This window comes from Euphorbia lathyris, chromosome 3 (genome assembly GCF_963576675.1).
Source record: "Euphorbia lathyris chromosome 3, ddEupLath1.1, whole genome shotgun sequence".
NCBI classification, from domain to species: Eukaryota; Viridiplantae; Streptophyta; class Magnoliopsida; order Malpighiales; family Euphorbiaceae; genus Euphorbia; species Euphorbia lathyris.
Window position 1 is genome coordinate 64,826,579 of NC_088912.1, and position 72,089 is coordinate 64,898,667.

General features: G+C 36.7%; 4 protein-coding genes across 7 annotated transcripts; all 4 read right to left on the minus strand.

The window, feature by feature from the left end:
* Window positions 1-546: 546 nt before the first annotated feature.
* On the minus strand, window positions 547-11,334 carry LOC136223134 (sister chromatid cohesion protein PDS5 homolog D-like). Of its 2 annotated transcripts, none has more exons than XM_066010965.1 (13): window positions 10,934-11,334; window positions 9,321-9,524; window positions 8,992-9,173; window positions 6,789-6,915; window positions 6,496-6,693; window positions 4,898-5,776; window positions 4,703-4,792; window positions 3,466-3,539; window positions 2,133-2,184; window positions 1,628-1,714; window positions 1,500-1,531; window positions 1,214-1,279; window positions 547-1,132 (listed from the first exon to the last, which is right to left on the minus strand). In XM_066010965.1, exons 1-13 carry the CDS (start codon window positions 11,033-11,035, stop codon window positions 850-852), a joined length of 2,376 nt encoding a protein of 791 aa, XP_065867037.1. In that variant the 5' UTR covers window positions 11,036-11,334; the 3' UTR covers window positions 547-849. The 2 variants fall into 2 exon arrangements, with proteins under 2 accessions (XP_065867037.1, XP_065867038.1); XM_066010966.1 differs by lacking the exon at window positions 10,934-11,334 and adding an exon at window positions 10,227-10,245.
* Window positions 11,335-12,568: 1,234 nt separating this feature from the next.
* Window positions 12,569-16,908, minus strand: LOC136224019 (U-box domain-containing protein 43-like). Of its 3 annotated transcripts, none has more exons than XM_066012229.1 (4): window positions 16,731-16,908; window positions 14,997-16,251; window positions 14,374-14,692; window positions 12,569-14,276 (listed from the first exon to the last, which is right to left on the minus strand). In XM_066012229.1, the coding sequence occupies exons 2-4, from the start codon at window positions 16,227-16,229 to the stop codon at window positions 12,784-12,786; spliced, it is 3,045 nt and encodes a 1,014-aa protein (XP_065868301.1). In that variant the 5' UTR covers window positions 16,230-16,251; window positions 16,731-16,908; the 3' UTR covers window positions 12,569-12,783. The 3 variants fall into 3 exon arrangements, with proteins under 3 accessions (XP_065868301.1, XP_065868299.1, XP_065868300.1); XM_066012227.1 differs by having other exon boundaries at window positions 16,726-16,907; XM_066012228.1 differs by lacking the exon at window positions 16,731-16,908 and adding an exon at window positions 16,622-16,726.
* Window positions 16,909-25,499: 8,591 nt separating this feature from the next.
* LOC136224842 (small ribosomal subunit protein eS12-like) lies at window positions 25,500-27,516 on the minus strand. The gene is made up of 4 exons (XM_066013269.1): window positions 27,357-27,516; window positions 26,970-27,270; window positions 25,863-25,928; window positions 25,500-25,772 (listed from the first exon to the last, which is right to left on the minus strand). The coding sequence occupies exons 1-4, from the start codon at window positions 27,362-27,364 to the stop codon at window positions 25,713-25,715; spliced, it is 435 nt and encodes a 144-aa protein (XP_065869341.1). The 5' UTR covers window positions 27,365-27,516; the 3' UTR covers window positions 25,500-25,712.
* A 9,074-nt stretch (window positions 27,517-36,590) lies between these two features.
* Window positions 36,591-38,395, minus strand: LOC136222759 (probable CCR4-associated factor 1 homolog 7). Its single transcript, XM_066010489.1, has 2 exons — window positions 37,882-38,395; window positions 36,591-37,687 (listed from the first exon to the last, which is right to left on the minus strand). Exon 2 carries the CDS (start codon window positions 37,556-37,558, stop codon window positions 36,734-36,736), a length of 825 nt encoding a protein of 274 aa, XP_065866561.1. The 5' UTR covers window positions 37,559-37,687; window positions 37,882-38,395; the 3' UTR covers window positions 36,591-36,733.
* Window positions 38,396-72,089: the final 33,694 nt, after the last annotated feature.

The following is a 72,089-nucleotide window of genomic DNA, read 5'->3' on the forward strand; positions in this document are numbered from 1 at the left end:
TACTGTAAATTCATTAATTTAATATTATATTATTATATTTCTTAATTTGTGTGAAACACACTTATACAATGAAATGGATTGAGTAAAAGGTATTCTATTTATATTGAACATTCTATTTTTGACAGATGTCTTCATTGAGAGAAATAAAACTTGATTATTTTTTATTTTATTTTTCTTCTTGTAGGCACATCAGACGAATGAAAATCTACAGCAAAACTCTAAAAACACCAAATCACAGACACAAAATGGATCAGCCACTTTCCATTGAATTTGATGATCATCCGTCTAGTCAATAGCTTAATGTGTGTAATTATTGATAGACCAGTTACTCAATATTACAATTAAAAATATCATAAGTTTGATGTATGAAAGCAGGCTTCATTATGCTCTTTATTCCCAATTCAAATCGCTTGAAGCATCATTTCCAACGATTAAGAATTCAGACTTAAAGACATAATTCAACATGTTATCCAAGTTAATAATGTCAAGTGAAAGGACATAGGCAAGCAGGAATTTCTACCTTAAAACAGAGACAAAAAAAAAAAATGAAACCCAAAAAAGACGATCATACATTTTTCTTTCTTTTTTAATTACAGCATCTTAATTACAGAATAGTTAAGAGAACCATTTCAAAATAGGCTCAGACTTCATCTATTTCAAAAAGGGCAAGCCAGCCTTCCTTCAAGGATAGGATATACACAAAAAATAATTATAAAAGGTTCAATGTTATCTCCAGTTAAAACCAACACTTACTACTACCCCTGGCCCTGTACCAAAACAAAACAAAACTTCCAAAACCTTTTGTTGCCTCTCTCAGCCCTTTGCTTCTCTCTGTACAATATTTAGCTCCTAAAATCTTACTTCCTTCTCTTCCTCACTTCTACTAGGTTTCACTACGTCACAACATTCATTACTGCCTTTCGAATTTGCCTCATCAGAACAACTTGAATTCTCTGGTGTTATCTGCTCTGTAATCACTCCACTTTTTATCTTCAATTTACTGCCACCTTCTAAATTGGTGCCAGGCTTGGCCCAATCGTTTCTAGTTTTGTCAACAACACCAGTACTGCTGCCACTATATTTACTATCAGATTTTCTAGCTTTTCTCTTGGAAATGCTTGTAGATCCACTCCTAAAACCATTACCATTGTCCAGTCAGTTTTCCAGACTAAGATAAGTCAGTGTTAGTGTTGGTGATAGTATGCAAACCAACCTTTTCGCATCGACCTTCAGTTGTTGGGCCAATACCGATTTAACTGTTCCCTTTGCCTTTTTTGGTCTGATTATTCATTTCAAAAGACATCAAAAGAATCAACATAATTGAAGAGGCAAGAAAGCTGAAAACCCAAATTCATATTTTGAAGATCAAAAAAAGGTAATGGAACAAAATTATATGTTTTGAGATAATAAAACTGAAAAAACTTCATGCCTACAATAGGGTAATCAATAAATAGACAAATTCAATTGAAGTATCAATATAATCAAAATATGACACTTACTTATCAGATGAAGAATCAGCTTTAACCTCCTCCTAATATTATGGCCAGCACAAGATGAGGAGTTAATTTGCAGAAAAAACAAAGTAATTACTTAAGAAAATTAGTTCAAACAAAGGGAAAATACCCACTTTGTCACACAAAATATCATCTCCAATTAGTTCCCACCGTTCTTTCTTGAGATTTAATATCTCTTCGTCTCCATCAGCATACAGCACCTAAAATAATAAATAACAAAAAAAATGTTAAGAGCTATAATAAGGACAATTTGCAGTGAATATATATTTGTTAGAATGACCAAGTTGCATAAAATGGTACTAAAGCAATCGCCGACGAAACCACTCCATGATGATAAAAGGGCAGCCCGGTGCACTACGCGTCCCCGCTGAGCGAGGCTCCGGGGAGGGGTCCCACCACAAGGATGAGTATAAGAAATATACATGATTGATAACTCATGATCAAATACGCCCTCGTGAAGGGCCAAGACGCTATATGGAATAAGAAAAAGAAAGCTAACTTCAAATGTAAAAATAGCATCTAATAAGTTGTCATATGAAATCTTGATGCCGCTCTAAAGAAACCAGAGAATGAATAAAACGAAGAAAAATGAAGTGTTTTTAGCTAGGATTATCTTACCCTGTGCTTTTTCTTGATATGGTCATAGGACTCGACGACTGCTTTATAAAACCTGCATTATGACCGGACAGATTTTACAACACAAGCATCACAAGTGTATTTTCAGAAAAAGTGAACACGATACTTGTGAGATGTTGTTAAGATAAAGATCTCCAGATAGTCCACAAATTTCAGTCAAAGATTTCAAGTACATTTAAAATATATGATTCACCTTCACAGCAATAATAAACAAAAGCGCTTCATGCACTTTTTTTTTCCTGTTATTTATTGTGGCATATCATCAATGATATCTTTATGCTAGCTTTAGGGATGGATTCTGCTCTCTCACAACACAAGCAGTAGCTTTAAACAGTGAAGACAAATTTCAGCTAGTTTCCTTTTATTTACTAGCCCAGTGCAATTCATTCAAATGCTCAGAACTGCAGTACAATAGAATCTACCCAACGAAACAGATTAATGAACCTGATGCAGTTACTAGTTAGTAAATTGTGGTAGTTCATTTGAAGGCAGTTAATTTAAATTCTACATTTACAAATCAATTTAAAATAATATTCAAATTTTTATTGACCTGGATTTATCCAGGTTGGCGAAAGAAATTATTAAACAACTCCAGGTTTGCTTGCTACATCACCAAGGCCCTTGCCCAAAAAGAAACAGAACCAGGGCCATTACCCGTACTTGTTCCTAACAAGTGCAAAGCAAACCTGAATTGATAATTTTAGAGAAGCTTCCAAGATGAGAACATAAAACTTGGATTTAGACTTCTTTTGATAAATTTCCCTAATAAATTTCAGAAGTTAGCAACCAAGGGTGAACTATTGCTGCATGCCAGCATTAAGTCTACAACATGTACTACAATCCTAAATACATCAGCAAATGCCCCAACTCATACCCAATCCGCAAGAAGCCACCCATTGACTTCCATCTTAAAATCAAGCAAATCATGTGTGCTGTGATCTTACCCTTTCCCCTAGTTCCCGATATAATTTCTTCCCAAAAATCTCGCATAAAGGGCATATAGTACCCATTATTTTACAAACGTTTTGAAGATAACCCTATATGACATGCACAAAAGAGGCATTTTAGCATTCCGAAGCCAAAAGGCAATCAAACAAGTGTGAAATAGTTTTCTAATGTGCACATTGATAGAAAGTCAAAGACAATCAAATAGATATATGTTACGAAAACTATCAAATCCAGTAGGCATTGTATATTGAACAAGATAATAGCAAAATAGCTTCATATTTATGAACAGAAGAAATACGTTATCTCTCCAACATAGCACAGGACAATAAACTACAATACAACTAGGAAGTCTCAAAAGGTATCTTACGTGCTGTCCAACGGCCACCATATTCTAACTCTGCTACCAACCAATTCAGGACCAATATCACGAGCTGGAGGCAGCTGAATTTTACAAAAACAGAAAACATAAGAGAATGTGTGCAATATAGCAATAGCTTGATGAAAAAGAGGGATGAAACAATTCAATAATTGCTATCCACCAGAAGTGTCTACAGTAATACAAAAAGTATACTGTCACATTTGCCTTAACACAGCAAAGGAACGTTTTTAAGTTAATGATCAAAGAGCAACAAACACAAGTCCCAAACAACCACAAGTCCCAACCCAAAGAAAGCTCAGTCAAGAGATGACATGTATTTCCTTTCTGAATGTGATTCAGGAGGTTACGTACTGTTATTGTCTCAACCATCTGTCTGGTTTACACAATATATTAGAATAAGGTTTTCAGTCAAAAGCTGTAATAGAGCTGCCAAAGGAAACCTCCGTATTCTAGGCACATAAACTGGGGCAACTACTGAGTTATTATGTTATTTTTCTTCTTTTTATTTCTCTTTTAGAGTATAGCAACCAATTCTCTAGCAACCAACTGAAACTTGACTAATTGTCCAATATTTTCATTATCACAGCCATAAAGAGAAAACAGCATAATATCTTTGACCAGTGAATTTATAATTGTTCAATATCATTGAGGCGACATGTAATAAAAATGTGAAGAAATCCAGATTCCTTCAATGTCATGATGATGTGCGAGACTTGCATTTCAATGTCATTTTCGAGGTGAACCTAGGGGACATTTAATGCATCAGTGTCTGAAATTGTGCCTTCAAGCAACTTTATTCCTTTATTTCCTTTCTACAGACAAAGATATTCATATATTCAACCACTAAGTTAAGAATACAAACATTCAAAACCATAGAACTGCTTGATGTTTCCATAGTTCAATTCAATTCATATTAAAAATCTGCCATTTTAAAATTAACAGGACTAAGCATATTAAATTGAAATGCCGACTTTGATAAACTAAGAGTGCCAACTTGAACTTCTTATTCTTAAATGCAGCACTTCATCAGTAAACAAATCCAAATCCAAAAGCAATAAGCAATATTTATGGAAATCAATGTCTCTAATACTAGAAGAATTATACCAATGCCATATCAATTAACAATGCATAATTTACATTATTAGAAAACGAAAGAAAAATCTACCTGCAACACATCACAGTACCATTGACCAAGTAAACATTACAAGGAATAAACAGTTCATACCACTTCCTTCCTTGGTGTACGCTTCTTTTTGAGATTTGTTTTAGAGATTTCTTTCTTGGAACTCCCATCTCTATCAAATGATTTGATTTTCTATACAGTGATAATACAGAGAGATAAAGTTAAAGCTCTTTCTGTAACAACATGCACACTAATAGAATCATAAGAAAAGAGCAGGATCCATATCATTTTTCATACCCTGACACTAGATGCTTCAGTAACATCAACATCTGAAATACCCCTTGCCACCTTTGTTTTCCTAATATCTGTTTGGGCCAGTGAGACATCAGTGTTGATGTTCGTTAATCCTCTCTTGGCTGATTTAAGCAGTGGTTTTCCCTCCAATCCACGAAGGAATTGAGCTTTCCCATCCGAAAGATATTCAGAAGGAAGAGATATCTCCTCAGAAGTCTTTGCAGCACATTGTATCTTTCTTGAGCGCTTGTCTTGCTTTATTTCTTCATTACTTCTTCCTTCAGACAGTTTTCTCAAATTAACTTCATCTTCAGATGGAGTTTTCTCATGTTCAGTATTCAGTGCTTCTTCCTCATCTAATCTTAAGGAACTAGTATCCGTAGAAGTTCTCTTTGGCTGGCCTTTAGGCTGACTTTCACCTGACACACCATCAGTTTTTGGCATTAATTCAACAAGTTCTGTTACATGTGCTAATGATAGACTTTCTTTCTTAGTAACTATATTTTCTGACTGCACATCGATTCCCTTGTTACGAGACTTTCTCCCAGAAGATAGTTTTGCCGTTTTCCTTCCTTTAGAAATCCAAGAATGATCATAGCCTTCTTCTGGATTCATCAAGGAATTAGGTTTCCTCCCCCTTTTCTGTGGAATAGTTCCTGGCTCTCTTTCCAAGTTGATTGCAGGATCAGCAGTACCAATCGCATCTGTATTTTCACTCTTCTGGATAACAGAACAATGTTCCAGTATCTTTGAGGAGTTATTTTGTATGTTATTGGCAACATCTCTAGTTGAGCCACTTGTATTACTTAATGAGTTGGAAATACCGTCGACAGCTTGGAAGACTTCTCCAGGAGAAGCAGCACTTGATAGCCTCTCTGTTACCTGAACCAGAGAAATACAATTTTACAGCAATTATTTACTCGTAAAATATGTATAATAATCACGATTTAAGCATATGATAAAGAAATATGCCAAAATTACACACCAAGGAAAATGCACCTCAACCAGTTCTATATACCTATACTTCAATAAAGTAAAATAGAAGTACCCGTCCTAAAGTAAGAAGTCTGCCAAGTATGTAAGGACAAAGAATACAGTTCCCTTGCAGAAAACACACACCATCTTATATGTATTAGAACACATTTTTCATATATAGAGATAAGATTTTCTATAGATCCTAAAAGACTGAAATTGTTTTCTCATAGGAATTTTATTTTCTTTACAGTTCAAATATAGTTTGATTTGCTAGCTTCAACTAATAGGCAAAGCAATATCATGTCCTGCTAGCAACCTTCTCCAAGTTTTTCTGAATATATATATATATGTTCTGCCAAAGAAATATGATACTTGTCAGATTTAAAATTGTTGCGGGCACTATACATCTACCATCACTTCTGAATCTTCCATGAGCCCAGAGAAATCAGGGGATCTGATTTGTCTTAGGAAGTTCAACATGGAAACAAAAAGATAGGATTCACATTCAGCAGTCAAAGAAATTCTGCATCAACTCTACAAAAGCAATACTTAAATTCTAAATAATTATAACCAAAGTAAATTTCTATTGCATTTTAGACTTAAAGAGAAAAAAGAAATGAACATACCAAATGGTCCCCAGAACCATTGCTACGATCATGCTCAAAATTATGAGACTTGTCCCCATATAAAGATGCAACTACCGAAGCATAATCATCTTTGGCTATGTTTTCAGATTGCAATACTTCCTTGAGATAGGGTTTGATTTTAGCAGCACAATTAGTGATAACTTTTTCTCCGAGCTTCCATGCAATAGGAGAAACACTCTGGAACAATCAAAGAAGATTTATCAAAGAAATCCCACTAAACCAATTAAAGATTATAGACAAAGGAAGGGGACTAGCAAAAGAAAATTGTATACCTGATTATCTTTTCTAACACTGGCCAAAAGAGAAGTGAGGAGACCCATTGATATATTATCACTTTCATCTATGATAAGGGTCATTATTGTTTCCATAGCCAAAAATACTGTATGTGAATGGTTGGACCTTGAATCAAACAACATGAAAAGCTATTAGTTGAGGGAAAATATGGAAGATAATTTGCCATTTAAATGGCCACAAGAATGAAAAGAGAAAAACAACCATGAAGTTCCATGATGCTGGTTCATCAAAATCACAAACAAGAAGTGCAGTTATAAATATTCCTAACCACCTTCAGCAATTGGGCATAGCTCAATTGATATAGTTGCAGAAATTTCACATGTTGGGTTAACTATCCTGCTGCTTCAAAAACTTTCATATCCCCCCCTCCCCCCAACAATAATTCAGTTGTAATGGAATCACCTAGACCATAATTTCTTAAATCTCCACAAAACTCTACAATGACTCATCCAGCATGGGGCTTTGTTTCCATGAACATGTCACCATTTGAACCAAGGAAAAGGTAGTAACATGAAATAAAATGTAAAATGTCTCTAAACTCATTCTCCAAAAAGGTTGAAGTCAACCGTGCTAGGGACTGGTGCTTTGAATTGTAGGGCCCACGAGTTCACCAACAGCTCCACCATTAGTATGATATTGTCCGCTTTGGGCCAAGCCCGCACGGATTTGTTTTTGGGCTCCTTCCAAAAGGCCTCATACTAATGTAGTTGGTGAACTTCTTTATAAACTATGCAACTCCCTTGTATCTTTCCAATGTGGGACTTGGGATGTATACCCAACAATCCTCCCCTCAGACCATAAGTCTCCCCTCCAGCGATAATCTATCTAATCATCTTGTACCGCCGCCAACCCGCGAAACACGCCGCCTGACCACCACAAGGCACCAAGCACAGATTTCCCATCGCGAGGTCACACTGAGAGCCTCCCACATCTCCTTAGATCTCATGCACGTTCTCCAAGCCGAACCATCGGCTCTGATACCATTTGTAGGGCCCACGAGTTCACCAACAGCTCCACCATTAGTATGATATTGTCTGCTTTGGGCCAAGCCCGCACGGATTTGTTTTTGGGCTCCTTCCAAAAGGCCTCATACTAATGTAGTTGGTGAACTTCTTTATAAACTATGCAACTCCCTTGTATCTTTCCAATGTGGGACTTGGGATGTATACCCAACATGAATTACCACAGCAGCACAGAAACGATTGCACAAAGCTTCTAACATTTTCAGAACCGCAACTTGAGAAGGGGAGAAAAAACAATCCATTAGATAGCTTCACGCTGGAACTTCTGAGGAGACATAAAAGGCAATAATGATTGTCCTTTTGTACCCCTGTCTCCATTCTGGACAGAGTTTATCTAAAAAAGACAGAGAACTCAGAGCCTCTTTCCAGTTCATCTTAAAAAAACCAAATACCTCAACCCCTTCTTACCCAATTCTCTAATCAGTAATGGAACCCACATCCTCTTTTCAAGGGCCTAAGGAACCTTTGGATGCATAGTCACAACTACCATCTAATTTAAGGTGCGTAGAAAGTGGAGATATCAAGGAAGACTAGGATGGTACACCAAAACTCCCAGCAAACAGGTACCATTCCACACACAAGCAGGCCTTGTCTTTCTTCTTAAATTTCATTGTGCAAATTCTTTCCCGGAGTATCTTCAACTCACGAGACCTTTAGAACTATGACTTTCTAATGATTATATCATTAAACCTTTTAACATATTTCTAACAAAATTGAATATGGAAAATATCTGCATCGATATTACTTTGATGCACTACATTATGTCCTTACAAATACAAAAGTCTAAAATTATCTTTATAAAACCTGTAACTTCATCTGTATTCACTTGCCAATGTCAAAAGCCTGCAAGGCCAAGGTTCTAGTTATGCATGTTTAACGCTGTAATGCTCAAAAGGCAGAATTTAACAAGTAAATTCTACACATGGGAGCAGAGAGATAATCCAAACATTGATTCTTCAACATCTTAGCAGATATGAATTTTATCTTTCCAGAAGTTTGCAGATGTTATCAAGCGTTGAGCATATAAACTGATATTTCATAGCCAAGGTCGCCCCAGGAATGATATTATAGTAGGTGAGGCACCATTTAATGGAAATTTATATATAATTTATACTAGGAAATTATATAATTTACTGTGAATGTTACAAAAATCTCTTACCTTATGATCTGCAAGAAGTGTTGGAACATCTTCATAATTAGTTCATCCAACTCCAAGTCCAACATTACCAAGCACAACCGGACCTTTGCAATGGTCTCAAGAATTGAAACAGCCTTTGTGCAAGAGCGACTTGACACATGGGACAACTTTTCCATGGATTCTACAATCAATTGAAAAATTTCCTGCCACCAATAGAAAATCAGACCATGCAATAGCTCACAGAGAAACCATATTTAAAGCAAATACTTTGTACTGTTTCAATGCATTTGAAACCATACAGTAGTTCAATGCCCATTAAATATGAATTAGATCTTAGTTATCAATACCACCTTCATATGGTCATCACTATAAGGAGCATTAGGTGCTGTTATTCTTGTAATCTCACTAAGACAAGATGCAACTGAAACCTTCACGTCTACATCTGAGTTCCTCAAAAGAGCATCGGAGATCAAGGCCTTCATTGGGGGTAGAAGTGCATCTTTCATTGATCTTGATGGTGCTTGATCCACATTGATGAGGAAATGCTCTAGTTTCTAGAGGACAAAATTAAACAAGTCAATCGATCAATCCTCTTAAACAATGTTCTAATCAGAATATATATATATATATATATACACAAGTATAATTCTCAAAAGCCATTAAATCTTCAAAAAAAATGTGACAACAAACATATATACAAAATGTTGTTTATTGGCTAGAGGCTTGAACTACAAGTATCTTCCATCATATGAAAAAAAAATGGAATGGGGGTGCCATATTAAAGTACAAATGGAGCAGCTTCATGTGCATCATCTCACATGTGCAGCACAAAAAGAACTTTTATATGAACATCTTTTAAGGCAGGTACAAGTGAAATTAAAACAAGCTTGCAGCGCATGGTTCCAAACCGTGCAGAATGGAAGAAAATATACAAATAGTTGAGCCCAAAAAAGTAGCAATTGAAGTATGGTTGAGCTGAGATCCATAGTTGCTAGTAATCAGAAATTTTGTAGGATAACTATTTGATTCATGCCACTTAAAGAAGCTTTCACCACCATATTTTTTAGAGGAATTAAAAAGCACCAGAAATTAAGACCCAAAGTATACATCAATTTACACAACAGTACTCCAAATTTCTGCATTTTCACTCCCCCAATTATCCCACACTCTTCCTATCCAATTTTATAATGGAAACCCCACCGAACGTTAAGCAGCATTTTTCAAAAATTTGTGAGAAACAAAAGAATAAATAATACCAAGAGTGGAGTGTTGCTTTCACCACACCCTTCTCACCACAATATACTTCGCAGTTTATGGGTGAGAAATATCATCTTGTCTTAAGTAAAAACTTCAACTATAGTGGTTATTTCAGAGTTGCTTCAAGAGAGAACCTTATGGCATCTGTAGCGACCCAAATCAGAAATTATCAAACTACCACCGCTGGAACTTTCATTGTCACACTCAAAGGCGGCAGTTTTCCATATGATTCTATGTCTAGTAAAAGGATATAAACTTGTGCTAAAATGCATACAATAACAATACTCCAAGGCGATTCCAGGCCAGAATTGATTACAAGTTTGTTTCCTCCAGAATCAGTGAGCACAACCATCAGAAATTAACAAGCATGTGTGACTAAAACGATTCGCCATAAACACAAATCTAATTCTAATTCAAAACTTAAAAACAAATCAAATACACGCGCAATCAGGAAAGCAAAATTACATATCACTAAGAAGCCATTTGGGAGAAATGCAATCCCGCTCAATATTCCTCATTACGGAAACTATGATAATAAACAGGAAACCCTTGTACCCAAAAAAAAAAAAAATTGTAGAAATATACATGCACAAGCATCAAGGGATTACACCAATAAAATAGAAATGTCAAACAGCCAATTAACCGTTCAAGTTATAAACAGATAAATGTGAAAAAGAGAAAAGAAGAAAAGAAGAAGAGGCATTACATCAAGCAAATTAAGAAGGTCATGAACAGATGATGGAGGGTCTAGGAGTCTATTTCCAACCTCCTTAAGCTCCTCCTCAAGCTCAATTTCATTAGGAACCATGTCAACTCTTTCCAGCTAAAAAACAAAAAACAAAAACGAAACTAGACACTATCACTTTCACTCTCTCGCTGTCAATATCTGGGGTTTTGGAGTCGAACGCACATCATAAATAGTCTCATTTATTTATAGCCCTAAAAGCAGAGTTTGCTCTGTCTTACAAATGAAATGGGGCCTTTAGCAAGGTGTAGAGCATGCAAACAGAGAAAACTAAGGAGTCACTTTAATATTGGTCAATTCGAAGTTCGAACCCATTGCGTAGACTACGAATCCTCTGTTTGGGTATTTTGTTTCTCGATTGTTCGCGCTGCATTTTGCTGGCTTTTTCTTTTTTTTTTTTTTATGTTGAAACTGTTAAACACGTGAAAACTTTTTTTCTTTTTAACTTAGTGGTTGGCTTTTAATGTCCAAGCCTGAAAATTCATTTATTTGGTCGTGGATTGAGAGAAGCACCTGAATATTCATTTATGTAGCGTTTGGATTCTATTGGGATATGGATAAGGATAAAGGTTGGGATAGGACAATGATAAATAGTTGGGATAAGGATAAAAATATGATAGTCGAGAATTATTATTCAATGTTTAGTACGTGAGATAGGGATATAAATAAAATAATACATTTTACTATTTTAACCTTATTTAAACTACATAATATTAATTTGAGGGATAAGATGGACTTTTCCATTCTATTAAAATTGGAAGAGGTTATCTCACCTCTTTATATCACATGTCTCTTAGGTATAGGATTTGAGGGATAAGAAGTTTATCCCTCATCTGTCTCACTGAATAACTTATCTCGTGTTTTTTATCTCTATCCCACCTCATATATCACTCCTAACAAACACCCGGCATCCTTCATAATTTGAAAAACAAAAAATGAAAGTTGAGTTTAGCTAGGAAAAGACGAATCAAAGCGATAAATTCATAAATGAAGTGGCCTACCAAATTTATTGTGTCCCAACGAATAACAGAATCCCAACGGAAGAGTTTGTGAAATTCGTCATCCAACTTAGAACTTAGAGCGTACGGACAGATGGTTGAGGAGCTAAATTTATTAGTGATAGTTGTTAATTTATTAGTCTGTACTACCTTAAAAGACATTCTTTTTATGCATACTTAGAAGGGAAAACTCTCTGATAATATTTCAAACAGAAATATTAAATGTACAAAATTGCCCTTTCATTTCATATTTCAGTATAGTTAAATTGTTGGTTTATATGGTAAAACTTCATTACGTTTTTAAGTTTCATATGGAATCAACATGGTTTGGTCTGTGCAAGGGATAACATTTGGTTTTAGTGTTAATTAGAAATGTTACCATTAATTTGTATTTACTGAATATGTAAATTAATTCGAAATCAGAAGGATCTTATATACAGATGAAATGTGTCATTTATCACAAAAGAAAAAGGTGTGATTGTTTAAGAATAGAATAAGTTGATATCACGAATGGATTAGTTATATAACAAACCGAATAAGTATATAGAGATTTATAGAAATAATTAGCCCCATACAACCAATTTGATACAATTATATAGAATATACAATACAATCATATGCAAATATATAAATAGTATAACATGACTACGATATAAGACAATCCGAATTAAAACTGTGACAGAGAGTAATATAAAGAAAGTGGAAGTAAAGGACGAGACTATCAAAGTCATTAGTTTGATGTCTTCATTTACAAAGGATTGATGAAATCGTAGTGAACAGATTGATCAAGTTTTGGTCTGTCTATGGATGTTTTCAGGTAAAAAGTGCAGGCAAAAGAGATGTAGATGATCTTGAATAGCGTTCCGTAAGTAATAAAACTCGAGCAGCCTTCCTGCCTATCCGGCTATCCTCATGAGCACTTCTGCCTGTTAGACTTACCAGAAGCAGCCTAGCTGATGATTTATACTTCTCCGCAATTTCTTTCGCCGTAAACACCTTCTCTAAGAATCCTAAGGCTTCTTCTTTCAGAGAATCTGTTCCCCATGTTAGAATCTCTACCACAGGCCTAATGGCATCAGCTTCATCCAACACACTTGCCCCTCTGTTCGGAGCCCCTTGCTGAACCAGTGTGGACAGTGTCTGAATTGCTTCAAGAGCAGTTGCATGAGTCTTTTCCTGCAATAGTTGTACCAAGCAAGGCAAAGCATTTGCGTCCAACAAACAAAATGTACTTCTCACACTGCATATGCCCCCATGTGCCGGGCATAAATGAGCACCTTTCGGTCCAAAACACCAACAGCCAGATGTGTTGGCTGCATCAACAAGCATAGGACTGCTCATAGAGAGATCACCGATAAGTGCTGCTGCTCGCGCCTTTGCTGTTACTGAACCATTTCTAAGAAGGTTTACTAGCAAAGGGTAAGCTCCTTGTTCGACTAAAGTCTGCTGCGAGTCGAGATTTGTAGGATCCGTGAACCTGAAGAGTGCACTCAGAGCATTTTCTGTTGCTTCCATGGCCCCGTTTTTTATGATGTTCACGAGTGCATTCAGCCCATTCAGTTCAATTAGCTTCACAGTCAGAGTAACCTCAGATTTCGGAAGATTGGCTAGTAAACCAGCAGCAGCCTTCTGTACATAACTCTTCTCATTGTTCTCGAGAAATGCTACCAAAGCCTCGAGTCTTTTTGGCTTAAGCAGGAATTCCACTACTCCCTGTGGTTCATGATGGGAGAAAAGGAAGAGAAGACTAATGGCAATTTCACGAATTTCGGAGTCAGTGTCATCCAAAAGAGGAAGGACCATAGATACACCATTAGCAGTAAGAACTGCAGTCTTAACCAAGCCTGCCTCAGACTTGGATATCCCGAGAAGTGCACGTAATGCAGGCCTCCGAACATTATAGGACAAGCTAGCCTGCTGTAGATCTAACAAATGGGTGATAATTGGTATCAACTCGAGCTGATTCCCGTTTTCATCAACAAAATATTTAATACCATCATCATCAGAAGAAAGTTTCTCAAAGATTTCAGCGCATTTAACTATAAGAAATGTTCGTTGCGGTGACATCATTAGTTTTAAAACAAGAGAGAGCCCACCAACAGAAGCGATAATCTCTTTATTGGCATGGCAATCAGATAGCTTGACCAAGGCAGATAAAGACAATTCTCTTGATTCAAAATTGCCAGATCGAGCCATGTCAAGCAAAGGAGGTATTATCCCTTCTTCACCAAGTAACCTTAAATTTGAATCAACCAATTCCATATTAACTATAGCTTTCACCATTGATAACCTTGAAGACTCTGGCCCTGAAATTTTTCAGAATGATCAATGTCAAGTATGAAATATGAATGTAGTATCAAACCATGATATTTCAGAAAGTATACATTGAAAGAGCTTTCTGACCTTGTACAATCCGATCGACAAGTGGTTTATACCATCCTGATTTTGCAGCATGAGAAATATTTTCCTCATCAATTTCGAAGAGTTTAGTTAAGATTTTTTCAGCATAATCAGCTGATTCCCTAACTGGACTATTCAAGAGGGTGACAAGGAAAAGAATAGCACTGCATTGTTGAGAAAGTTTCCTGCAGACAAACACATTCCAACCAGATCTCTCCTGCAACAGCTCATATAGCAACTCAAGTGCAACCTTGGAGATGCTTGAGTCACACACTAAGCACGGAGTAATGTGATCCCATCCCTCATAATTCACCAATTTTTCCTACAACATTTATTCAATCATTGAATTTGATAAACTCAAGTGTTAATTTTTGTATAACGAAAATTCTCATGGAAAATAAGTAGGATCTCCCAGACTTTATTGCCAAATAGATGATACAAAACTACATCAAATGACTACAAATGATGTAGACAATATTATAGAGAGAATATATATAACCAATTTCTTCACCTAAAACTGTAGCATGTTCCTACAATCCTAAATGAAGGGATGTCAAGAACAAAGTTTTTTATTAGAATGGGTATACGCTCCAGCTTTATGTAGGTGCAGTGTCAAAATTTCTTACCTTATTCCTTGTGTGACCTTCAACAATATCCTTTAAAGTAACTAAAATATTCCTCTTTATATCTTTATTGTGAGAACTTCCTAGAATAGATATGACAATATCTGTAAGGCCTCCAATAGAGACCCAGTCCTTGTTTATAGAATTTTCTCTCATGAGATCCTGCATTTGGCTAAGAGCATCTTCAATGGTGGAGCCTATATCTGTTAACAACTTCGCCCTACAAGCTCTAATTCTAAGGCAATAATTAAGTTCTTTCCATTCCTCTATTGAATGTCTAAGAGGAAGGTTAGACCTCCAAGATGTATCTTCAAGTATCTCACCAGTTTCAGGGTCAGTTCTCTCTCCACTATCGAACCAAGCTTCAATGGCAGATCTCTCACATGTCGTTCCAGTACAAAGGCTAACCGGATCATTCATCACAGTCCTATTTATTCGACAAAGGAAAGGGGTAAGAGGAGCTATATGTTCTTCCCTCTCATCATATCTCTCTATAACCTGAACCCTTTGAAAATACTGCATCTTGACTTGTTCATAATCTCTTGCAGCATCAGCTCGAGAAAGCAACTGAATAACCTGCTCTAAGAAGAAAGCCTCAGCCCTTTCCTTCCTGTTGGCTGCTTCTTCCTTTTCCTTACTAAAGCTGGCTAGCTCTTTGATTATCTCTGAAGGTTCTACTGGTACCCCAACAGCCCGAGCTATTTCCTCAAGCATGTCATTTGCAAAACCCTGATCAAGTTTCTGATTGCGAAGACCCTGGTTTAGCTTGTCAACTATTTGAAGCTGAGAATGTGATGCTTCGAGTTCTACCCTTTGCATTTCATTCTGTAGCCTATTCACCTGGTCAGATATCCCTGCAAGGACTTCGGTATTTGCAAGGGATAATGCAGCCAAACACCTTCCAATATCCCTTGTAACTTCTTGTACCTCATTGACAATAAGTCGGCACTTTACCAGTAAATAGAAACGGGACCGGTTTTTGTACTTGTCAACCAGGTTATTTGCCTTGTTGACATCTGCTTCAAGTGTTTGAAGAGCAAGCCGAGCAGCTTGAGAATCATTCAATTTCTGAAGCTGCAATTCCTTTAACACAGGTTCAATGTCAAATAGATGTTTTGACAGAACCTTGAAACTTCCCTTCTCAATTATGACATCTTTTGCAGCCTGAGCTGTTTTAAGGACCTGGTTTGTTAGCACAGCCAAAATGGTTCCAATAGGAATAAGCTCCAGTGACATTTATGCCAAACCTCCAAGAAAACTGCAGGGAAATTGGATAATGTCATATGCAATTTTGTGAAAAATGAATTACATGGGTCTAGATGTGTCACTTTCGAAGTAGAGAGGTCAAAATGAAAAATTATAACAAGTAATGTACAAAACTAAAGTAGAGAGGCCAAATGGACAAATTATAGCAGTTAAGTGCAAGTGGTGTGCTGGGGTCAAATTTTAACCCTTTTCTCTAAAAACTATAACATCCCCTGACAAAGCTGGAAAAATCATATCACATTCTTAACAAAAAAAAAGGACTTTCATAACCAAGTTGAAAGTCAATAAACTAAATATGGGTAGAAGGTTGTAATCAAATATAATAAACAGCAAGTTGAAGGAAGCAAAGAGCATATACCCACCCAGCTATTAAATTGAACATAAATGCATATACTATTAGTTACAGCAATCTAATCTCCAAAGAAATCCAAGATGGGCAAAACAGAAAGAAAATTGAACAAGTTACCTTGCCTTTCTTTTTGGGTTGAACCCGCAGGAGCTTTTAATAAGGTGAGAATAGGAGGAAGAAAAACAAACTTTCCATTAAACATTTTAATTGACTTGCTCTGTGTTAAGTCAATGTTGAGAGGGAAACTTCTCTTTTCCTTTCGTTTCGTTTCCCAGGAATTTTCTCTATGGAAAGGCCGGTCACACTCTCACTTTACTACTATAACGTCCATTCAAATTTTCTTCTTTCTTTTTTGCCTTAATACATGGCTCCGGATTTTTCAAAATTCCCCGATTACCTCTTCCATTTATATATTGCCTGAAATGTAATTAATTAATCATTAAATTATAAAAAAAGTAAATCAAACGCAGAAAATATATTACATGTGTCTAAAAAAAAAAAAAAGTAAAACAATCAATGTCAGACTTTATTTTAATATATTATGTGGATTATATAATAACATTCTAAGACATGTACAATAAATCTTAGGCATACAACTTACTATTTTGCAATCGAATGATTAATTAATTACATTTTACGCAAGTTTAAGGGCTAACAAAACATTTTATACAAGTTGAGGGGTCTACTGAGACACTTTGAAAGTTCAGAAGTCAATCAACCTTTTTGTACAAATTTAGAGAGCAAATGATATATTAATCGTTTTTTTCCGGAAAAAAATGTGTAAATTACAACCATGACCCTTCAACTTTTTCCTTACTTTTATTATGGCTCCTCAACTTCAAAAACAAACATGGACTATATAAAATATATCCAGTCCATCAATCCAACACAATCCAACCCAACATATTCTATTTTATCAAATTTATTTATTGGGTTGGGTTGGGTTTGGTTGGATTTGATTAAGAAATATTAAATGCGATTTAAATTATTCATCCACTAAACCAGAATTAATCAGTTATGTTAAAATGTAATATAATACTAGAATTATTCTATTCATAATTATAAAATTAAGGGTTAATTTAAAAAGAAACCATGTGGTTTCATGTTTTCATAAATCGGTATCTGTGATTATTTTTTTACCCTAAAACAAACTCTGTGATTTTTGCCATTAGTAGAATCAAAGAAAATAACTCCGCCTGTGAGGGTCACTTGGTGGCCTTTACAGCCGGTCCCAAGCCCGGACAAAGGAGGAGGGTTGCGGTAGGTTTGTGGCGGCCAGCGTAAAACTTAGCCACATCTTATGACATGAACCATAATATAAATATGTGGGGGCGTTCCCTACTCAGCGACGCGCTGCACTTCCTAGACCCGGGTGTAGTGATAAATGTGCAAGGGTTGTTAGGTCGTCGCCCCGAAGCGGCGCGCCACCCCAGGACCCGGGGGTGGTGTCAAATATGCAAGGATTGCGGGTAAATAAGCTAGTCCATGGTAATGGTAGGGGTAAGGGTAGTAGGTTACGCTTTGGGACATGGAACATAGGTTCTTTGACAGGAAGATTAGTCGAAATTGTAGATGTTATGAAGAGGATGAGAATAAATATAATGTGTCTATAAGAAACCAAGTGGGTTGGAGCCAAGGCTAGAGAGATAGCTCCTTGGGGTTATAAGCTTTGGTACTCAGGAAAGGATAAGGGTAGAAATGGAGTAGGTATTCTTATTGATCGGGAGTATATTGATGATGTAGTAGCGGTGTCTAGGAAGAGCGATAGAATTATGAGTGTTAAGGTAGTGATAGGGGATGAGGTTGTGAACGTCATCAGTGCATATGCGCCACAAATAGGATTAGATGTCTCTATAAGACATGCTTTTTGGGAAGACTTAGAGGAAGTGGTGGAACAGGTTCCTAGGGATGAAAAGATGGTACTGGGGGGTGATCTCAATGGACATGTGGGTTCTAGGCGAGATGGGTTTGAGAGTGTTCATGGAGGGTATGGTTTTGGAGATAAGAATGAAGCAGGAAATGATATTTTGGAATTCGCATCAGCCTATGACTTGAGTATCATGAACACATGGTTTATGAAGAGAACATCCCACTTAGTGACTTATAGGAGTAGCGGTAATGCGAGCCAAATTGACTTCTTCTTAGTAAGGAGTGCTTGGAGAACGAGTTATATTGACTGTAAGGTGATCCCTGGTGAGAGTACGACAACCCAACATAGAGTAGTGGTGCTTGATTTTCGAAGTAGGAAATGTATAAGAAAACGAACACCACAAGTGGAGACTAAGATTAAGTGGTGGAAATTGCAAGGGGAGAATCAACAAAAATTTGTGGATGAGATGACCAAAAAAGATATTTGGACTTGTAATATGGATTTAGATATAGATTCGATTTGGACTAAGATGGAGCATAGTATAAGGGAAGTAGCGAAGGAAGTTCTAGGGGAATCTAAAGGTAGCATGCCACCGGGTAAGGACACATCTTGGTGGACAGAAGAAGTACGACAAGCAGTAAAGAGTAAGCGAGAATCCTATAAAATATTAAGGAAATGTAGGAGTGATGAGAACTACGAAAAATACAAAGAGGCTAAAAAGGAAGTAAAGAAGGTCATACGAGATGCTAGAGCAAAGGTGAATCGGGATCTGTATACAAGATTGGATACAAAAGAAGGGGAAAGAGACATATATAGAATAGCTCGGATGAGAGATAGGAAGACGCGAGATCTCGGAAAAGTTAAATGTGTGAAGGATGTGGACCAGAAAGTCCTAGTTGGAGATAAAGATATCAAGGAACGATGGAGGTCCTATTTTGATGACTTATTTAATGGAGATCGCAGACAAGATGTTAGAGATATAAGTATCCCTCACGATATGATAAATCATGAATACCTACGGAGAATTCAAAAGGATGAAGTCAAAATGGAATTAAATAAGATGAGGTTGAAGAAAGTAGTAGGACCTGATGGCATCCCTATTGAGATTTGGAGATGTTTGGGAGAAAGAGGAATCGAATGGTTGACGACGTTCTTCAATAAAATTTGGAGAAACAATAAGATGCCATCAGAATGGAGGAAAAGTATCTTAATCCCTTTGTATAAGAACAAAGGCGATGTCCAAGATTGTGCCAACTATCGAGGAATCAAATTAATGAGTCACACTATGAAACTTTGGGAGCGAGTGATCGAACAAAGGCTAAGAAGGACGGTGAAGATCTCGGAAAACCAGTTTGGCTTTATGCCGGGAAGATCAACTATGGAAGCCATCCATCTAATGAGACAATTAATGGAGCACTATCGAAATAAGAAGAAAGACTTGCATATGGTTTTTATTGACTTGGAGAAAGCGTATGATAAGGTACCAAGGGAAGTACTTTGGTGGGCCTTGATAAGGAAAGGCATTTTGCGGAAATATATTGACATCATAAAGGACATGTATGATGGAGCATGCACGAGTGTACGTACTAGTGTTAGGAAGACTGAAGAGTTCCCTATTACGATTGGAGTGCATCAAGGTTCCGCACTAAGCCCATTTATTTTTGCCATCGTTATGGATGAACTAACAAGTTCACTTCAAGATGGTATACCATGGTGCATGTTGTTTGTATATGATATTGTGTTGGTTGATGAGACGAAAGAAGGATTGGAAAGGAAGTTGGAACTATGGAGACAAATTCTAGAATCTGGAGGCTTTAAGTTGAGCCGAAGTAAGACAGAATATTTAGAGTGTAAGTTTAGCGGCCATAGGAGTAGGGAGGCAGGGACAATCACCTTAGATGGGAGAGTTGTTCAGGCCTCAGATTGCTTCCGGTATTTAGGATCTATTATCCAAACAGATGGAGAAGTAGATGGAGATGTTACTCATAGGATTAAATCTGGTTGGTCGAAGTGGAAGAGTGCTACGGGTTTCCTTTGTGACCCCGGTATGCCTAATAGATTGAAGGGAAAATTCTACCGCACGGTAATCAGACCAGCATTGTTATATGCTACGGAGTGTTGGGCAGTGAAACACTGTCACATCCATAAGATGTCGGTGGTGGAGATGCGTATGTTGAGATGGATGTGTGGTCATACGAGAAAGGATCAGGTGAGTAATGAAATAATTAGGACAAAAGTAGGGGTTACATCTATTGAGAATAAAATGAGAGAAACCCGACTAAGTTGGTTTAGCCATGTGAGACGTAGAGCGTTTGATACGCTGGTTAGGAGGATCGAAGAGTGACAAAGGGATGTAGTGGTGAGGGGTAGGGGAAGACCTAAGCAAACTTGGAAGAGGGTGATCGAGAGTGATATGAGTTTACTAGGAATTGAGAAAAATACGGTAGTGGATAGGACGGAGTGGAGGGTACGAATTTGTGTCGCTGACACGACTTGATTTCACGGTTTTATACGATGGTTCATGTTAGCCGACCCCGAATCATTTCGGGACTAAGGCTTTGATGTTATTGTTGTTGTAGTAGAATTAAAGAAAATGACTTGAAATCGTTAGATTGCTGATGTGGTTGAGGTTATTTTTAGAAAAACAATATTTTGACTTTTAAAGGTAAAAGAACACACTTTGTTCTTATTTTTTTCTTTTTACATTTTCTGGAATTTCAATTTCTTAAATTCCAGATTTCTTAAATTTCAGAATTCTGAAATTTCAGAATTTTTTAGAATTTCAAAAATTTCAGATTCTAGAATTTTCTAGAATTTAAAAAATTCCAAATTCTGGAAACCCATATTTTTAGAATTTCAGAAAATATGAAATTATAGAATTCTAAAAATTTTGGAATTCCAAAAATTCTAACATTCCAAAAATTATGGAATTCCAAAAATTCTAGAATTTCAAAAATTATAGAAATTCTGAAGAAAAAAAATTAGAATTCAAGATTTTCGGAATTCTAGAAATTCTGAAAATTCTGGAATTCCAGAAATCTTGAATTCTAAATTCTTTTCAGAAATTTTGGAATTCCAGAAACTTCTGAAATACTAGAAAATTCTAGAAATCTGGAATTCTAGAAAAATAAAATGGGCCAAAAAGTCACTGAAAAAAATCTCAAAAATACTGCTCTATTTTAAAGGTGTCAAGTTATTTGTTTTGGAACAAAAAAAACTAACATGTACCGATTTATGAAAACGTCAAAGCACATGAGTTTTTTTAGTTAACTCAAAAATGAATGTCATTTACGTTCTATTTGGTACAAATATTTATAAGTTCATTAATTTAGTCCAATGTTTAATAGCTATAAATTTATATTTGAAATTATTTGAATTAATAACTAATCCAACTCAATCTATTCAATTTCAACATTTAATGAGTTGTGTTGGTTTTAACAACCAACCCATTGATTATTTCTTTTAATGGGTTGGGTTGGGTTGGATTGTAATCCAAATACAAAAAAAAAAAAAAAAAATTTAATTCATTGTACGCCCTTCATCATGAGTCCTGAACTTTGTATATTATTCACGTAATGATTTGGTTACCATTGATCAATTGATGGAGATAAAATTCTAAACAACTTTGTTTTTTGAATATTTTGATTTTAAGTTCATTTAGTTGTTGTTTGGTTAGAATAGTAAAATGATTGTTTAGAGAGAGAAAACTTTGAAATTTGTGATTTGAAAAATCGAAAATGATGGTTCTATGAAAAATATGGTTCTAAAAAACTTTAATTCTTAGATCCATTATGAGATCGTCATCGTTCATTTTAACTTAGTCAATAGTAAAAGAATCATTACATTTGTAAAGTGTTAAGTTCAGGGTTCTAATGTCTAATTTTAAAGTCAGACACTATGGTGATAGTGAACGATTGAAAGGCTACAAGTATCATTTATCAAGGAAAAAAATTGCAACTACAAGATTTGGGCGAGTAGATGTTAGTTATTACATGTTAGTTTGTTTGCTGATTATCTTTTTGTTTAACTAATATAATTAGATGTGTGTGTAAACATATTTGGTAAAATTTAACCGATTACTGATACACGTTTATGTAAAATAACAAATAAAGACATTGATCTTTTATGGCTATTATTTTTTTCTTTAATAATTCATATTTAAATGTTTAGTTGCTAATCGACAAATATAACTTTGATCAAATTGATAATTTATCAATAGAATTACAAACAAAAAAAAATTTACAATAAAGTAATATTTAATATGTCATATTTTCCATCAAATCTTAAAAAAGTTATTACATAAAATTCTAGGAAAAAATAACGGTTTAATATAAATACAATTATGTATTCAATTGAATAAAATAATGCTCAAAAAATTAGTAAAATGAATGCTATAAGATATTATTGAATTGATATAAGCTATTCAAATTAAATATCTCGAGAATGTTTGAAACCCTCATTTTTTTTATAGAACTCAATTTGATTGACTTCAATTTGTTCAAAGTTTGAAACATAATAATAATAATAAGAATAATAAATTCTCTCATGTTTAATAAGTATTTAAGTGTAGTAACTAGGGTCGTTAAAAAAAAAAGTGTAGTGACTAGGGACACAAAAATCTTTTAATAAAAATATTTCAATCTTCTAATTGAAAAACTGAGTTTTTCCTAAATTAGCGGTTTGATCTCAATCCGCTATTTCAAGCCGTTTTTTTACCAAACATCTTTATTAGAATTTTTGAATAATCAAACTTCTAAAAGTAGTCTAAGAACCTGTTTGGTTCATCTGTTAGCTAATAGCTGTTGCGGTTGCTGTTAGCTGTTTGCAGTTGCAGTAAGCTGTTAGCTGTTTATTATTAGCGGTTTAATTACTAGTGTTTGGTAAAATTATATTGAACTGTTGATGTTCGGATTTAAAATGTCTAAAATGGACATGTTTTAAATTAATCAACGATGAAATTATAAAAGGAAAAATGTGAAAAAAAAACTCATAAAATTGCTTTTGGCTTCCAATATTAGGGGTATAATTGCACAATTTTAGACGTTAAGGGTAAGATTGCTCCTAGCTACAAATGTAGGAGTATTTTTGCACCTTATCCTATTATAAAATAAAAAATGTGTTACATAAATTAATAAAAATAATCTATATAAAAAATAAAAAAATTTATTGAACGCAATAACACTTTGTTCTTCCGGTAATTATGTTGTAGAAATATAAATAATGTTAAAGAATAAATATATGTTGTGGAAATAAAAAGGATAATTTTGTCAATAACATATAACTACAAACAGCTGTTTATGAAAAGCTCCAAATAGGAGCTTTTCGTGAAACGCTCCAGAACGCTGCAGTTTCCAGAGAAAATGCTAAACGCTGCGGTTATAAAAACCTAACCAAACGATATACTTTCTGCGGTTTGGAGTGAAACGCTAAAAGCTCCTCCGAAAAGCTGAAACAAACACCCTCTAAACCTCTAATTTTACTTCAACCTCTATTTGCCAAATAAGGCCTTGAAGTTTTTCATTGTTTATCGAAATTTAAATATATTAATTTATAAATTTATAAATTAAATTTAAAAATAATCTATTGAAAGAGTATCAAGTTTTTTATTTTATTTTTAAACAATAGGAAGTTTTATTCAACACGCACAGTTGCTAGAAGAAAAGGAGGAGGAACAAAACCCTAATTTCCACAATTAGTCATAGAACCATGCGCCAACTTAGAGTTGGAGCCAAAGATTCAAGTTTTCAATTTTGTATAAAGTTGTACTATATTAACTTATGCATATCACTTTACTTTCATTATTTATTTATTTACCTTATAGCATGTAAACCGCGTATAGAAAATCCATGGACCGTTTAAGCCATTTTAAAAGGCACTTTAAAACTTACTAATTTGTTAATCCAATTAACAAAATCCCTCAATAGTAATTTACATTACCATAGGAGATGTGTGAATAGAAAGAGTTCCCACGGAGAACAATTTAGCAAATCCTTTACCAAGCCATTATCTTAAAAAGTATATATATGAGGGTAATTCAAGTTATTACTTGTTGAAATGTAAAAACAATTGACTTTAATCCAAATAAGAGGTTGTTAGGATTGTGTCCTAACTATAATCTATTTTAGAATATTTTGTTTAATGAAATGTTCATTTACATTTTTTTGATTTAATATATATAGTTATGATTTATTGTTTTATAACAGAACCAAAATATAGATAAAAGAAATCCACAATTTGTATTCATATTATTAGAGTGTTTATACAAGATGAAGTGAAACATACTTTAGAAACAAACCAAAAAGATTATAAACTTAAATGATCCCAACTCAACAATTATCTTAAAGTTTGATATAATGTCGTTGAGATTTGCATCTAACAATATTTCCTATTCTTGAATGAATAGCTCGTCTCAGAAGCTAAAGAGACAAGATATCTAAACACCCACATAGATGTATATGAATGGCCAACATTTCTAATGTCACTATACTAGTAGGTATAAACTAACAATCCTTCAGAGATAATTGCTTAATATAAAATTAAAATTTTTATCTAATTTTTCTTTTATTTATATTCTTGTATATGAAAAAAAAAAGTAATGAAACTCTAAATAAATAAATAAATTTAATTCTACACACTAACTATGTATAACAATCAATTACTGTGATACGTTTTGTTCTTTAAAATACTTTGATTTCAAATCTTTTATAGGTCATTCATCCTCCAGCAATAAAAAAAAAAAAGAAAAAGGAAATTCCAAGGCACTAGCAGTGTTTACATGCAAATTTTTAACGGAAAATAAAGATTATGTACAACATTGATTTCTAGGGTAATATCAGGGGACAACAGAAGGTCATCAGCTCAATGAGTCTCAACAATGCAACAAACATGTTAAGTTGTACGGAGCAAAAATGCAAATGATCACAAAATATCTAATTGATCTGCTACTGTAAAGAATGCAACATGGATATATGGAAGGCTTAATATATCCCAAGTCTTTGATTATATAACCTAAAACAAACCATGTTTTTAATTCAAAGCCTCGAATTGATGCAAAATTTAGTATGTCACATATCAAGACAAACCTTTTAGCACAACATTAAGAAACAATTCAATTTAAACTGCAACTCACATTGAACCAAAAACCCTTAAAGATGAGGGTATCACAGAAACAAGTAAAAAGGGTTTCTACAGGATAAACCAATTCAGATCTTTAAATATATTAATCCTCATTTGCTCAGTGAGACTTGATGTGTTGCTGAACAACATTAAGACCTTCACTTTCCTCACCATAATCCTGCAAAATAGGAAATCATGGTGTTTGAGAGAGATACATAGAGTCTATAGATGCGTACAAATCTGTAATACTAAAAGCCAAGACCCATACCTTAACCACGACGCAAGAACAACCAACTACTTTTCTGGCCTTGCCCTCAGAATCAATCTTGCATAACTGCAAAGAACAATCCAAGAAATATCAGAGATGATACTGAACCACAAAGCCTTTTTCAGGGGAAGACAACAATATCCAGTGTATGAAATTTGAAGCAACATGAGTGTGCAATAACATCAATGGATATCATTTAATTCAAACAATTCAAAGGGAGGCACACGTACTTTTTGAGTACAGAAACTAGACAAAATAATAATCAATCTCAATTAATCTAGTAAGACTTGACTTGTCCAAACAATCAGCATTCTGATGTGCAAAAATTACAAAGTAGCACCCCTAATACAACCATTGTTAGATGTGATATGAGAATTAGATTTGTACCGTGAGCTAGTTTTGGAAGAATGGAAAATTAATAAACAGCACTCAATTATAACAACATATGTCTAGACAGATGGATAGCAGGACAGATAACAAAGAACTACAAAATCATCTGCATGGCGATCTTTCACAAATATATAATCAAATTCACAAATTTATCATATTATAAGACTAGCCTGGAAGGATTAACCAATATTTATTTTAGTAACAGATCCAACTATAAAAGCATAGGCAGCCCTTAAGTACTTCAAGTCCTAAACTGAGAGACTAATCAAACAATTTCATAACAAATACACAGAATTGGAAGCGAGTAGATAATAAGAGTAACTTTTTTCAGTTGAGAGTGTTTCAAAAACTTTATTTAGGAAAGAAATAAAGTAGGCTTAATGCATATTTATGCTCTTAAACTTGTCAAGTTTTGACTATTGTCAAACTCAACTTTTAAAATAACCTATCACACTTATAGTTTAAAACATATCCCACACCTATAATTGGTTTTCAATCCTATCACACACCTATGATTCGTTCATTCGGACATTCTGCACATAAAATCTTGATTTGTCATCTTTAACAGATGAGACCGCATAGAGAACGAACTTAACTTTTCAAATATAACAGATCAATAATTTTGTGAGTGGGAGGTCAGAATGAGCAGAGTTTAAGATTGTAAATATGCATTAAGCCAATACAGTACATAAGAAGTTGAAAAAGTAGAAAACTTACTCCAGCCCATTCGCCGAGGGTCTTAGCACTAGGAACAGTCAAGAGGCCAACGCCATGATCAGCACAAAGGCCTTTGACAAGCTTAATATAATCAGGCTGATTACAATCCTCAGCCATTACGCAAAGCTGTGCAGCGTGTTTCTCGATCACTTTAGCACCTTCATGAAGACCTCGAATAAGACCGCCGTGAGCCAGAGATTTTCGAAGCACTAGCTGTAATGCACTCATCAAATCCATAGCCTCCCCAAGAGGCTGAGCAGGTGTCTCAACGGGAACGGCAACAGCAACGGGACCCTCCTCTCTGCTCAATTGATATTCATGTTAGTAAAATAAATCATTATCAACGAATCAGAGAAAAAACGACATTTTAGAGGAGGAATAGCTTACCCTGACATAGTTGTTGTTGTCGTCTACTCTGCGCCGAAAGGAAGGGGAAAGCAGAAGGAATGGAAGTAGTCTCTGAAATGGCCTTCGTCTCTTCTGCCGTTGTTTTAGAAGCGTAAAGCTAGAATAAGGGAGATTAGGGTTAGGGTTTTTGGAATGGGCTTGAAAGTTTGATCACTGGCCACAGTTCAAAATTTGGGCTTTGACGATAAAATTACAAATCATAAAACTTAATTTTTAATATATTATTTTTTTAATATATAACAAATCAAAATATATTTTTATATCTAAATTAAAAGTTTTTTTAGTGAAATTTCAAATTTTTTTTGGGGAAATCTAATCTATCTATACATATACTAAAATCTGGAAATCAAATGCTGATGTGTTAGTTTGAGGTAATTTCTCAATTTAATTTTTTTTTATTTACTTATATTTTATTTAAATTTTTTTTTTGTTATCTGAATCTTCCATAAAAAATAGCTATCTAATTTATATCTGTTACTAATTGCTTCCTTCCGTATCACTCTCTCCACTTTTCCAAAGAAATTTTTAACTAATTAATAGTTATCCAGTTTTCTTCTCTCTCCACGATCATCATTCCCACTCTTCAAAGCATTAGGTGTGTGAGACGGTTTTCACCCCTCTATTAGAAAACCTCTTTCTCTCTTCATCTGTGTAAGACAGTTTCCATCTCCTCCACGTTATTTTCTTTGTGCAATCTCTTTATAATCTAGAACTCTTGAAGAGATAAATCACATCTTTTTCCATTTGTTCTCCCTATATTTATTAGTTGTGCAGACTTCTTTTTTTGCGGTTTTAATTAAACAAAACTTCTTTGGTGTTTAATTTCCATTCAGTTTTAACTTGCAATTGCTATTTGATTAGGATTCATTATCACTACTTACATGCGCATATAATTTTCTTAACATTGGTTCAATTTTGTTTTTTAGGTTTTTCTTAACATTGGTTCAATTTTGTTTTTTAGGTTTTGAAATGGATCCTTGCTGCTACTAGATTCTTCAGGTTAGATTCTCTTTCACATGTGTTTTACATCATGGATGGGTCTATTGAAGAGTAAACATCTTCTTTCTTAACTGCTCTTATCTTTTATTTCTCCATAGTTATCTTTTATTTCTTCATTTGCATATCTGTTAATTTCCCTTATCTTGATGTTATTTCTGACAGATCCACAGTGATTACAAGATGATAAACTTGGATTAGTGGACAATTTTTCTTCGTTTTTGCAGGGACATACATAATTGTTTCAACTATCATTCCTCAGAGCACTCTCTTTTCTTATAGTTGGTTTATTGTTTTGCAGATTAGTTTTCCAGATTTGGAATTAAAAGGTGGTGTTGTTTTCTGGTAATAAGGTATGCATTCTTAAGGTACTCTTCCTCTAAAAAAATAACAATGTATTTTTAAGGATTTAGACATTATCTTGAGTGATAAAAAAAAAGATAAGGTGCAAAAATACCCCTAACGTTTTGGGTCAGGAGCAATTTTAGTCCTAACGTCTAAAATGGTGCAATTTTACCCCTAACGTTGGAAGCCAAGAGCAATTTTACCCCTAACGTCGATAAATTGGGTCAATTTGAGAAATAATTAATCAAAGTGTCTTTTCAGTCATGAATCTTGTCATCTAGACTTCACACGTGCGTCATTTTATCACTAAGAAATCACAAGCATATGTTGGGATGTGAAAAAAATAAAAATAAAAGAAAAAAATATACTGTGTTTGTACGAATAGGACAAAAAAAATTCAAAAAATTCACCGAATTTACAAATATAATCTCTAATTCTATTATTAAATTATAAAAAACATGAAATTATTTTTTTTAAGAACGAATTGATATACAATTGGTGCAAAATAAAGAACAAAAATATCTGTGTTTTATAATAATGTGTGAATTTGACCCAAATTATCAACGTTAGGGGTAAAATTCCTCTTGACTACAAACGTTAGGGGTAAAATTACACGACCCAAAACGTTAGGGGTAGTTTTGCACCTTAACCCAAAAAATAATATATTGATTATATTATTATAATAAAATTTAATTTAGATAATATATTTGTATTATTCAATTTAAATAATACATTTGTATCATTGATTTTAATTATTATTTTTTTGAAATGTCATTAATTTTAATTATTAAAGTATATAAAATATTAATATTAATATTTATATGTTAAGACGAATTCGTGCATCTGCACGGGCTAAAAACTAGTTTAAATGTTTTAAACCTCATCCCGAGCTAACTTATTGTGGTGTTTTGTTTTTTCCTTATTTTTCCTATTTAAAAAAAAAGTTTTAAACCCCAATTCATAGACTTAAAATCTAGACAATATATTCTAAACCCTAATTTATAAATTTTAATCTTTAAAAATAATGATTTTATTAGTTATGATATAATTGTAATAGTTTTTTAAAAGCGAATTTCTATATTCACCTACAATAATGTGATATATATCCATATTTTTGAAAGAAAAAAAAACATTGTAAGAAATAATATAAAGAAAAATCATTTATATCTTTTTAATTTAATTTAATTAGTACAAAATCTGAATGATTTTTCCAAATATTCATAAAGTTTACAATTTTGTTCCATTACGGTTTAATTGTTGATTAGATGTGTATTTATTTATTTATTTATTTTATGCTTTCCACAATTTGTCAAAACTATTGATGCGTGATTTCATATGTTTCTTTATACGGAAATATAATGGTTAGAAAAAGAATCATTTTTAGAGTTTTTTTTACTGATGTCCTTTTTATAATTATTTGATTTTTATAAAATTATTCTTTCTATTCCACAAATCATGATTTTTTATTTAATATTGTTCTGATCTTCAACATCATTCATGAAAAAAAAAGATTGCATGCATATGAAAGAAGTTTCTAAGCATCATATAAACATCTATTATAAAGTTATTATTTAGCGGATTTAACATTTTTTGTTTAGATCAAAATCTCAACTTTGAGTCATATTTCTTCAATAACTAAAACAATTTATTATGAATGAAAATCATGAGGATAATAGAGTAACTAAGATGCCTAAAAAAAATAAATGCATTGAAAATATCAAATTGCTTCCAAGTCTATAGGGAAAAAAATGTTTTTTTTTTTGAATCAATAATCAAAGAATTGAATTAATGGGCCCGAATTGGGCAAAAATGTAACATTTTAGGTAACACACAACTCGGTAAAGAATTAAAAAATAATGGACAAGAATTTAATCGTGCCGCCTTAGCCAAAGCATGGGCCGCTCTGTTAGCTTGTCGCCGAATCCATCTGACTGAGTAAGAGTCATTTCCACGCATTATTTCCTTGCATTTGCCGATTAGATCTCCGAATTCTGAAATATCCGGTTCTGTAGATCGGACAGCGTCGACCACCGTCTTGGCGTCTGATTCGAAGCTCACGTTATTAATCCCCTCCCTGCGCATCCATTCCATGGCTTGGAACAGTGCCTCTGCCTCACTCTCCTTCACTGTGAATATGTTCTGAACCTTCTCTAATCGGCAGTTCAGAACCGTGCCGTTTTCATTGCGAAGAACATCTCTAATTCCGGCGAAGCCTTCTCCCTCTATAAACGCTGCATCAGAACAGCACGAAAAATAGTCCGACGGTGGGGGGATGCCAAATTCTGCATGTGCTACCCTGATTGCATCAGCCGACCGATGTCGAGTCTCCCTGTTTCAGCATCTTCGCCCGACTCCAATCTTCCCCCGTTGTTAGTGCTCTGAACCAAATTTCGTCGACTGTCGTGACTTCCGCCTTCCACAGACGATCATTCCTTGCCCTCCACAAACTCCAACTGTTCATAAGGAACGCATTTCCGTCCTTACCGTTCAGGTTTGTTAGAACTTTGTGGAACCAATCTCCGATTCCCTCGGCTCGCCTTGCCTGATCCTGTATAACAGATAGCAGCCTAACCTTACGCCAAAGGCGAACAACCACATTACATTCGATAAAACAATGTCATTCGTCTTCCCAACATTCATTACACAATACACAGTTAACCTGTAAATGGATACCTCGTCTTTGCAAGTTTACTCGAACGGGTAAACTATTCCTTGCTAGCCGCCAGTTGAAATAACGGACCTTATATGGAATTTCAGCTTGCCACAGTCGCTTCCAGTTACCTTCCACAAGGTTCCTTTCCTCTTCCTCCATATTCACGGCAACTCGATATGAACTTTTCAATGAGTACATACCATTGGCTTGAGCTTGCCAAATAATTTTATCTTTAAGACCCGATAGCTTTGCCGGAAGTTTACTGATCTCTCTGATATCTCTGGCATGGAATACCTCCTCCAACAATTCAAAATCCCATTCTAGTGTATTAGGAATAAGTAAATCACATACCTTTAATTGCTCAAGTCCCGCTATTTTGGGTGTTTCGATGAACCCATTTGCCTCGTCTCTCAGCCATCTGTCATTCCATACATTTACTAAATTTCCATCTCCAATCTTCCATCTGATCCCCTCTCTGAGAATTAGTTGAGAACTCCATATATTTCGCCAGATAAAACTAGGAGAATGCCCCAATGAGGCACCCAAGAAATCCCCTTTAGGGTAGTATTTAGCTTTGAAGATTTTGCTGACAAGCGAAGTGGGTTCGGTGATGAGCCGCCACCCTTGTTTTCCCAACATAGCCAGATTGAAGGCCGTGAAATTCCTGAAGTTGAGTCCTCCCCTCAATTTTGGAATGCAGAGTTTGTCCCATGACATCCAATTCAATCCCATTTCCCCTGATTTTTTATTTCCCCACCAAAAGGAATTGAGCATCTGCTGCAATTCATCAACAGTAGACGCGGGCAGCAGAAATACACTCATAAAATATGTGGGGATTGCTTGCCCCGTAGCTCTGATGAGTGTCGCTTTACCAGCTTTGGACAGGAAAAAAAAATGTTTTATGAAGTGAAAAAGAAGAAGAAAAAAAAAATTGAGTAAAAAACCATACAGTGATCTGTATGTAAAAATAAAATTATATTTTTTGGTGCCCGCTATGGTTACATTATTTTTTTACATTTTAATTTATTTGTTGATTGATTTAAAGCACATCCATGTTAAATAGTTTATAGCAATTCATCACAATTTTACAGAATACTAATTATAAAAGAAAACAACTAACAACAATAAACAATTAACAACAACTATCACTCTATCAACTAACAGACTAACCAAATGATTTTTAATTGGCTCTGTTATATTTAACTTATAAGACTTAGATAGAATCTTAATGTGGAGATTGAAATCATCCTAAGACTTAAATTTAATAAATCTAAATCTAATGGTTACTCTAATTATATACACATATAATTGACTAAATGAGGCTCGTTTATCTTTTTTTTTTTTTTTTTTTTTGTGGATTTTGTTGCTTAAATTAAATTTCTAGTTTGACTTATAATATAACATTCTATATCTTAATTTAGAGATAATTATCCTAAAATATATTAAACTGATTAATTGAATATTTCTTAAATTATAGCAGAATGAAAAGTCACGTTACTTATTTTGTTGATAGTATAATTGAGTAACTTCATGTTAGTTATTTTGTTGAGAGTAAATTGAGTTTGTTTTAGGGCCGTTTGTTTGGGGAAAATATTGTGTTCTGGAAAATTTTATGCAGGGAAAATATTGTGCAGGAAAATAAAATATTTTCCTATGTTTGGCAACAACACTGTAAAATATTTTCCGGTGTTTGGCTACAACACTGGAAAATATTTTCTAACCGCTAAATATAGATTTTCTGTATTTTTTTATTTTCAATTGTATATTAAAACACAAAAAATATGTAGAGACGTGGAAAACTGTGAAAACGTAAAAAAATAGAAAAGATTGTAAAAAAACTCATGAAAACAAGAAAATGTAAAAAAACACAAAACACAAAAAACGTGAAAAGATGTGGAAAACACGAAAACGTTAAAAACACGAAAACATGCAAAAATATGGAAAACAGAAAAACGTGAAAAAACACAAAAAAAAATTATAAAAATTTATTAAAAACACAAAAAGTGGAAAAATACAAAAATTACGAAAAGTAAAAAAAATATTAAAAACATGGAAAAAATAAATATAAAAACAAGAAAACATTTTTCCACATTTTCGGTATTTTTTGTATGTTTTCTCGTGCTATCAACGCTATTATGTTTTTTTTTTTTGCATTTTTTCTTCTTTTTTGTGTTTTCACGTTTAGCTTTTCGGTTTTCAGTTTTTCAGTTTTTCCCTTTTTCACGTTTTCTTTTTTTTTTTTTGCGTTTTTTATTTTTCGCATTTTGTTACTTTTTCATGTTATTCACATTTTTTTTCATATTTTTCGTATTTTTCACGTTTTTGAGTTTTTTACATTTTCGTGTTTTGTTTGTATTTTTCATCTTTTCATGTTTATCGTGTGTTTTTCACGTATTGTCACGTTTTTGTGTTTTAGCATTTTTTGCGTTTTCGTGTTTTTCGTATTTTTTCACGTTTTGTGTTTTTTGTATTTTTCATGTTTTTATATTTTTCGTATTTTGTCACTTTTTCGTGTTCATGTTTTGTGCCTTTTCAAGTGTTTTTTTTTTGCTTTTTTGTATTTTTCGCATTTGTTCACATTTTCATGTTTATTGTGATTTTTTTTATCATATTCTCGTGTTTTGTAACGTTTTCATATTATTTATATTTTTCGTGTTTCATATTTTTACATTTTTTAACGCTTTCCCAATATTTCTCTGAACGCGTATGTTTTGAGTAAAATGTTTTACCCTTTTGAAAATGGTAAAACATTTTCCCTTATTTCTTCATTGTTTTTCCATTGACTTGCAACTTATTTTCCTGCCCAAACAAACACTGGAAAATTGGGAAAATATTTTCCTGCAGAATATTTTCCTCCAAACAAACGGAGCCTTAATCGATCAGAACGCCGACAAGTGACAAATGGAGAATAGCGGTTTTAGAAAGAGAGAGAAAATAAACTGTTTAACAGATAGAAAGATAGAAGAAGAAATGTAAAATACCTTTTAATAAGTTTTTTTAATTATAATATGGAATAAGTAGAAAACACTTGTCGTGTTTACATGAAAAATCCTTAATTGAATTGGAGAGCCAAAACCTCTTATAAAATCCCTTATTTAAAGCATATTTTAATAAACAACATATCGACTGCATTGTTTATACCACCTAAAAACATCATTTATGTTTAATCTTCTTTTAAAGTTTTTTAGGTTTATTCTATTAACCAAACTCTTATTTGGAAAAAGGTTAATAGAAGTAAATAGGAAATATCACGTTAACATTATTTGAAATATATTTTTTTTTAGAATAAATGAAAGTTAAATGTTTACTTTCTCTAATCCCCAAACTCAAAATTCTAAAATTTTATCTCTATACAAAGAATTTAACTTTTTTTCCTCCAAAATTAACTTTTAACTTTTCTTTCCATCACTTCCATTCCCTTTCCGATCCCTCCTTTAACTCTCATCTCCATTAACCTCCAAACTCTTTGTTACAAAGAGTAAAGGTGATACCCATCTCTTAAAGATCTACTTTCTATTAAAAAAAAGTCTCATTCTTTTTTTTTAAATCAAAAAATTCTCATTCTTAAATATTATATCTAATTAGAATTATTTGCATCAACACCGTCTCTCTTACCATTAAATAAAAGCAAACTTGGGGGAAAATGCATTAATATAAAACTGTCCTAAAAAAATAAATTAATAATTCTAAAACATCTATTTGAAACTAGTGTTCTAAATAAACAATAACTCATGTCATGTCAGTAAATTTTACTTAGATTAAATTCCTCAAGTTTCAGTACTCATTATTTAAAAAACAAAACATATTATAGAATAAATAGCAATGGAGAAAATCAATGATTTTCTGATTAAAAGAAAAAAACAATCCCATTCGGTAATTTAACACTGCTAATAGAAACAAATAACAAAGCAAATTATATATAAATCTGGAAAGAAAAAAAAACAAAAGCACCCTTTTTTTCTCTACGAGTTCAGTCCACCAGATCTTTCTATGCTGAGAGCATATTGGAGAAGAACAGCAGAAAGGCTAAGAGACAGAAACACAGCAAATTTTGGCTGTTCTCTGGTCACTTTCTTGAAGCAGGAAGCGATCAGCACACATTATATGTTCCAGAAGAAACTATACCAACCATCAAGGGCTTCCAAGTTAGAAATCAAATGACAAAAAGAATTAAATATATAATATACTCTCAAAATATCCGCTTCCATTGCCTTGTACATGCACAAACTTCCCAGATTTGCAAAAACTGTCATTCGGGAACAATAAAATCAGATCCAACCAAACTACAATAACATGTATGCAGATTATGCAGATTACGGCAAACCCATAAAGAATACATTATATATATTCACAACTTCTCAATTTCATTTAGTAAATGTTTAAAATCAGTTCAAAGTTCGATCCTTATTCCTTACAGTAAATGTAATATGAACAAGTTGGATTGAATAGCAACCTCTTATCATAATCCAAATTGAATTACCCAAATTATAAGTTCAACTAAATTCCAAAGTACTAAAATATTGCGCACCACAACCCTTTCCTAATCAAATCACTTCAAATTTTTAACAAACTGATACAAAAAAACTCTTAAGTCCTACATTAAACAATATAGTTAAATAGCTTTATTGAAGACCTGTTTAAACCAGCAAATCTGCAGACGTGAATAAAGGCTTCGTGAAAGAAAAATATATAAATAGCAAATTCAGGTTTATGAAAATTGTTTTCGTTCATTGAAACAAAAGCATAACACATACAAAAAGTACGAGAGTTGAGAGGAAACAGACAATAGAAAATAATAGAATACTGAACCTCAAAATGGTTACATTTACTATATGAAAATCAATATACAAGTAATTGTAATTATATATATGTGCGAAAATGTTAAAAGTACCTGAAACTGATATCGTCATGGAATCGAGCAGCCAAGTGAACAACAGTTAGTTTTTCCATAATGATGAAGGAACAAAAGAATTTGTGTTAAACACAATAAAAATAATAATAAAGAACAAATCTAGCTACAGCAAACAATTGAACTCTTCCTGCATACATATCTAGCTACCAAATATTAACGTCATTAAGTTGTTTACCATGATAAGCTACACCCATACAGGTCTATATTGGTAGCTAATAGATGGATGCAGTGAAGTTTGTCTGTACACAGAAACTAAATGCATTGGTTTAAAAGAAAAGAATTTAAGAGTTGCAGAGAAGAAGAAAAGTAAGTCAAACTATGAAATTATTCATAAATTAAGAAAAACTCGATGAAAAAAGTGTACATAAATCGTGGGTGTTAAGCACACACATATAGCTGCATGATCGTATATCTAACCCTTTTTTTGGAAGTTTTCTTCAATTTTCACAATTAATGGGTAGTCTGTCCATTCTCAACACCTAAACCGTACAACACACCCGCATACTTTTCCAAAGAGCCACTAAAGAAATTCTCTTTTAATTTCCTGAATGTACAAGCTGTGAGCAAACTATCCGAGCCTGCTTGATGGCATATGCCAACTCTCTCCACTTCCAACAACTCTGCAAGCTTGTTCAACCCTCCATGAAGGCTATTGCAGAACTTCATCAAATGCTTAATATCATAGAGTGTTGGGAAGTACATATTGATCAAGTCAAAGAACCCTGCTTGCGTATCTGGCAAATTCTGACATGTCAAGAGCTTAAGTAAGTAGCCAAAATCATAACCACTGTGGAAGGTCACCCAGTGCACACTATCATTCAGAACAATACCAGATGACATCAAAAGCTCACCAAAATGCTTTGCATCTATACCCTTTTCATTATTCATCTTAAAATCAATTCCACTCTGGCGTAAAAGTTCTATTGAATCATTGGCAAAAACATCCTCGTTCACATTAAACTCACGAAAATTGAACTGCCAGATGCAATATTTATCAGTTCCACATGTGGGTAAATTCCCTTCCTCATCTGAGAATGTAAGGCCCAACTGAATCAACTTCAACATATCCACATTATCCTTCAAGGTCTGATAATGATAGTCATTGCTATTCTTGAAGTTGCCCACAGGGCGCAACACAATGCCTGGAAACTCTGTGTCCATCGCTATAAAAGGATAATCATCAACAATTTCACGTATTAGTTCAAATTCCTCTTCAAGGTTGTCAATCCACACCTCGCGAATCTGGATAGAATCGCCTTTCAGAAGCAGCGACATTCCTCGTACAGAAAAACCAGATCTAGACAGCCACGGAATTGCTCAAAACCAGGTCTCTAATTAAACAAAGAATTTAATATCAAGAAACCCCAGCTAATATAAATCGAACCAATCGGCACCACCCAAAATCTGCAACCCAAATTTTCAAAAATAATAATAATCAGCAATTAACCCTAACAATCCTTGCATATAATAATAAAGAAAACAGATAAGCAGATCTAAAACTCAAGAGTTTAAAGTGCAATCACATAAAATGTGTAAAAACAGATCTACAGAAATCGATTATCAAGAGAGGGGAAAGACCAAGAAATCCGAAAACACACCTGAAATGAGAGAGATAAGAAGCATCAGATTGCAGATCTCAACCTGCAGATTCTAGAGAGAGAAACATACATTCAGATAGGAAAACCGAAGGCTCAGCGGATGGAGATGAAGATGACGGTGAAGATAATAGGAGCTTTATCTTTTTCTGGTCCGCTAGGGTATTATAAACAGGAGCAGCAGAAGATAGCGAAAGAGATATTTTCGAATTAATACTAAATATTTTTATTTATTCTTTTTTTTTTTAACAATGGCTAAAAAAGAGAATGGGTTTTTGTTGATTGGAATCTAAAATCCTATGAATATTTGCTTGTTTGCAGAAGAAAAAACAAACAAAAAAAAATCCAGAGAAAAAACAAAGAAATTTAAAAACAAGCAAAGGAAGGCGAAAACAGGATTCAGGGATGAATAAATGTGGTTTTGCTTGTCTCACCTCCTCATCACCATGAGAAGAGAGAGAAACAAAAATATTTCTGTTATTCAATATTTTCTTTCTTTTTTGTTTTTTCACATATTTTTAATATGTTTATCGAAAAATTTAGTAAACCATATTATTAAATCTTTCATGGAAGAATCTGGTTGATGTACTGGTGCTTAATATTTGTCCACGTGGATGCTTTTGAAGCTTCCACATCTTCACCTTTTTTTAATTCGATCTTCCATTTCAAGTTCAAAATAATAATCGATTCTACTCGAATCGAATTTTAGATATTTTCATCTTTTTTTATACAATTACAGATCAATTACTAACAGTTAACATTTTTAGTTATAATTTGTTGAATTTCTAGTTTGCAAGCTTCTTTATTATGAAATTGGAGATAGATATTTATATAATAAAATATTAGATGTGAGTCATATTTTATTCTATATATATATATATATTTATCTAATTGTTTAATATATTAATTGATGCTGTAATTAAAATTTAATAACTATGAAATTTCAATATTAAATTAATTAAGGTTGGTTTAAATGGTTAATGATTTCAAATCGTTTAAACTAAATTTTGTATTGAAATTCTAATATATTTATAATTATAAAAATACCCTTGGTTGGAATATCATCTCTTCAAGGTGTCGTTGGATTGGCAGAGAACACTCTAATACTAAAATTAGTATTATATTTAATGGCGGAACAAGGATTTCAAATGAGCAAGTGCTCAAATATTAATAACTAAATTCTTATAATACTAATAACTTAATTCTACAAATTTGACAAGAAAGGTATAAATTAATAGAAAAAGAGAAAAGTTATTGAACAGAGCTAGCATTAGCAATAGTCATGATTTGATGGAATAGTTTGCTAGAAGATGTGTTAATTATAGTAAAGGCTCCATAACTACTAAATTAATTAAGAAAAACTACTATCAAAAACTGAAACAAAAACTCATTGCAATTTAACAACTGATGCAAAATAACAAGGTTTTCTTATATTATTAACTTCAATTTGCAGAACCTACTATAACTCTTTTAGAAGTTCCTTCCTTATTTCTACTATAATTTTTCACCTTAATCTCAAGTTCTCTTTTCAAGATTTTATATTTAGATTCAAACTCAGCTAATTCTTTTTTCTTATTTTCTAAAACATAATTAAACATCAAAATTAGCTCTTCATATTTGGCACTATTAAACTCACTTAATCACTTTATTTTACCAAATCAAGTAGAGGAATAAACAAATATCTTCATTCATTTCAAATAGGAATAAACAAATATCTTCATTCATTTCAAATAGGGGAAAAAGAAAAGTGGTGCCTTTTATGTTTACTTTGTTTTTAACAAAGTAAGCCTTACTTTGTTTTTTTCACCATTGGATGATGGTGGACTTTAACAAAGTAAGTTCATCCAATGGTGGTAAAAACAAAGAAAGCATAGTCTAACCCAAAGAAAAGTTAGAAATCAACCAACCAAGTTGTATATATTTTTGTAGTTTTATACTTTTTGAACAACAATGAGATAGGAAATTAATTTTATAGCAAGAAATCGAGAAAGGAAGAGGAGGATTTGAGATTTTCAATTTGGAATATTTCGAGATATCGAGAGAGGGAGGGGTATTTGAAATTGAGACTTTTTCTTTGTTTTAACTAAATGAAACCAAACCACACCTTTTTATTCTATTTAAAAAAAACAATAATTAAAATTAGGTTATCTTCTTCCTCTCGCATCAGTTCATCAGTTCCATAACTGAGCATTACCTTCCTTGCGCAGAAATTAGAGGAGGATTGGAAATTAATTTTCCACCAATTTCCGGCATCCAACCGTGGCTCCAACCCCGGCTAGCCCCCCTTGGTTTTGCCATTGATTGTATTTGGGAATAGTAAGAATAATCATAAAAGTGTTTAGAATCTAGTTTGTGTACTTTAGGTTCCATAGAATTTGAGTATTTATATAGGTTTTTGTAACATTTTGGCATTTAATGGATGCATAGCTGAACATTCATGCCTTTAATGCTTATTTAATGACTATTGATTATCATGTAACCGATCTCAGCATCAAGGAGGTTTGTTCAGTTTAATCATTTGGTGTTTTTACAACAGTCCAGGGATATGATGACGGATCCTAACTCATAAAAGTAGAGATGGCGGATCTTTGGACGTATCTCCTTTTATGGATCCTTGCGTATCTCCTCCTATGGCGTGTCTTTGCTCCACTACATGTGGCTGGTTATGATGCTGGCAGCTCCTTATTTCCCTGTCTTATTACACTTCTGCCCCATGGCTATATTTGGATGTTATCAGAAGCCCCCCTAAAAGGCCAGAAAACCCTTTAGGGCTATTCATTTCCTTAGCATGCTGAAGGCATTTATTAACCTGTCAAGCACAACTTTCCACACCAATCGGGTATAGCCACGTCATCAATGGTTCTCGATTTTCGAGTTTTGGCGCCTCTTCCTTATAAAAGATGGTCTTTTCATTTCTATTCACTTCTTCTTGTCATTCTCTCTCCTTTCTTCATGCTTTTTCTAGAGATTTCGCTTCGGTGGGTTTCTGATGTTCATCTAGGTTTCTTCTTTTCATTCTCTCTCTTGTCTTCATGCTTTTAATTTCTATTTGCACATTTGATTTATTGTTTTTCGAGTTTGCCATTTCAGGGTTTTTTTTAGTGAGGTTATTCGTGAAGTGTCGGGGATGGATTCTCATAGCACTCAGTCTGAGCCTCAAATCTCATTGTCCCCGTTATAAATCATGTTTCTGGAGAGGGCGAAGAAACTACCTCATATGGGTCTAAGAAGAAAGGGGCAAAAGTGTTGGGGGTTTTATGTTCTATAAACAATTGTTTTAGGATATAAACTAATTATAAATGAATTGTTCTTTTATCATTTATTTTATGAGATATAGTATGTTTAACTATATAAAGGCATTAATGTTTTATCACAACTAATCAAGTTAAATAAAAGAAAATCACAAGTTTATTTAAGTAATCATAAAATGTTCATACAAGCATGAAGTGATACGATACTTTATAATCAGCCAATAAACTTAAAGATGCCCGAGTAATATGTTTAAGGATTAACATAATAGTATTGAGACTTGCATGTAATAATGTGTTCTGTTGTGAACAGAGAGCTAATCTCACAAACTTTAGATATTGAGATATCTATGCAGTTACATGGATCCGGTGAAGGAGTTCATTAGGATCGAGGACCTGGATAGAGATAACAGGATGGATGGATTTATCTAGTGTCACATGTTTCGTCTCATAGGTATTAGTAGGTATAAGTAATCCTCAGACTCAAACAAACATTAATTAGTAAATCTGGATTATGGAGTGTGATGCTTCGACTCTGTTTAAACACGATCCACAACAAGAGGGCTTATGGGGTGTGTGCGAGCAGACGTTGGGTATCTCATAAAGTAATTGCAGGATAGTTAATGTTAGATTGAACATTCTTCACTCCTGATAGATATGAGATATATGCATGGCCTCTTATGGAGAATTAACTTGAAATCCTTGCAAGGTGATATGGTTAAGAGTAGAAATGAAGATTTCACTTAACCTGTCTATTCAGAGTTAATTCTACCAGGACAAGTAAAACAAACGTCTTATTGTATGTAACTTTGACATATTCCATAGTTACAGATTCGTTTAAGGATATAGCTGATGAATGATCGAATTATATTGGACCTAATATGGAAAGATTAACTTCAGTATCAATTTGGCTTCTTATTGCTCTAAGGGAATGTTTACGGTTTTGCTATTCACAGTCCGTGCACTCATTCTGTTATGCACTTAGTTGAATTTAATTTGATGAAATTAGTTTTTAATAACTGTATACGGCTACTAGTGGTAAGAAACTAATAGGTCACATATTGGAACCGGAGGATGGAATGGTAATTTTAGAGTGAGATAGAGAGTAGCCGAAATGTGTAGCGTATTAGGGGATTATTTGGTTAAGAAAAATTTACAAAATTAGATCATATGGGAGACCCATTTACATTTTTAACCCATTTACTCAACCTATTACATATCTAGACTATATTTGTGTGACTTTCCCAAAATACCCTTAATATATATATATATATATATATATATATATATATATATATACATATATATATATTACACTTAGAATTTTTGTAGCCATTTGTCGTTCGCCCTCCCGTCTGACTTCGTAGATTTCGCGAAAACGGATTACGCGAAGTCTGCGAGGGAAAAATCATGAACTTTACCCTCGCAGACTTCACGTAATCATCATTTCGCGAAGTTAAATCGACACCTTTCAGGCTCTTTCTCCTCGCAGACATTCGCGAAAACGGCATACGCTAAGTGAATTTCTGGAAAAAACGTAGAGAAAACAGTATATACTTACATTTTTCGACAAAAACCATATGATAAACTTGGAAAAACGATGAAAATAACGTAAAATAACAATTTCTTTGATCTACGCAAGAAGAAAGAAACCAAGAAACGAGTAGGAACATAAAGATGGAGAACCATGACTTGGTTTTCTAGGAATAGGAAGATGGAGAATCAAGAGATGAAGAGAGGAAGAAGAGAAAGACATGGTGATGTAGAGAAATGGTGCAGATTTTGTGAAATATAAAGGAAAAGAGGGAGATCAAAGGTCTGAGAGAGCAATCGTTTTCGCGTAAGGAAGAGAAAAGGGGAAGGGGGAAGATAAAAGGGTGAGAGTATTTTGGGAAAGTCACACAAACATAGTCTAGATATGTTGTAGTATGTTGAGTAAATAAGTCTTCCATTTGACCCAATTTTGTAATTTTCCTTTTGGTTAATTGATTTATTGATAATTGTAATTTGATTATAATTATAGATAAATTAATTAAAGGTCTATTATTCTATAGTGAGCAGCTAAATACCGCACTCAAATTACTATCACCGCCTTCATTTGGACTTTTTTGCCCTTCTCATAATTTTGATCAAAAACTAAAAATTCTCTCTCCAAAATCATAAACCCGAAAAACAATAATTGAAATTATGAAAATAATTGATGTGTAACAACCTGAACCACGAAAATGGACGATTACGAGTCGGAAACATTAAAATTTATGTTTTTTTATCAAAGAACTCATGAAAATAATACATATTTTTCATGACGATTTTGTATTTTTTGTCACAAAAAATTGGGGAATTTTGCATTTTTCGTCATAAAAAATTGAACGATTTAGTATTTTTCGTCACTAAAAATTTTACGATTTTGCACATTCAAAATTTGGCCTAAACGGATGCGGCATCCGTTCGGCCCATGGTGGGGGCGGACGTGGCACTCCGCCCCACCAATGGTGAGAACGGATGGCGCATCCGCCCGGCCCATGGTGGGGGCGGATGCGCCATCCGTTCTTGCCATGGGTCGGTCGGAGTGCCGCGTCCGCCCCCACCATGGGCCGAACGGATGCCACATCCGTTTAGGCCAAATTTTAAATTTTTCTCTCAATTTTTTTTTCTCAAATTTTGAATCAAAAATTATGCAAAGGGTAAAATTGTCAAAAGATGGCGGTAGTAAGGAATTTAAGGGCGGTAAATAGCAATACCCTATTCTATAAGGGGGCGTTTGGTTCACAAGGGGTAAGGGAAAAGGAAGCAAGAAAGGGAAATTAAAGGAAAGGAAAGGAATGAGCATTCATACCTAAAGAAGTAGGAATTTTAATTTGAAAAATGTATAAATTTATTAGGGTCACTTATAATATTAAGTTACAAAATATAGTGCTATAAATATAATATGGAAACATGTGGAACATTAAAAAGTTAAGGGAAAATTACAAAACTAGGTCAAATTGGATGCCCATTTATATATTTAACCCATTTACTCAACCTACTACATATCTAGACTGATTTTGTGTGACTATCCCATAATACCCTTAATATTTACGCGCGTTTCGCCCCCTCCCGTCTGACTTCGCAGATTCCATATTATGCGAAGCCTGCGAATCTAATGTTTGGGTTTATATGCGAAGCCTGCAAAGCTAAAGTTTGGTTTACTTGATGAATTTAGTTCGCATATGCGAAGCCTGGATATGTTTTGAAGCTAATTCGCGAAGTGGTATATAACAAAAAATGGCAAGCAACAACGGATTCTAACATTAAAATCATAACATTATCAAAATTTACAACAAGATTGCCACAATAACAACATTAAAATCATAACATTATCACAATTTACAACAAGATTGCCACAATAAACTCCTAACAAATCACTTTAAAGTGAACCTGACTAATCCGGTACCAATTTTGAAGCGGATGAGTAATCTTGGTGTGCACCGTGGGACACATCCATCCTAAAAGGTCTGGACTTCCATTTCTAGAAATGGTAGTCCAGACCTTTTGGGATGGACGTGTCTCACGGTGCACACCAAGATTACTCATCTGATTCAAAATTGGTACCGGATTAGTTAGGTTCACTTTGAAGATTGGCACCATGGGATGGACGTGTCCCATGGTGCACCCTAAGATTGGCACAATCTCTCCTAACTAACCATTTCAGGAGTGAATGTGTCAATCTTGAGGGAAGTTCATCCTTATACAGGAAGGAAAATCATCTCCCCTGCAGCCCAGTACGCCGCCTTCCAGAAAGGGATGTTACGTATTCAACCACCTTCAGAAAAAATTAATCGTGTTAGGCAGGGAAAAAGACGATTTTGGCTTCGCGAAATGAAGATTAGTAAAGCATGCGAATGTAAATGTGCAGGGAAAGAGGTGATTTTACTTCGTTAATCGATTTTTTCGCAAGGTATGCGATGTCTGAAACGTGACGATCTACGTCGCATATCGATGCTTTCGCGAAGTCTGCGAGGTCTGAAACGTGAGGATCTATTCACAGACTTCGCGAACTAATCGATTCGCGAGGTAGATCCACACGTTTCAGACTCTTTCTCTTCGCAGATCTTCGCGAAATCATCAATTCACGAAGTAGATCATCACTTTCCAGGCTCTTTCTCTTCGCAAAGCTTCGCGAAACCATCGATTCACGAAGCGTATTCATGAAAAAACGCAGAAAAAACAACAGATATATACATTTTTCGCCCCTTTCACCCCCAAAAGCGATAATAACAATATGATAACATGAAAAAACGAAGGAAATAACGTAGAATAACCATTTCTAACATGGTAACAAGAAGAAAGAAACCAAGTAACGAACAGGAAGATGAAGAACCATGGGTTCGTTTTCTAGGGTTAGGAAGTTGCAGAATCAAGAGATGAAAAGAGGAAAAAGAGAAATTCATTGTGATTTGGAAAAATGGTGCAGATTTCGTGTAATTTAAAGGAAGAAAAGAAGATCAAAAGTGTTGAAATCATTAATGCATGAGCTAACTTTTCGCGTAACCAAGGAGATAGGGGGAGCGACCGTTCGCGAGTGGTGGAAAGTGGGAAGGTTAGGGGTATTATGGGATAGTCACACAAAATCAGTCTAGATATGCAGTAGGTTGAGTAAATGGGTTAAATATGTAAATGAACCTCCAATTTGACCTAGTTTTGTAATTTTCCCAAAAGTTAATTACACTCTACAAGTTAATTAGGAAACCATTACTTTGAACTCTTAATTTATAACTTTAATTTTTTTTAATAAATAAAGATAGATGGAAAAAAATCTATCTATCTGGATAGAGTTTAATTTTTTTTTATTGCGACTAAAATATCCATCATTGTTTACTCGAAATACATACTGTTATCACTTGTCTATATTCTTTAATCATAATTAATTATCATTAAATATTTATGATTAAGTGGTTTTCCAATGATATAATTAATAATTACAACTTCAAACATTAATTACCATAGAATATGTATTATACATTCATAAAGCCCTAATATGTGGAACTCCTTCCCTGCGGTGATATCTCATCGCAGCTAGGGTTTCCGGCCTCTGTGGTGATCTCGATACCGGCGGCTGTCCGGAGTAAGAGCAAACAATGGTAGAAGGAATTGAGAAACAGTGGAGTAGAATGAGATTGACTGAAGTGGAGGACGAAACTGTTTCAATAGAGAACGAAGTGGAGGGACTGACTATAGACAATTCGAGGAAGGTAATCGGCAGGCTGCTGTCATCAAAGCCTCCGAATATTAGAGCCATGGCTAACGCTTTTAACGCGATATGGAAAACACAGAAAGGCTTCAAAATCAATGAAAGTGGAGATGGCCTTTTTGTAATTGAATTCCAATCCGCAGTGGATAAAGGGAAAATACTTGCTGAGTCTCCTTGGCATTATGACAGGCACCTTGTGGTGCTGGCGGACATGGAAGGAATATCCCAAATCTCAAAAATCGATATGAACAAATGTGAGTTCTGGGTAAGAATGGTGGACGTACCCCTAGACTGGAGAACAAGTGGCCTAACTGCTAAGCTGGCTGGGAGAATCAGAGAGGTTATTGACATTGACGAAGAGAACATGGAGATGACGACCAAATATGTGCGGGTGCGGATCCGTTTGGATATAATTAAACCACTACTCAGAGGGATGAAAGTGCAACATACTAAGAACGAAATCATCTGGATTTCGCTTAAATACGAGAAATTACCTAACTTCTGTTATCGATGCGGAATTCTCGGACATGGCTATGAGGACTGTGATGAAGCACGGGCTCAGGAGGAATCACATGAGTGGCCGTATGATCCAAGTTTGAGAGCAACCCCTGCAAGGATCCGTGTATACAGCTGTGGATTCCAAGAAAGGAAAGACAGCAGAAACAGCCAAAGTAGAGACGAATCTGGTCGAACCCGACACCATGCTGCACGAAAACTATTTGAGGAAGAATCAGAGGGCAGCACCAACAGAAGTGCAGCAGTTGGGAAACAGTTTGTTCAATCTATGAAGCTGACAGCGGCAAATAAGAATAACACGAGGGGATCCAGTATGGAAGTTGAAAGTGAGAAGGAAATGGAGAAGAAGGACTCGGATAACAGGAGTAGTGGAATGGGAACAGGCTCAAGAGAGAATGGGAACACAGAAATAGATGGGGTACAAACGTCAGCCATAAAAATTCAGAGTAACAGCATCCTGATAGGAGTCGAGGAAACAGAAGTGATACCAGGCACATGCCAGAATCAAAATAAGAGTTTTAAGTTTAAACGCGCGGCAAGACAAGTGCACAAAATGGCTGCGGCTAGTGAAGGAGTTATGGGATCAGATCCACAAAAAAGGAAGAGAGACAGGCTACTAGAATCTGGGGAACCAAAAGGAGTCACAGACCAGAAAAAATCAAAGAATGAACAGCAGGACCAGAGGGTGGGTGCCGTTGATCGGGCCCATCCTACAGGATGAAAATACTAAGTTGGAATGTCCAGGGCCTGGGTAATGCCTGGACGTTCCGTGCACTGAAACAATTGATAAATAGAAATTGCCCGGATGTGTTTTTTCTCATGGAATCTAGACTGAGGAAAAATGATAGCAGTAGACTTTTTCACTGTTTTAGTAATTTTAATTTATTTATTATTGACCCTATGGGTCAGAGTGGTGGTATTATTTTGGGATGGAATAAAGAGCTAGATCTGAGCATTTTGAATTACTCGAATCACTGTATTTACTTTACTGTGCACTTGAATAACCTGAGTTGGAGGAACTTAGCAGTGTATGGATGGCCGGAAAAGCAAAATAAAAAGCTAACCTGGGATCTCATCAATTACTTCGGCCCCCTTGACACAATGCCGCTAGTATGCTTTGGAGATTTCAATGAAATCCTATGGACGTCGGAGAAAAAAGGAGGTTTAACACGGGATAACACGAAGATGCAATGCTTTCAGAATTGTTTGGAGCAATGTAATCTGGTGGATATCGAAAGCTCTAGGGCGCTGTACACATGGCATAATAACCGGTCGGGTGGAGACGCCATTTAGGAATGCTTGGACCGATTCACTGCGACAACTGAGTGGATCGCTTCCTTCCCTAACCTTGATATAAAAGTCCTCCCGCGGATAGCGTCTGATCACAACCCTTTGTTACTTGATTCAAATGGTTTAGCAACGGGTAATCGACGGAACCGACAGTTTCGTTTTGAGGCGTTTTGGACAGCAGATGACAGCTGCAAGGAATTGATTGCTGCGAATTGGAATGAACGAAGAGGCGAGCACCGCTGTATCCAGACGAAATTAGCAGAAGTTGCTAAAGCATTGACAGTATGGAACAGAGGTAAATACGGCGATACTCGGAAGAGAATTGCGGCTGAAATTCAGCAGCTCGAAAATGTGCAAAGGTAGGCAGACCCTCGTCTTCGTGACAATGAGCATGCCTTGTTCAATTCGATCAAGAAACTGCAAGAGATAGAGGAAGCAAAATGGAAGCAACGATCCAGAATTGATTGGCTCAGACTGGGTGACCGCAACACATCATTCTTCCATGCCAAGGCTTCAGCGAGACGGAGAAGGAATTTGATCAGGCGGATCAAGAATCTGGATGGGGCTTGGGTTGAGGGTGATGAGGCTGTGAGGGACGTGGTAGTGAATTACTTTCAGACACTTTTCACTAGCTCTCGCCCAGCAGATATGGAACGATTTATTGCGGCGGTCAGCAATCAAATATCAACTGAACAACAGCAACAATTAACGCAGCAGTATACCAGGGAGGAGATCACCACGGCAATCAAACAGATTAACCCGACCAAAGCCCCAGGGCCAGACGATATGTCATCTCTCTTTTTTCAATCATACTGGGACATAATTGGAAATGATGTTATTGATTTAGTGTTGGATGTGCTGGTATCTGGTAAGATGTCGGAGAAATTAAACCACACGCTAGTAGCCTTGATTCCGAAAGTTAAAGCGCCTCAGGCTATGAAGGATCTCCGCCCTATTGCCCTGTGCAATGTACTTTACAAGCTTATTTCCAAAGTAATTGCTAATAGATTGAAACTGGTCCTCCCCAGTGTTATCAGTGATACTCAATCTACCTTTGTGCCTGAGCGAAGCATAGCGGATAATGCTATTATTGGCTTTGAAGCCTTTTATAGTATGAAAACAAGGATTAAAGGTAATAGGGGGAATTTTGCACTGAAACTGGACATGAGCAAGGCCTATGACCGTGTTGAATGGAGCTTTCTACAAAAAGTAATGGAGAAAATGTTGTTTTTTCCTCACTTTATTAAGCCGATAATGATGTGTGCTTCCTCGGTCTCGTTAGCTTATCTGATAAATGGCCAACCACAAGGGTTCATCAAACCGAGTAGGGGCTTACGACAAGGGGATCCCATATCCCCCTACCTCTTCATTATTTGTGCAGAAGCATTTTCTGCAAACATCAGAAAAGCAGAATTGGATGGCAGATTACATGGAGTTAAGACTAGTTGTGACGGACCCAGTATTACTCACCTTTTCTTTGCAGATGATTCTTTAATCTTTGGAAGAGCAAATTCAATGGAAATTGGGGTAATTAAGGGCATCCTTGAGGAATATGAGAGGGTGTCAGGGCAAATGATTAACCTTGACAAGTCAGAAGTCTTCTACAGTAGCGGGGTGCCTGAAATGAGGAGAGCGAAACTGTCCGGATTGCTTAATGTTAGAGAAACAGGAGCCTTTCCGCGGTACCTTGGGATACCAACCCTCATTGGGAGATCCCGGAGAGAAGTCTTCTCTTCAATCAAAGAACGAATCTGTCGAAAATTGAAAGGCTGGGAGGAACGGAAACTATCAGTGGGCGGAAGAGAGGTACTTATCAAATCTATGATCCAATCAATTCCCACCTATATTATGTCATGTTTTTTGCTTCCTGATTACTTCTACAAGGAAATTCAGAATGCTATTAGCCGCTTCTGGTGGGGTGGGACGGCAAGCAAACAACCGATATACTGGGTGGCCTGGGACAATGCATGTAAATCCAAATTCGAAGGTGGCCTGGGATTCCGGAATATGAAATCCTTTAATTTAGCCTTGTTGTCAAAGCAGTGCTGGAGGCTTCTGAGCAATCCGAACTCCCTGTGTGCTAGAGTTCTTAAAGCAAAGTATTTCCCACATCATAACTTTCTGGATGCCCCGAAACGCACGGGACCGAGTTACTTCTGGAGGGGAGTATTGAAAGCAAGAGAGATATTCTACAAAGGGATTTACTGGAGAGTGGGAAATGGGCTAAATATTAGTATCTGGTCGGATTCCTGGGTCCCAACGCTTAACGCCCGGCACCCGTTGACCTCCCTAGTTGAACCTCGACCAATCCTTATGCAAGAGCTAATTGATTACCCGAATTGCTGCTGGAACCGTGAGGCTCTAAAACAAGTGTTCCACGCTGATGATGTAATGGAGATCCTCAAAATCAATATTAGCTTCCGCTTGCCGGCTGACAGATGGTATTAGGGTCTTACAAACTCAGGAACATTCTCTGTCAAGTCATGCTACCACCTTGCAGAAAGTGTTAGGCCCTCTGACGGAAACCAAGGTCCCAGCTGTCCATGAAACTAGATTTACAAGAGGATTTGGAGCCTAAACCTGCCTGCTAAGATTAAGCACTTTGTCTGGAAGATAGCCCGGAACAAGATGTCGACGGGGGAAGCATTGGCAAAGCGAGGAATCACTAATTCCCCGGGCTGCTACTGCTGCAATAACGGGATTGAAGATGTTGCTCACTGCATTTTACGATGTCAATTCGCAAAAGAGGTATGGCGTGCTGCTGATATTCCTGCCCGTGTCGACAAAATAAAAGCTGATGACATGGTGGTCTGGCTAGAAAACGTTTATGAGCAACTACGAATTGAGGAGGTTGAGGTCGTGATGGTCATAAGCTAGTGGTTATGGTATAGACGGAATGTATGGAGAAATGAGAAAGTATGGATCCCATCCGATATGGTAGTGATGAAAGCCAAGCAGTTCCTCACTGATTGGAGCCAAACAAGAACGACGCACAGAAACCGATCAGCTAATAACGGAGGCTGTCGTGATGAAACTCTTGACCCTAAAAAATCTTGGTGTCGCCCCCCGCCTGGTGTAACAAAAATCAATTGTGACGCCTCTATGGGGGATAATGACCGGGATTGCAGGGTCGGGTTAATCGCGAGAGACTCGGAAGCTTCGGTTATGGCGTCTGCTGGCATACCAATCGGGCCAAACTCCACAGTTGCTGATGCTGAAGCAAGGGCGATCCTCGAGGCGCTGATATGGGCACGGGACTGTGCTTTTCGGGATATTATAACTGAATCCGATGCTAAAGTGGTGATTGACTCAATTAATGCTCACGTCCTCCCGAACTCGGCTCTACAGGAAACACTCATTGATATACGCACCCTGGCTGTAGGATTCAATGGTTGCACCTTCGTATACGTCCCTAGAAATAGTAATTGTGTGGCTCACGAGATAGCTCGATGGGCTAAGAGATATACGGACCCAATCTATTTGATAGAAGAGGCCCCGGCCTCTGTTTGGAAACTCTTATGTAATGACTTTGCAGACTCTGCATTCTATTGAAAGTGAGCTTTACTTCAAAAAAAAAAAAACATTAATTACCATGATTTCTTTTTTATTTTTATTTTTCTTTAAGTTTTTTTTTTGTTTTTATTAACTCAAATAACATGTATCTTTTTATATAAAAAATCCAAACAGTATTAAAAGAGTTTCCACCCTTTCTGATCCTCCTATCTATCTTTCTTCTCTCCTTTTAGAGGACAGAGTTGGGGTTAGCTTTCCTAGGCTGATCCTAGGTTAGCTTTTGTCTCGGTGTTGGTTTGTTTTCTTTCCTGTTTCTACCAAAAAAAAAGAGTTTGTTTACTCAATTTTATATCCAACTTTTGTTTTGTAGGTTCAAAACTACGTAGCTTGTGAACAGGGGCAGAACGAAGATTTCGAATAAGCCGTGGCTCAAATATTATAATAACTAAATTTTCATAATGATAATAACTCAATTTTATAAATTTGGCAATCTTGCTTTTAGGATTTTTTTAGAGATGCAAAATTACATTTTGAAAAATTAATAAATAAAAAAAAGAGAAAAGTTATTGAACAAACATGAAACTAGCATTAGCAATAGTCATGATACATATAATTTATAGGGAGTAACTTAGAATTTATTCTCTCATTTATGAGACTCAAAATTTACAAACATTAATCAATTTTAGTGACGTGGTGAAAACATAAGTAAACACCTTAAAAATCAAAATACATATAAAAATAAAGTAAATAGCCATATTTCTCTACATATAAGAAGTAATTCTATTTGACTCATTGTTTTTTATAAACATATAAGAAGTAATTCTATTTGACTCATTCTATTTAGGAGTGTGGCTTCTTACGGGAAACCGGAGGGGGGCTGGGACTGGGCGGAGCTTCAGAACTTGATCCCGAACTCTGCTTTGCTGCGGCTGGCCTCCGTGATGGTATTTCCTGAGAGTGATAAAAGTGATGTCTGGCGCTGGAAGCTTTCTACCTCGGGTTTATTCAGTGTCAAATCCGCCTTCGCTGCTGCCCAAAGTTGCGAGAGAGACCCACAAAATGCTAATTGGAAGAGGGTTTGGAGCTTACCTGTGCCAGATAAGTTGAAGTTCTTCTGCTGGCTCCTGCTTCACGATGCGGTTCTTTCTAACGGAACGCGTGCTACTAGGCACCTGTGCACTGATGTGGAGTGCGGGACTTGTGGGCTTGCGGAAACAACGATCCACTTGGTTAGAGATTGCGATGGGGTGGCGGCCTTTTGGCGCTCGGTTGTTCCAGCGGAAAATTGGGGTTATTTTTTCTCTCTTGAGCTAAGAGAATGGATCTCTGCTGGGTTGATGAACCAGACTAGATGGAGAAATATTGACTGGAATGTCATGTTTGTTACCACGGTTTGGTGGATTTGGAGATGGAGGTGCTCCGCCATTTTTGATGATGACTTCTTGAGCTGTCAGAATAAAACGGAATTCATTTTTGGGAAAGCTAGAGAGAGCCGGGATGCGTTTATTGATGAGCAACGGTGGAGGGAGAAGCCAGTGAGGGAAGTTCTTGTGGGTTGGAAGCTGTCGGGGTCAGGCTGGATTAAGTTTAATAGTGATGGAGCTTGTAAAGGGCAGGTGGGTTTCGCGGCTGCGGGTGGTGTCGCTCGGGATGATAAGGGTGGCTGGCTCGGCGGTTTTGCTGCTAATCTTGGGATTTGTTCAGCGCTACTAGCGGAGTTATGGGGGCTTTACTTTGGTTTGAAATATGCTTGGGATAGAAGCTACCGCAGGCTGATATTCGAGATGGATTCACTAACCGTGGTGAATTTGGTCAATAATGGTACTGAGCATAGGCACAGCTTTTACTGGCTAATAGTTGAATGCCAAAATCTTATTTGTCAGGATTGGGAGGTCAGACTTACTCATGTTTTACGCGAGGGAAACCGAGCCGCGGATTGGATGGCGAGCTACGCAGGAACGTTAACTTTGGGTCTTCACGAGTGTGAGGTGCCTCCTGCAGGCATCCAAGATATTCTTTTTTCTGATCTTTGTGGTACTTGTCTCCCTAGGATGACCAGTAGCACTTAGTCGTTGTTTTTTGCCTCGGGGTCTTTGCCCCTCCCTGTTAATCAAAAAAAAAAAAATTACACCCTTTAATAAGTTTGACTTCAATTAACACAAACTAATCCTTTTGAACAGCTTCACAACATCATAACTTCACCACAATCTTCGAATCATGGCTATCATCCGGACTCTCTAGCTTCACCATTGCTTCATATGTCATCAAGTTCCTGATTACAACAATTGAGTAAGAATTAAGAGTAAAGATCGGCCTGTCTAAAATTGATAAACCTGATGCCAACTCCTCCAAATAAGTTAACTTCAGATGGAATTGTTCCAAGAAGTTGGTAAATTTTACCCCAGATTGATCCTCTTGATTGGTGTTAATAAATTGAATGAGGGAATCACACGATTAATACATTCTCATTAAAATTAACTTACTAACTATTACATTTTTGGGCTAATTACAAATCTAGCCCAATTAAGAAGGGTCATTTACATATCTAACACACTTTGCTTCCATCTTACCAAATTAGACCATTTCATCCATTTTGGACAAAATTACCCTTAGTTCTATTGATCGATGGATCTGCTCCTGCTTCTTCTTCTTCCGCTTCATCTTCTTCATCTTCTTCTTCTTCTTCTTCGGTTCATCTTCTTCGATTTATGATATCAATCGTTAGCGATTTTTGAGATTTTTGAAGTATTATGTTCAATTTCCCGCAGAAATTGTATGTTTTTAGCTTATACGCTTGCTTTTCTCGCTGGTCTTGCCTCTTTCTTCATCTGTAATGGTATCATTTCAATTTTCCACAATTTTCCTCCATTGTTGTCGCATTTGTGACGAAATTTGTCACATTTCGTCACAAATGCGACAATAGTTGTCGCATTTCATCGCAAATGCGACAATACTTGTCGCAGATGCGACAATTCTTGTCGCATTTGTGACGAATTCGTCACATCTACGACAAGAGTTGTCGCATTTGCGACGAAATGCGACAACTGTTGTCTCATTTGTGACGAAATGCGATAAATTTCGTCACAAATGCGACAACAATGGAGGAAAATGGTGGAAAATATAGAAAATTGAAACGATACCATTACAGATGAAGAAAGAAGCAAAACCAACGAGAAAAGCAGGTGTATAAGCTAAAAACATACAATTTAATACTTCAAAAATATCAAAAATCACTAACGATTGATATCAAAAATCGATCCATCGATCAATAGAACTAAGGGTAATTTTATCCAAAGTGGATGAAATGGTCTAATTTGGTAAAATGGAAGCAACGTGGGTTATATATATAAATGACCCCTCTTAGTTGGGCTAGATTTGTAATTAGCCCTACATTTTTATATTATTCTAGGTGTGCTCATCAAGCAAACTTGATGGTTAAGAAAATAAAAGGACAAGACAAGTGTCCAAATCTGAGCCCTATGATGATCTTGATTAAATGGATGGTGTTGATTTGTTTGAGGATTGATTGGATGAAGGAGGGACTATCATAAGGAGATGGACTTCTTCTAGAATGTGCTATCATTGGGGAAAAGACCAAGATGCCCTTATTTGTTGTGCATTCACCGAATTGCCCTTGTAACTCAAAGATCAACTTTGATTTCTTTATTTACGGAAGATAGTCATTGAGTTCATTTTGTCAGGGTCATTTACTTCCCTCTTTCTCCTGGAAACTCAAGAGTCTCCTTCTTCTTCTCCCTTTCAAAACTTCCTCTGTAACTAATCTTCTTCTTCTTCTATGGATATTTGTTTTGATAAGTTTGATACCCTCCCTCAAACTATGCTTGGCATAAATTCCTCAAGCCTAGTTTGCTAATTAAAAACCTCAGTTGCGGCGAATGTTGAGCTTTCGTGAAGAGGTCCGCTAATTGCAAAGCGGAGGGAATCGGCATCAAACGAACGAGGCCAGCTTGAATGCGTTCTCGAATCATATGACAATCAATGTCTATGTGTTTCGTCCGTTCGTGGAACACCGGATTCTGGGCTATATGCATGGCTGAAGTATTATCGCAAAACAAAAGAGATGCCGCCGATGGTGGCGTTTTCATGTCTCGCAAGAGATTCACCAGCCAGTGAAGCTCGCAAGACATTGAAGCCATGGCCCTATATTTCGATTCCGATGAAGATCTGAAGATGGTGTTCTGTTTCTTCGATCTCTAGGAGATTAGAGCCGATCCGAGAAAAACGGCATATCCGGTGACTGATTTTCGTGTCTCATGGCAAGTGGCCCAATCCGAGTCCGTGAAGGCCTGTAGTTGTAGATCGTTGTATGCAGGGAAAAACAAACCCAGGCCAATCGTCCCTTTGAGGTAATGTAGCACTCTCTCTGCTCTATTTTGGTCTTCCATGGTTGGTTGCATGAGATGTTGGGATAGCTGGTTCACTATATAGGTGATGTCTGGTCTTATATGTGTGAGATAGAGTAATTTCCCTATCAACTGCCTGTATGATGTGTTTTATGGAAGAATTTTGCTATTTTGGCTTGGATTGTAATTTGGTAAGGCCGGGGATGAGGCTGGTTTGCAGTCGATGAATCCCATGTCTTGTATTAGTTCTAATACATATTTTCTTTGTGACATGTGGAGCCCCTGACTGTTGCGGGAGAACTCGAAGCCTAAGAAAGAGTGTATTATTCCGAGATCGTTGATGGTAAATGCATCATTCAGGTGTTTCTTGGCCAAGTTGATCATTTGCATGTCATTTCCTGCGAGAACCACATCATCCACATATATTAGCAACATGGTTACCTGCTCTATATCTCCCTTCATGAATAACGATGGGTATGCGACCGACTGAGTGAAGCCTATCTCCTTGAAGGTGGCCGTAAGCTTGGCATTCCACTGCCTGCCCGCTTGTCTAAGCCCATAAAAAGCCTTATTGAGTTTGCACACTTACCGTGGGTGTTGTGAAGTCATCCCTGGTGGCATTGTCATGTAGACATCTTCGTTTAACTCCCCATGTAAGTAGGCATTGTCTATATCCAATTGATGTATGTGCCAACTCTTAGCAATAGCTACTATTAGGAGTGTTATGATTGTTGTGAATTTTGCTACAGGGGCGAAGGTGGTTGTGAAATCCACTCCTTCTTGCTGTGTGTATCCCTTTGCCACTAATCTGACTTTGAACCTTGCAATGCTTCCGTCAGCCTTGTGCTTGATTTTGTAGACCCACCGACAGCCTATGGGTCTTTTATTTTCAGGCAAGGTAACCAATTTCCAAGTTTGATTTGTTTCCAAAGCGGCTAGTTCTCTATTCATTGCATCCACCCAATTCTTTTATGACTTGGCTTCTTGGTATGTCGCAGGTTCACGGTGACATGTGAGGTTAATGGTGAAAGCCCTTTTTGCTGGAGAGAGCCTTTCATAAGAAAGGTGTTTGGACAATGCATGTGGGGAGTTAGTGAGGCATGGCAAAGTGGAACCCTATGCTAGCGCCAAGTGATAATCCTTGAGATAGGTCAGAAGCCTCCTTGTTCTCTGTGGTCTTGTGTTTTCTTGTTGATTTTCATGCATTGTTGCCTGTGTTTGTTCATGATTTTCTTCAATGTCTTGTATCTCATCAACATGTTGTGTTGTTTCTAGTATTTCTTGCTATGGATCTGTGTTGCATGATTCCTCTTCTTCTTCACTCATGCATGCTCTGTGAAGTGAATCTAATTCCTCCTCACTGCAACATGGTATTTCTGCTTTCTGGTTTTCTTCTGAAAAGGGGAAAATTCCTCAAAGAACTTCACATGCCTGGAAAAGAAAACAATGTTAGTGCTAAGGTTTAAAAGCTTGTAGCTTTTGATGCCGTGTCTGTATCCTAAGAAAACACACTTCACTGCTCTTTCTGTGAATTTACTTTTGTGTCTATCTAATGTTGAAGCATATGCTAGGCATCCAAAGACTTTCAAGTCCTCTATGCTGGCCCTTTCCCCATATATGCGCTCATAAGGCGTTTGTCCCTGAATTGGTGCAGACGGTAGTCTGTTTATGAGGTAGACCACATGATTAACTGCCTCAAGGCAGGGAATTTGGAACATAAGTGCCCTTGTGGTATTCATGATGTCCTGATGCTTTCTTTCCACTCTTCCATTCTGTTGTGGTGTCTCTGGACACGATGTTTGGTGTGTGATCCCGTTGTTGATGTAAAAATCCTTCATGATGAACTCAGGGCCGTTGTCCGTCCGTATTGTCTTTACATCTTTGTTAAATTGTCGGTGGACATACTTGCAGAATTGTTGTAGTGCTGTGCTTGATTCCCTCTTTGTTTGCATTAATGTAATCCATGTATACCTGCTGTGATGGTCAAGTATGGTTAGAAAGTATCTCTTATGTGGGTGTGATTCCTGCGTTGGACCCTATATATCTACATGTATTAAGTCGAAGCATTCTTTTGCTATGCTGTGACTTAACGAGAATGGTATATTTTTTTCTGTTTAGCCTTTTGACAAATATCATATGGCATTTCTTTAGAGGAATCAAAATCATTACATGATAGATTGAGGCCCTTCAACCTCTCATAAGAGGGATGGCCAAAATGTAAATGCCACATACTGGCTTTAATTAAAAAAAATAGAAATGGTATTTGGTAATGGGTATTCCAAGTAATAAAGGCCTTCATGCTCTCTAGCCAAGCCAATCTTCTTCCAACTTGTGGTGTCCTGTATCACACACATCGACCCCGTTATCACAACACACAGTCCACTAGTAGTCAATAACTTACTAGTCGATATAAGATTGTAATCAAATGCAGGTATACATAAAACATTATGCAAAACAAGTTGTGGGCTTAAAGTCACAGTGCCAATATATTCTGCTTTGACCCTTTCTCCATTTGGCAAGTTTAACCAGCATTTTTCAATTTTGCTATATGAACTGTATATTTGTTTGTCATAAATGATGTGATCTGTAGCCCCTGTGTCAATTATCCAATATGACGAGACAAAGTTAGGGTTAAAGCTTTTACCAGAATTTGCTCCCTTGACAAATGTATTGACGCTGCTGCTGGAGTCTTTCCTTAATGATTCATTGGCAATAGGGCAATAAGTGTTTGGTACTGGTCTTTGGTTAGAGTGAATGGTTTTGAGTTTGCTTGCTTGTTATCTTCCTCTCCCGAGTCTTCATCTTTGCTTTGATTCACTGCTGAGTTTGCCCTGGGTTGATTGGTTCTGAAAGGATTCTTGTTTCTGTTGTCATAGTTAGGCGGATAGCCATGCTTTTTGAAACATATCTCTTCTATGTGTCCTGTGTTGCCACAATAAGTGCATAGGGATGAATTTTTGCCATTGCTTTTGCGATTGTTGTTCCTTGAGTTGTTCTGTCTACCCTGTTTTCCATTTATGTTAGTAAATCCCGCGAATATGCTGCTTTCATTTCCTTTTACAGGGGCAAGGCCAAGCTGTCTTTCGTGTTGTATGGCCAGGGCGTATGTTTTGTTCAAAGAGGGGATCGGCTCGATCAACAAGATCTGCGAACAAACAGTAGAATATGATTCATTTAGCCCTTGAAGGAAGGTGATAACCTGATCCGCGTCTTGCTGATCACACAAGACCTTGAAAGCATTACAGCTACATGCCTGCCTGCAAACACACTTCGGCATTGGTCTCAGGTTCGTTAACTCATCTTGTAAAACTTTCAAGTTGGTATAGTATTCAGTGACACTTCCATTTCCTTGCTTCATGCTATGTATTTCCCTTCACAGCTCGAGTATCCGCAATGAATCCGTCTGCGCGAAACGCTTTTTTAGATCTGCCCAGACCTGTTCCGCCTTATCGAGCCACATTATGCTTCTGCAATGGTAGGTGAGACAACATGATGTAACCAGGATATAACCATGTTGTTATATCTCTCCCATTGATTGAACATGTTGTCCTTGAGTGTAGGTGATGTGATGGTGCCATCTACAAACGCAAATTTGTTCTTGGACATTAAAGCTACCTTGACAGCTCTAGACCATTGATGATAGTTTGGTCCGGTGAGGACCTCCGAGACCAGAGACAGTGCCGACGTCTCGTTCTGGGGAAGGTGGTAAGGGCTGCTGAGTGTGATCATCGGACCAGCCATGATGGGTAAGTAAAAGGATAGACTTTTAATTTAGTGTATGCTCTGATACCATAATAAATTGAATGAGGGAATCACAAGATTAATACATTCTCATTAAAATTAACTTACTAACTATTACATTTTTATATTGTTCTAGGTGTGCTCATCAAGCAAACTTGATGGCTAAGAAAATAAAAGGACAAGACAAGTGTCCAAATCTGAGCCCTATGATGATCTTGATTAAATGGATGGTGTTGATTTGTTTGAGGATTGATTGGATGAAGGAGGGACTATCATAAGGAGATGGATTGCTTCTAGAATGTGCTGTCATTGGGGTAAAGACCAAGATGCCCTTATTTGTTGTGCATTGACAGAATTGCCCTTGTAACTCAAAGATCAACTTTGATTTCTTTATTTACGGAAGATAGTCATTGAGTTCATTTTGTCAGGGTCATTTACTTCCCTCTTTCTCCTGGAAACTCAAGAGTCTCCTTCTTCTTCTCCCTTTCAAAACTTCCTGTGTAACTAATCTTCTTCTTCCATGATATTTGTTTTGATAAGTTTGATAGGTGTCATTGACATTGAGCATCTAAACCTTGTGGAATCCCTCCAAACAATACTAAACTGTACAAAAGATGAAAATGAGATAAAATCTTGTTTGAACAACTTCCCCTGCACTGAAATTTGGGAAATTCGTGGACAAATTTTGATTGCCATTACATGTAATGTTGTGATTCTAGATGAAAATGTTGAATGGTATCTTGTTAATTACTAGATGCTCCAGACAAACAGAGGAATTTGATTTTCAATCATTACTGCATCTTTCAGGATGGGTCATGGAATCAATGGAAAAATTTCTTCCCGAATCATCAAAAAATTCAGTTACTAATCCTTGTTTATAGATCAAATGTTTATTATTATAAATCTAACATCTATCACTTTTATTTCAATTTCTTCTTGGAAATCTGGAAGGTTGAATTCCCGATGAAGAATTTGTGCTTGATAAAGTTTGAACCTTTAGAATTTGTAAAGCTTTGGATGGAAATTGTAGTAAGGTTCTAAACCCATTTCATTAGAATTGAAGAACCCTAATGGAGATTGGTGTGGTTGGGTTCCGGTGTTGAGAATGTGCTTACAGATTATTTCAATTCCATTTTTTCTAGCCGTGGCAGTGATGATGCTTAACTTATTTCCCTTATTCAGTAGAGAATTTTATCTTTACATAATGAGAAGATACGTATGCCTTTCATGAGATTTGATGTGAAAGAAGCGTGTTTCGCTATGCATCTAGATAAAACCCTAAGTCCGGATGGTCTTAATCCAGCCATTTATCAACATTTTTGAGAGATTGTATGCCTGATGTTTACTCAACTTGTCTTTCCATTCACCTCCCTTCCAATCTCAATGATACTTATTATTTTGATTCCCAAAAGGTCTGATGTTGAATTTGTTTCTCATCTTAGACCGATAGTTTTGTGTAATATTTTATTCAAGATTGTCTCTAAAATGTTAGCCAATAGGCTGAAACAAGTTTTGCCTTCTGTTATTTAGAGTAGTGAGAGTGTCTTCCATCCAAGTCGTTTGATTATAACATAATTGTGGCTTATGAAATAATGCACAAGCTTAAAGGAACCAGATAAGATAAGATTTTCACTCCTGCTCTTGAGCTAGACATGAGCGAAGAATATGATCTAGGGCTATCAATTAGTTGGGGATTTCCATCTCTGTTGGAAACCTGACCGTTGGGAAAAGGGAATCCCCGTTTGGGATCTCCATGGGGTGGAGATGGTTTTTGTTTTGTCCCCGGTAGTCGGGAACGGGACGGGTATGGTTATAAGTGTCTCATCCCCGTCTCCGAATATCCCCAATTGATCTCCGACTAAATATTTGAATAAAAAAATATATATGTAATTTAGAAAAAATAATAAAAAAAATAAACTAAAATGATTGAATTGTAACATGGTTGCTTTGAAACTGAATATATTTTAAAAATAAATTAAGATAGATTAAGCAAGAGTTCTAACTGTTGGTCCCGTATAACGTGACAAGGTTAGTTCCAATGGGGGGGATAGGAACTATTTAAAATTTTATCCGTTAAGGCTGACTTCTTTTCTTTGAGAAAAGGTTTACACAGCAGTGCTAAGTAGTTTTAAGACACAAGCTTAGTCAACTGGTGACTAAGTCTGCTTCTTTCCTTGAGTCAGGAGATAGCACTTAAGTCTATTCCTGAACTCAGCTTCTTAGTGCACTCAACTCAGCGTGAATTCGTTACTTAGTCAGTTTTAATAGCAAGCAATATATAAAGGAGTTTAAAGGTTAGAAATATGTTACTCAGCAGACATATCCTGGTTCGGCCTCTCCGCCTACGTCTAGTCCCCGGAACTCGTTCCGAGCTTTTTGAATCCTCTACTGAGCTCTTTAAAGGTAGAGCACGAAACCTTTTATAACAGAAGCTAAGTATACAAGAGTACCTTCCTCTATTCCTCTACTCACTCCTATAACTACCTTGAGTACTATAACCGAGTACTCAACTTCTCCTTTCTATTCTTCTAGAAATGATAAGTTTTTGTCCTAAACAACAATTGCTAAGACACCTTAGATGAATGAAATCACTCTAGACTTTTACACTATGATTGGAATTGGTGTAAGATTTGCTTTGCTTTTCTCACAGAACTTCAAGTATGAATTCGGTCAGCATTTCGACTTGATTGAAGATATGCATCGAATGAAGCATTTGAAAGGTCTATTTATAGTGACACTTCAAGCACCGGTGATTTTGAATTTCGAAATAACCATTGGAGGCTAACGGATTCCTGTCGCTTTCACTCTGGACGTGCTCAGTGTCGTTGGCCAATGAGATTCTTGTATCTTCTGTCTACGGCAGTGCTCAACAGCTTTTCGTCAGATGAACAGAATGTTTCGCCATTTATAGTAAAGTCTTCCAGACAGCTTACTGCATCTTCTGAGCTTTACCCAAACTATAAATACTTTGTCTCTAAGTTGGTTCTGTTCTGCCGCTGACTTGTACTTCTTGTCGTTCAGCTCAGCAGCTTCATCTTGAAGCAATTGATAGAAGGCTTCTCGATCATTCTTCACGTTGAGCTAGTGCTTTGTTTAGAACAACTGCGTTTTGTCTTCCTGGGCCGTGAGGTCTTGATCTATTGACTTGGGCTTGACTTCCTCTTATGGGCCTTTAGGCTTTTTATCTTAATGTCTTATAAATCAAATTAACTCAACATTGAACAAACACATTAGTGTGAATAAATCAAAGCATTTAAATTTATTGTGTTAGAATATTTTTATCAATTACATAAATAATTTTGTCAAATCAAAATCATGTGGAAAGGTGTTTCAACAAACTCCTCCATTTTGATGTTGGCAAAAATATTCAGTGAGAAACTCAGTGTTGAGCTCCCCCATGATAGTTGACCTTGTTTTACTCAAGATACTCCCCCGTAAGGGTTGAGCTACTGACTTAGTTTTACTTTAAACATTTCAAGGTTTAATCAAGTAAGTCTAAGGTCAGTTTTCAGAAATAGGTCAGCTCATGGAACATATTCTATTTAACTCAGTTTAAGTTATGTGAAAGATTTAGATATCAGAGTACGCTGAGTATATCTTTGTTCAATGAGTTTTAGTTGAGAAGACATGTAAAAGAGGTCAACTTATAGATCAACACAACAGACAATCATGAAGCAATGTAAGCACATAACATAGTTGATTTAATGAAGATACATTAAGTGTTTAGCACAAAACATAAGTAGGCATCACATAAGATTAGTCAGTTTTGAAAAAGGTAGATGCATGCATAGTTTTGTATTAATGGTCAGCACAACAAAATACATTAGGAAAAGAATACAAGTTTTAAATCTAGCAATCCTAGTCAAGCTATTTTTTCTTGTAGTTGATCTGGACAGGATGCTCTTTGGCTTTTCCCTTTTGTTTCTGCTGACTTCCAGATGATTCTCCTGTTTGCTGAGTTCTTTGAGCTTGTTCTTTCTCCCCCGTTTTGCCAGCATCGGGAGGAGGAGGAATGAAGGTGTCGTTGAGGGCATCACGAGTTAACCGGACAAAGAATGCCTTAAGCTTACGCGTGCTTTCATTTATACCATCAAAAACAGGAACACCATCATCCAAGACAGAACGTGGAACCCTAACCGAGGCACTGAGCATACTCAGGATGTATTCTTGAGACTTCCCAACCCAGATTATAGAATCAGTCAGCATGGCATAGGCTTGATGAAACATCTTAAGCAGAGCCGAGTCATAATACTGACGCTGAGCATTCGAATGACGCACATGTTTGAAGATGGATTGGGAGTGTTGCAGAAGCTCATTTGTCTTTAGTTGGTCAGTTTCCATCTCTTCCTTACTCAAGTTGAGTAGACGAACAGCCTCACTAATTTGCTCAATGGAGCATTGGGAGGAGGAAGAGAGTTGCTCGTTGGTTCTGGCTTGCTCAGATTGAAGCTGGGTGAAGAGTTGATGAACTTCAGCAGAAGTTGCATACATTGAGTTCGCAGCTGACAGGTTTTGAAGTTGACCATGAAGAGAGTTCATGTGATTAACCATTGTCAGCTGGAGTTCGGCCAGCTTTGTTATTGATTCCTGCTTGGGCTGTTGAGACTGGAGTGAAGTCATGACACTCAGAAGATCCTTAAGACCTTTGATTTCTGTGAGAAGTTAAGTGATAAATGAAAGTTGAGTTAGCTCAACAGGAACTGACCCAGCAGCGTCGACATTGGTTTGATGAAGGTCCTGGAGTAGAGCTTGAGCTGAGTCAATGATTCTTCGACCAGACTCAGTAGCATTCAGATAAGCATAGGATCCATCATTGTTTGACCCAGTTGTCGGAATATGAATGAAACCGGATGGAGGAGGTGTTTGGTTCAATTCATTATTTGAAGTGTCAGCATGATCAGTGGCTGGACTTGAGTTTAGATTTCCAGCAGGAGCTGACTGGTTGATATTCTGCACTTGAGGATGTGAAAGAGTATGATCGGCAGAATTATCTACTTGCTCAGAGTCAGGCTGAAGCTGACTGGTTTGAGGAGGTTGAGGTGTTTTAGCACTGAACTGAGCATGTGTTTCCTTGGCTAGCTTAGTATGTTGAGGAGCAAGAACTTCGAGCACTTGCTCGGTATCAACTTGATATTGAGTAGCAATTGAGTCGGTATGTTCCTACGGTTGAGAAACAGAGGCTTGCTTTTCCTGGTGCTCACTTGGAGGAGACTCAGTGGGGTTGGAGAAAAACTTAAAGTGCATATCAAAGAGATCAGTGATCGGATCTCGTAGTGGTGAGTCATCCATAAGATCGATCACTGGAGATTTTTGAGCCTTCTTTTTAAATCTCCTTAATCTCTTAGTCTTTTGAGGAGAGGGATCAGCAGGAATGGATTCAATTGAGTCAGTAGGTGAAGTTGCCCCTTGATCAGTATGATCATTTGATGTTGGCTCAGCTTCTTCTTCAACAAGCTCAGTGTTGGTCGTCTCATGTTGCTCAACATTTGCTGTCTTCTCAGCATCAAACTGACCTCCCAATTCTTCTTCATGTTGGTCAGTGGGGTTCTTCTCAAGAACAATGCCCTGACTTCTCACAAAATGAGAGTCTTCAGAGATAACGACTCCAAGTGGGGGTACGTCGATGGGACTCAACCCAAAAGAGATCTTCTTCTTCTTCTTTCTAAGTGATTGCTCATCAGGAGTGTCATCTTTTTCTTCTTCTTCCTCAGGCTCAGCTTGCCTTTTGAGGTTTTCTGCTGACTTAGGCTCAGCCTGACCTTGTGCCACTTGAGGCTTAGTTCCTTTGGACACAAACCGAACCTTCTTCGGTGGAGCATCATCGTCTTTGGAAGAGCTTTGAACAGCTTTCCTTTTTATGTCCTGCTTGTCAGCTTGAGCTTTCCTCTTTTTCTTTCCTTCTCTGGTCTGCATCCCCTCAGTTTCCTGAACAGCGGCCCCTTTTCCTTTCTTAGGGACAATGGGTTGATCGTAGACCAAGCCAAATAGTGCAGCTGCAGTAATTTCAGTCCCCCAGACATGAATTTCCTCAACCAAATTTACCTGGTGATCTTTGAGGATTCTGGTAATAAGGGAGCCTAACCTAAGGGTTCCAGTACTCCTTTGAAAACCACCGATCAGAAAGACTGGCATGTTGATCGGCTGGTAGGTCAGCATGTGCCAGATGAAGCACTGCTCGAAGTTCGACGCTGAGGAAGTGGAGTTGACCTTTGGAAAGAGGAAGTTGGTCAGTATGTAATGGCCATCTTTTGATTCTGACCCATCGAGGTGCTCGAGATTTCCCCGACATGACCGGCAGGTTTGTAAAACTCAGCGGGATACTCAATTTTATCTTGATCACCAGATTTTCTAAGTTTAGCTCCTTCGTTTTTCAGTTTTAGCAGTGAGGCAAGGTAAGAAGGGTTGATGAAGATATCTTTACCTTGAACCTTGGTGACCATGTAGTCCTGGTTATCATCAGCGGCCCTTAGGTTAGTGTAGAACTCCTTCACTAACTCAGAGTAGGTGGCTTCTCGAGTCGAGAACAGCTCGGTCCAGCCGTTCTTTGAGATCCACTCACAGAAGGGTTGCTCAGCTTCCACAAATCCCTTCGAGAACCAGCGGGAGTGGTCAACTTTATATCCCCTTACACTACTGTAGACTAGGGAGTAGGTGCGTTCCATCTGTTTCTTTCCCTTATCATGCTTCTGTTTCCCTTTCGAAGAGGTAGCTTGGTCAGCCTGGGTTTTCTTCCTCGGGGTAGTGACCTTAGAGTGGTCACGCTGACCAGGTTCTTGAGACTTGGTGGGAGTCTCGCTATATTCCTGCTGAGCAGGTGATGGAGGGTTTTCATCGGAGCGATTATCGTCGTAACCGGCACCAGAGACATTCTGAGAATCTTTAGACATGATTCTTAGAGAAGTTTTAGAAGTTTGGGAACTTTAGAGAAGAGAGAATTTGAATACCAGAAATTTCTAAGCGTAAAGAGGTACAAGTAGGAATTCGTCCACTATTTATAGAGGTGTCGAGTTGATCTGAAGCGTTGAGGTGGCCGTTTGACCTCGAGATACTCAACCGACAAAGATTCTGGCATTTATGACACAATCGGCGCATGTATTTTCTAATTATTGCGCTTACGTCATCCTAGGTGGCTATTTAATTCGCGTATTTAGCATTAATTTGTGCAACAGATCTTTTACTCAGTGTTAAGAATTCTAAACGTTTAATGTTCTGAGTAGTCAGTTCTACGCAAAGAAATCATTCGTGTGCTTAGTAGTTCAGCTTAAGATAACCACTAAACGTGTATATCTACTCAGCATGTAGTAGTTGTTGATTTAGCATAATTCACTCAGCATGGCAATCCACTCAGCATACATATATCACATATTATATTTGGAATTTACTAAAGAGGATTAAACATACCAATGGCTTCTCTAAGTATGTTGAATTGCTTACGAGCCAGTGGCTTTGTGAAGATATCAGTAAGCTGTTCATCTGTTGGGACATAGGTCAGCTTGATCTCTCCCTTGAGTACATGATCTCTGATGAAGTGATGTCTTATGCTGACGTGCTTCATCCTGCTGTGCTGGATTGGGTCCTTTGATAGGTCAATGGCACTCTTGTTGTCACATTTGACTTCAATTGTTTTAGTCTGAACACCAAAATCTTTTAGCTGTTGCTTAATCCAGAGGACTTGAGCAACACAGCTTCGAGCAGCAATGTACTCAGCTTCAGTGGTTGACAGGGCTACTGACGACTGCTTCTTACTAAACCAAGACACAAGACAGCTTCCAAGGAAGCGACATCCTGCTGAGGTGCTTTTTCATTCAAGCTTGTCTCGTCCGTAGTCAGTGTATCCAATGAGTGTGAAATCATAAGTATTGGGATACCATAAACCTGCATTCACTGAGCCTTGCAAATATCTAATGATTCTTTTTACAGCTATGTAATGAGATTCCTTAGGGTTAGATTGATATCTAGCACAATAACATACTGAGAACTGAATGTCCGGCCTACTAGCAGTTAAGTAGAGTAGAGAGCCAATCATACCTCAATACAATTTACTGTCTACTGACTTACCATTTTCGTCAGCGCAGAGGACAGTGTCAGTGCCCATAGGGGTAGATATTGACTTGCAGTTCTCAAGTTCATACTTCTTCAATATCTCCTTAGCATACTTAGTTTGACTGATGAAGATGCCATTTTTCCCTTGTTTGATTTGAAGTCCAAGGAAGAAGTTGAGTTCTCCCATCATTGACATTTCAAACTCAGTCTGCATCTGCTTACTAAATTCCTTGCACATGGACTCGTTAGTGGCACCAAAAATAATGTCATCAACATATATCTGAGCCAGTAGGGTATCTTTACCCTTCCTCTTAATGAATAAAGTTGTACCAGCTTTACCTCTGATATAATTTCTAGTCAGCAGGAAATTGGTCAGCCTCTCATACCAAGCACGTGGTGCTTGCTTGAGACCATACAGAGCCTTTTTGAGTTTATAAACGTGGTTTGGGAACTTGGGATCCTCAAACCCTGGAGGTTGATTAACATAGACTTCCTCGTTTATAACTCCATTAAGGAATGCACTCTTAACATCCATTTGAAATAATTTAAAGTTCATATAACTTGCATATGCACATAAAATTCTTATAGCCTCTAGCATTGCCACTGGGGCAAAGGTCTCACCATAGTCAATACCTTCTTGCTAACTGTAGCCCTGAGCTACAAGTCTTGCTTTGTTCCTAACCACGTTCCCTTGTTCATCTAGCTTGTTGCGGAAGACCCATCTTGTTCCTATGGTCTTCTGGCTACTTGGATTTGGCACTAAGTCCCATACTTCATTTCTTCTGAACTGATCAAGTTATTCTTGCATTGCACTCATCCAGAACTCATCGTGCTCAGCTTCAGAGAAGTTCTTTGGTTCCTGAACTGAGACGAATGTTACGTTGCTGAGGTATCTCTTGAGTTGATTTCTTGTCATCAGGGTGTTTTCAGCAGCATCAAGAATGGCACTTTCTGAGTGTCCTCTTGGTATTCTGATCTCTTTTGGTAGAGTGATGTCTTGAGCTAGTTGTGTTTCAACAATCTCTGTAGGTATAGATTGGTCAGTGAAAACAATTTGAGTTTCGCTTTTACCTTTGGTCAGCCCGTGAGGTAGTGACTCAACGGCTGTTTCTTGGTCAGCGGGTGCTAAGTATGGATCATCCTCAGTCAGCTGCTTGTCTTTTCCTGCAGGGTTAGTTTCATCGAACTCAACGTGTACTGACTCTTCTAAGACCTGAGTTCGTTTATTGAAAACTCTGTATGCTTTGCTGTTTGTTGAGTAGCCTAAAAAGATAGCTTCATCAGCTTTTGAATCAAACTTAGCAAGGCTGTCTTTAGTATTTAGAATAAAACATTTACAGCCGAAGGCACGAAAGTATCCAATGTTGGGCTTTCGTCCTTTCCAAAGTTCGTAGGGAGTCTTCTTTAATATGGGTCTGACTAGAGCCCTATTAGGTATGTAGCAAGCTGTGTTGACATCTTATCCCCAAAAGTACTTTGGAAGCCTATGCTCACTCAGCATTGTCCTGGCTATTTCAACCAAGGTTCTGTTTTTCCTTTCAACAACCCCATTCTGTTAAGGCGTTCTAGAAGCAGAGAAATTATGGTCAATGCCGCTGGCTTCATAGAATTCAACAAACTGTTGGTTTTTGAATTCTCCACCATTATCACTTCGGATGTGAGCTAACTTTAGGTCTTTATCATTTTCAAGTTTTCTTACTAATGTTGAAAATGTCTCAAAGGTTTCATCCTTCCTACTCAGCAAGATGACCCAAGTGTACCGAGAGAAGTCATCTACAATGACCAAGGAAAATCTCCTACCACCCAAGCTCAGCGGCTGGACTGGTCCGAAGAGATCCAAGTGTAGCAACTCAAGTGGACGCTTGGTTGAGACAGTGTTTTTACTATGAAAAGATGTTTTAGTTTGTTTTCCAGCCTGGCAAGCATAGCATAATTGATCATTTTCGAACTTAAGTTCTGGCAGTCCCTCAACTAATTGCTTTCTTGCTAATTTGGCCAGGAGGTCCATGCTTACATGACCAAGTCTCCTGCGCCATAGCCAGGAATTTTCTTCCTTTGACACTAAGCATACATTTTTTGAACTTTTTTTTTCCAAATTCAGCATAAAGACATTATCAATACGAGGGGCAGTTAAAATAAATTCATTTTTTTTTCCCTCGAGTATTTTACATCCAGTGTTATCAAATATAACTTTTCTCCCGTTATCACATAGTTGAGCTATGCTAAGTAAGTTATATTTAAGTCCACTAACTAGGGACACTGACTCAATAGTAGGATTACCACCAACGATTCCTGACCCTACTATCTTACCCTTTTTGTTGTCTCCGAAACTTACGCTTCCACCTCGTTTACGCACAAGTGTGATGAACTGAGTTTCATCACCAGTCATATGCCTCGAGCATGCGCTGTCAATGTACCACATCTTTGACTTCTCAGCACATCTCAGGCTTACCTGCAATATAACTAGTTATCTTTAGGTACCCAAGTCTTTTTGGGTCCTTGTTTGTTAGGCTCAGCAGGTAAAGCATCATACTTAATCTTATGACGACACACTTGGACAGTGTGTCCATTTTTCCCACAGAAGTCACAGCTGACCTTCCGTTTGGGATATCTCACTGAATGGTCAGCACCCCAGTGCTGAGCATGCCATCACACCTTTGTGGTGTGTCCCTTCTTCCCACAGAAGTCACACTGGACATTCCGCTGAGGATTCCATCTCTGCTGACTAGTACTTCGGTACTGAGTGTTCAGAGGAATATTTCTTTTATTCGGAACCTTGAATTGATTCTGAATAGATGTGACATCCTTTCTCAGTTTCTTAGAATCTAATTGGACCTCAGAGACAAACTTCTGTATAGTTTCTACGTTGCTATGCAAAGTTGAGTTGTCTTGGAGAAGATATCGAAGGTCACTCATTTTGACCTCTTCAATCTCGTCACATCGCCTACTGAGTGCTCTAACCTTCTTGTTACACTTTTTGATAAGTGTGTAGAGGTCACTCAGGGCATTTATCATTTCATTTCTGAGCAGGGGTAGTGATATTACCTCAGTTGAGTGTGCCTCATCGTCAGATGCAATGGAGGGGTCAGCATGCTCAGAAACACAAGGCTCAGCAAGCTCATCTGCCATGAAGCAGATCTTTGTTGACTCAGTGGCATCAGCTCCTAATGATGATGACTCATCACTATCACTCCAGGTTGCCACCATTGCCTTCTTACTGTTCTTCTTTTCCTTCCTCAAGGTAAGACAGCTTGATTTGATATGGCCAGTTTGATGTCATTCAAAGCATGTGATGAGCTTTGAGATGTCCTTCTTGTACTTGCTGTCGCTAGACTCAGCTTTGTACTTGTCAAACTTCTTGTAAGGCTTCTTGGAATATCTATCATTCTTTCTGAACAGCCTTTTTATTTTTCTAGTGAACATGGCCATCTCTTCATCGTTTGTTGAGCTCCCATCAGTGGAGTCAGCTTTCATGACAAGAGACTTTTGCTTCTTGTCCTCAGACTTCTCTTTCACCTCAAAATTCTTCATTAAGATCTCATGGGTCAGCAGAGATCCAATGAGTTCATCATACTTGTAGGTGGTCAAGTCTTAAGCTTCCTCAACAACAGTTTTCTTGGCTTGCCAGCTTTTGGGAAGACTTCTCAGTATCTTCTTGACTTGCTCTTCCTCAGTGAAGATCTTACCAAGTCTTTTGAGCTCGTTGATAATGTTTGTGAATCTTGAGTTCATTTCAGAGATTCCTTCATCATCATTCATTTCAAACAGCTCGTACAACCTCATGTGCTGGTTTACCTTGGACTCCTTAACTTTGTTGGTCCCTTCGTAGGTGACCTCCAGTTTCTTCCAGATCTCCTGCGCTGACTCACAACCTGAAATCTTGTTGTACTCTGCAGCATCTAACGCACAGTGAAGCATGTTTATAGCCGAAGCATGATTTTGGAGCTTCTTGAGATCATCCTCTGTCCACTTAGTCTCAGCTTTAACAACCGTTTGGCCATTAATAGTTTCAACAGGAACAAATGGGCCTTGGACTATAGAAAGCCATGCACTCATATTTGTTGCCTGAATGAAATTTTTCATTCCGATCTTCCAAAAGGTGTAGTTAGACCCGAAGAACAGAGGAGGTCGAGTAATGAACAGTCCCTCAAGAAGAATGTGAGTTGTCTGATTTCCTGGGAGGAAACGAGTGCTGTTCTCAGCCATTGTGGGGATCAGCTCAAGATAGTTATATCTTGCTTAGTGAGCTTTTAAGCTCTGATACCA

Excerpts from the sequence above, each read along its gene's own strand:
- LOC136224842 (XM_066013269.1), bottom strand. Across the intron at positions 25,929-26,969 it reads CCCTCGGCGAATGGGCTGGA|TTATGCAAGATTGATTCTGA; the intron begins GTAAGTTTTCTA and ends TGTTCTTTGCAG. Across the intron at positions 25,773-25,862 it reads GTTCTTGCGTCGTGGTTAAG|GATTATGGTGAGGAAAGTGA; the intron begins GTATGGGTCTTG and ends CCTATTTTGCAG.
- LOC136222759 (XM_066010489.1), bottom strand. The coding sequence starts at position 37,558 with ATGTCGCTGCTTCTGAAAGGCGATTCTATCCAGATTCGCGAGGTGTGG.
- LOC136224019 (XM_066012229.1), bottom strand. The coding sequence starts at position 16,229 with ATGTCACTGGAGCTTATTCCTATTGGAACCATTTTGGCTGTGCTAACA. Across the intron at positions 14,693-14,996 it reads AAGGTCACACAAGGAATAAG|GAAAAATTGGTGAATTATGA; the intron begins GTAAGAAATTTT and ends TAAATGTTGTAG. Across the intron at positions 14,277-14,373 it reads TGTCGATCGGATTGTACAAG|GGCCAGAGTCTTCAAGGTTA; the intron begins GTCAGAAAGCTC and ends GAAAAATTTCAG.
- LOC136223134 (XM_066010965.1), bottom strand. The coding sequence starts at position 11,035 with ATGGTTCCTAATGAAATTGAGCTTGAGGAGGAGCTTAAGGAGGTTGGA. Across the intron at positions 9,525-10,933 it reads ACCTTCTTAATTTGCTTGAT|AAACTAGAGCATTTCCTCAT; the intron begins GTAATGCCTCTT and ends TTTGTCCTCTAG. Across the intron at positions 6,916-8,991 it reads CACTTCTTGCAGATCATAAG|GTCCAACCATTCACATACAG; the intron begins GTAAGAGATTTT and ends GTTTGATTCAAG.